The 72,089-nt window shown below is 39.3% G+C and overlaps 1 protein-coding gene and 1 long non-coding RNA gene across 6 annotated transcripts; both read left to right on the forward strand.

Annotated features, from left to right (window-relative positions):
• Positions 1 to 6,860: 6,860 nt before the first annotated feature.
• On the forward strand, positions 6,861 to 19,928 carry LOC124082557 (T-cell surface glycoprotein CD1a). Of its 5 annotated transcripts, none has more exons than XM_046429005.2 (6): positions 6,863 to 7,124; positions 13,943 to 14,197; positions 14,873 to 15,151; positions 15,339 to 15,482; positions 19,151 to 19,241; positions 19,415 to 19,928. In XM_046429005.2, exons 1-6 carry the CDS (start codon positions 7,064 to 7,066, stop codon positions 19,455 to 19,457), a joined length of 873 nt encoding a protein of 290 aa, XP_046284961.1. In that variant the 5' UTR covers positions 6,863 to 7,063; the 3' UTR covers positions 19,458 to 19,928. The 5 variants fall into 5 exon arrangements, with proteins under 5 accessions (XP_046284963.1, XP_046284961.1, XP_046284960.1 ...); XM_046429004.2 differs by having other exon boundaries at positions 6,867 to 7,121; positions 15,339 to 15,620; XM_046429003.2 differs by having other exon boundaries at positions 6,868 to 7,124; positions 15,339 to 15,620.
• Positions 19,929 to 68,761: 48,833 nt separating this feature from the next.
• On the forward strand, positions 68,762 to 69,673 carry LOC124082562 (uncharacterized). The gene is made up of 2 exons (XR_006848429.2): positions 68,762 to 68,994; positions 69,163 to 69,673. It is a non-coding gene; the product is annotated as an uncharacterized LOC124082562 (long non-coding RNA).
• The last annotated feature ends 2,416 nt before the right edge of the window (positions 69,674 to 72,089 follow it).

Consider the following 72,089-nt stretch of genomic DNA (forward strand, 5'->3'; position numbering starts at 1 on the left):
CTTCTGATTAACTTTAGTTTGAAATATACTTCATCTGAGATATGAGTGGAAACCCCTGCTTGTTTACACAATCCATATGAGTAATAAGTTTATTCTCATCCTTTCACCTTCAGGCTGTGGATGTATTTGCCCATGAGGTGATTCTCTTGAAGACAGCATATAGTTGGGTCTTACATGTTAACCCAATCTGTCAGTCTATGTCTTTTGACTGATGAGTTTAGGCTCTTTACATTCAAGGTTATTAGTGAGATATGATTTATATTCCTTATCATTTTGATATATTTCTGGTTTTTGATTTGTCTTAGTTTGTTATTTGGTTGAGTGTCCCTTTAGTATAGGTTTTCACTTTTTTTTCACTTCAAACTCATGGAATATTTTGTTGAGAATGTTCTGTAGTGTAGGATTTCTAGTTGTGAATTCTTTGAATTTTTGTTTATCATGGAAGGTTTTAATTTCATCTTTAAATCTGAAACATTTTTTATGTGTATTAAATTCATGGTTGGCATTCATTTTCTTTCAGAGCTTAAAAGTTGTTATTCCAGAACCTCCTAGCTTTGAGAGTCTGGGTTGAGAAATTAGTTGAGACCCACAGCTATGTTCATAGCAGCTTAATAATGCACAATAGCTAAACAGTTTAACCAACTACATGCCCTTCTATAGATGAATGGATAAAGAAACTCTGCTATATATACATAATGAAATGTTACTCAGCCTTAAAGAAGAACAAAATTATGGCATTTGCAGGTAAATGAATGAAGCTGGAGAATATTATGGAGAGTCAAATAAGTCAATCCCCCATGAAACAAAGACTGAATGTTTTCTCTAACATATAAATGCAGATCCATAATGAGAGAGGGACAAGGGAAGAATGGAGGAACTTTGGATTGGGATGAGAAATGTGAGGGCATAAGGTAGGATGGGGATGGGAAATATGGGGGAATGAGACAAACATAATTACCCTGTGTACATGTATATTGCACAAATGGTGTGACTCTCAATTGTACACAACCAGAGAAATGAAGAGTTGTGCTCCATTTGTGTACAACAACTCAAAATGCATTCTGCTCTCATGTATAACTAATTAGAACAAATGGAAAAAATAAATAAAATCCCCTTTGAATTATATTGGGATTTGTATAATCATTATATCTTTTTTTAATTGTTACTGAAATTTCAACCCAAGATAGTATATCACTGAACCATATTTTAATTTTATTTCTTTTAAGACAGGATCTCACTGTTCCCCAGGCTGGCCTCTAACATTCAAAACTGCTTCCTCAGTTCCTGAGTATCTGGAATTAATGGTGGGAGCTGCTTCACCCAGCTAGGCTTTCTATCTTTCAATGCCTTTTTCAGTTTCAATTGCTTTTATCTCCACATTGCATTAGAAGAAACTTTTCAGATCTTCTGCTTTAGAAATATTTCAAAATTCTTTCACTTTCTTTTGTTTAACTCACTTTTTGAATTTTTATGTATTCATAGCAATAATAGTTATTTTAGAAGTTAAACTTGCTTTACCAATGTGCTGGTATTTTATTTTTTAAATATTATTATTTTTTCTTGTATGATTTTTTTCATAACTTTCAGCATTCAAAATATAATTTCCTGTCTGTGTAATTTTACTGAGGGCAATTAAACTGTTTTTTCTGACAACTTCCATTCATGGGGAATTATTTCTATCTCTGTCCTCTTGTTTTGGACTGTAGCTAATGCTAAGAAAGGCTTTTGTGTGTGTATCCTTCAGAGCTTGTTTGAGAGAGTTCTCTTGATCAACTTTGCTTTAAATTTTACCTGGTTTCATTGAGTTGTCAAACATTTGCATTCACTTTTTTTAATAATGCATTTTATTCTAGGATCATGCATGTAGATATCTGTTAACTCTAACTCAGACCAGTGATTTGTATTTCTCAGAATGAGAAAAGCAAAAGCAAAAGTAACCAACATTTAGTGAGTAGATAGTAGCTTCCTTCCCTTTTTAATTGGGTGGATCTTTTTGTAGATTATTCTGTCAAAGACTTGAGGATATAGAAGAAGACTGCATTCCAACTCTGACCTTCTTTGCCCAGAAATTAAGACCTTATCTTCTGACCCAGGAGACCGCAGTAGCCCAACCACTAGGGAAGTGGGGCATAACAATATCTTATGTACACAATTCCAGATGCTATCTTCCCCTCCAGTTTTACATTTCTTTGCTTTTTTCCCAAGATAATACTTTTTATTTCATTGTAAATACAGCTCTGCATTTGAAACATTTTAAAATATAGCTGCACATTCTCGTGTATTTTCTACTGTCATGTCTTTTTAAGCTATGTCCTAGGTCATCTCAACAGAAACAACTGCATAACTATGTGTGCTGCCTTCACATAGAGGATTTTCAGGGCTGTGTGATGAATTATTGTTCTAGGATTGGAAAGGGATCAAGGAGGAAGGATTAAGGTTAGACTGAATGAATAGGAGTAAGAGAGCAGAGATGAGACCCTGGGAGCTGAGATGGAAGATAAGTGAAGAATGAGATTAAAGGTAAGTGAAGAAGCAAGAGGGAGAAGAAAGGAGAGAGAAGCAGAGGGGGGAGAGACAACACTCAGATGGGAAGAGATGGGAGGACAGAAAGTCACACAGAACATCAGAGACACAAGGGATAATAGCAAATATCCAGTGCTTTTTAGTCATTTTACATTCGAGGACACTGAGGCTAAGATAATTGAGTGCAGGTGTCCCATTTAGGAGATCACCATGAAGCTCAGGTTGAATGTCCTTTTAATGCAAGAAATTTACTATGAAAGAAAAAAAAATACAAGCCCTATGTAGGAAAGTCAGAAGGGCAAGAGAGAAACTTGAGGAAGTGTGGAAGGGAAAGGAGAAGCCCAGTACAGGCAGGAAGGGTGACAGGCCTTGGGTTTCTCAGGAGGGAAGCTGAGGTTGGTGTTGGTGAGGTGGGAGCCGTCAGAATGAAAAGTGAGATTGTGTGGAGAAGGAAGTTCATGTCTGGGTGTGAAGAAAGCTGTGTGGAGATGGAGAAAATCAGGAGATGTGGTGGTGTGCATGGGAGCAACAGTGAGAGATTTCAGGAAGAACATAAGCATGCTTGTTCCCTAAGCAACAATGATTCAAGAAGAGGAATCTGAGTAGGACTTGTTACAAAGGAAAGAATCCTGGATGCCCCTGGGATAGCTGAGATGCCTGGCTGAGTTTCTTTGGCATATATCTTACTCATGTTTTCCTATGACGAGGGAGCACACCACTATCAGTGATCTGTATAACCATCTCCTCTATCAAAGGTGTTCTCTTATTTTCTGGTCCTGGTCACTTCCCACCTATTTTGTTTCTTGACTTTCTCCTACAGTGTTGCTCCTCTCAGCTCCCCTAACTCTCAGCATCCCCCAGGCACCTCCCAATGGTCTCCATTCTTTTCCTCCTCAGACCTTGTCTTTCAAGCTCCATAGCTGAGAGCTCACTCAGGGGTGGATTTGACTGGGGAGCTGCAGATCCTCAGTGGGACTCTGACCAAAGCTCCAGCAGCTACCTGCATCCTCATCAGGAGCTACTCTACCAGGGGAAAGTTGGGTGGGGGAGAGGAGAAAAAATATTTGAATTCTTCTTCCCCTCCCTTTATGACTCCCTTGTTATGGTTTAGGTATGAGGTGTCCCCTAAATGCTCATGTGTCAGACAGTACAAGAAGGTTTGGAGGTGAAAGGATGGGGTCATGAAAGCCTTAACCCTATCAGTGCATAAATCATCAGACAGGGACTACCTGAGTGTAACTGTGGGCTGGTAGGTGTGGCTGGGGAGGTGGGTTCCTGGGGATGAGCCTTTGGAGTATATATTTTGTCCTTGATGAGTGGAGCTCTCTCTCTCTCTCTTTGTTTCCTGGTGGCCTTGTCCAGACCTGCTTTCCTCTGCCACACTCTTCTGCCATGATGTCCTGTCTCACCTTGGGCCCTGAGGAGTGAAGTTGGCCGTCTCTGGACTAAGAGCTCTGAAACTGTGAGACCCAAAATAAACATTTTCTCCTTAAAGTTGTTCCTCTCGGGTCCTTTGGTCACAGAAGCAAAAATGCTCACTAAAACACCCCTCTCCCTCCTTCTCCTGCATCTGTTATAGCCTTTGTTTCTCTTATAGGCTCACAACATTTTGGTCCCAGAACCTCATTCCTTATTTAGTTATTTTCCTCCCTCTCTTTCCTATCCAAATCCAACTATCTTCTCCTTGATTTCCACACCCCATGCTCAAGAGCAGTAGTCATATATTTTGTGTGATCCAGGGAAAAATGAAAATGTGGAGCCTTGTCCTAGTCATTCCAGCTTGCTATCACAGCATGCCACAGACTAAATGGTTTATAAACACTAGAATATTATTTTTCTGGAGTCTGGACAATTCAAGGTCATGGTATATTTGTTTTGTAGTGGGACCTGCATTTTGGTTCATCAAAGGCACCTTCAAAATATTTCTTCACATGGTGGAATGGTAATTTGGTCTCTCTGGGGTCCCTTTTCTAAGGCACTAATCTCATTTCTCAGGTTGAAACCACATGACCTAATCACCTCCCAAAGGCCCACCTCCTAACACCATCACATGGGTGGTTAGGATTCCAATATATGAATTTGAGGAAGACATAAAGATTCAGATCATAGCAGGTTTGTGTTCAAGAGATTGTGGAGGGAGTGTTTTTAAAGGTACTAAAATACAAAACTGCTGGGTTTCTGTTCTCGCAACTAAAAGGCTCAGGGGTCACTCCAGTTAAACTGGGCTAATTGGGCTGCACGAAATACCCACACAAGAGACAGAAATACCTCTTTCTTTGGGGTCACTGTGATGGCTCCTCTAACCTTAATGGTGGGGGGGAGAGAGAGAGAGAGAGAGAGCACACACACACACACACACACACACACACACACACACACACACACACACGCTGACCCATTTTATTGAGGAGAAGTTATTCAAATGAGGCAAGGGGTCAGGTTTCAGGGGGCTGAGTCTATCTTCATGATGTCCACTGTCAGCAGGTTGACTGACATCTGGGTAGGCTACACCCAAGGGCACAGTAAGAGAAGGGGACACACATAGGGCGCTTCCATGGAAGATTCTATCCTAAACAAGGCAAGGGATTATATTACAAAGGAACAGGTAATTATAGCTCCACCCATGGGGCTGTAGCAAGACACACCCAAGCAGGAGACACCAACCTTTGGACCCAAGAAGGGTGGGGATAGCCCTGCCACATTTCTGCAACTGAATGCCTCAGCACCCAGCCAGGGAGTGTGACTCAGTCACATGTAAGGTTGATCTTCCACACAAAACTTCTTCATTTCTATGAAAGATTATGTGTCTGTTTTTATTTAGTTTTCTAATATTGCAACCCTTTAGCACAAGGATACTGTCAGGATGATTCAAGGAACTCTTAGGCAACTTAGGGGTGGGGCTCACTTCATAATGACATGCAAGCTGCCCTGGCTGCCTCAATGATTTTATTGTTGCTACACTGAATGGGGAAGTTAATCTCTCTTTTCACCCTGATCACCTTGACACTTGGCACATGGGTAACCACTGAGAAATTAGAATAAAATTACATGGAGATGCATGTGATATTTGGAACAAGATTGAGCAACAGGCTCACACTTACAAGTTACAAAAAAAAAAAAAAAAAAAACTTGGTTCAGACTCTGGATGGGAGAGCTGCACCTATTTTCTGCCCACACACTGTTGGGTACATGTCCCATTCTCCCTTTATGCCTGCAAGGCAGGAGTTAGTGGCAGAGGCTGATGACAGAAAGGGCCTGCCCTGCAATGAGACCTGACCATGCAGTGGAGGCAGGATGGAGGTAGATAGGTTGAGTATAGAGTTGCCAAGGCCCCAGATAGTGGGGAGTAGGTGGAAGAGTGCTGCACATCCAGGTGAGATTGTGGTAGGCAGAACCCCACATAAACTGAAGAGGCTCCTATGAGCTCCTATGCAAATTTCATTGAACTTCTCTTATGAAACACAAATTCAATAAAATTACCATAAAATTCAAAGTGGTGATCACAGAGAATTAAATGTGTTACTGCACTGGCTGCATGTCCCTTGGATCCAGCCTTGGACACATGATTGACAGACTCATTAGTTGATACTATTATAGAGGACAATCATAGGGGCTCTGAAAAAGTAAATAAAGTAACCAGTGATGTCAGAGATATGAAGGTGTTGGAATGGGAGATAAGGTAGTAACGAGAACACAGGGGGGAATAATAAAAAATTATTGAAATAACAGAAAATGCTTAAAATTCTGGTTTCATTACCCAGCACTAAATTAAGTGCCCCTAGAGGTCAGGTGAATTTTCAGTGCCACGTAAGATTGTTCCATAGCAGTTGAAATAGGAGAAGATGAACAGGATGGATGTTTGTAACAATGAGAGAAGTTGAAAGACTATGCAGAGAGTCAGAATAGCTGGGGAAATGGGGAACTGAGTAGATGGTCAAGGTTTGGGGAGGGGCCACACTTTCTTTGTTGCAGGCAGGAGAGGTTTCTTGTCATAACCTGTTGACAATCTGTAGTTCCTGATCCAGCTGTAACAGTGGAGATGCTGAAAGAAAACACACACACACACACACAGCCAGTAGGAATGAGTACATCTTTATTTTTTTTTTCCTTCTTCTTTTATACAGCAAAAAAGAAACACATCCTCTCGGCAGCTTAATCTTTTCAAGCATGGATAAACATTCTCAGAATAACTTTGTTCATGGTCACAGTGTTCCATACTTCTTATTATCTAACTTATGGTTAATTATTTCCTGGCAAGCACACACACACACACACACACATATATACATTAAACTTGGCCAAACATTTTCTCTTATCTTCTTAAAACAGCAACAAGGACACAGTTCAAACTGTTCATAGTTTCTCACAGAACCCCTTTGTTTTGCTAAGCACAGCAAAATGACACTGTGTGCGTGAGTACACAGTTTCTGTCTTTTGGTTCAATAAGGAAGTCAGAAGAGAGGTCTGTGGAGTAGGTTTGTTTAGAACAGAAATCAAAGGTCAACTCTTCTGAGAGAAAGAAGTAGCATCTGGAAGTGACATGCTGTTTCTGCTACTTCCCTTGCTAGCTGCTCTCTTCCCAGGAGGCGACAGTGAAGGTGGTAAGAACTGGGGCAACTGACCAGGTGTGTGTGTGTGTGTGTGTGTGTGTGTGTGTGGTGGGGGGAGATGGTAGTTTCCCCTGCACATACCTGGAGAGAACGAGTGCCAAGTGGGTTCCATTCCGCATGTTCTTACTCAAGCCCTCTGTGCTCTCATGGAGGCTGTGGATACAGCATGGGACCCTGGGGGCCAGCAGATGTCAGCTAAGGAAACTGTAGCTCTCCATTTTTACAGATTCTGAGTCTTTCCACTGTGGCAACTTTCTTCCCCATGTTTTGTTAGACCAGGATGCAAGAAAAGACCACTGACTCCAATTAAAATCAAATTAAAGCAAGCTTATTATTTTGAACAGCCAGGCTGCCTCTCCCACCCAAAACTGCAAGAACAAGACAGCAGCAGCAGCTATCCTGCAGCCCAGCTTTATAGCCCAGAAAATTACACAAAGGGAGGTTACAGATAACAAAGGTCTGGCGAGCATAAAACTAATGGTAGTTTACATTTTTGCTGGCCCCGACATCAGAATTTATGAAGGTCATTAGAGCCTCAGAGAGGGTTGTTATCTGGCCAGGGAAGGCCAAGATTTGTGAGGCATCACTAAAGTTTCAGAGAGGGCTGCTATCTGGTCAGAGAGCCAGGCATGGTGAGTTCAAGGCACGGGCAGGCATTCTAAGCAAGTTCAGAATTTGCAGTAATTTATAGTAAAGCTGAAATTATCTTTTCATGGCTTTGTGGTGAGATGGCTCCCAGTTTTAGGAGAAAATCAGGTTGGGTCTATCATTTCCCCCTTTTCTTATGTGTCCCTTTCAAATCTTTGATAGGGTAGGGGAAGAGCACTGAGGGAATTTTAATCCCTCAGTTAACAGTCTCCAACTTTTTTTGAACTCACCCAAAGCTTGTCTCCCTGATTTGACCTGACTTATATAATTATTTATATTGACTGTCTATTTTTGGCTCCATTGTTGTAAGAAGAGGGGAGTCACTCATTTTGGCTTCTTCTGAGCTGAGAGGGGGTGATGTGAGTGGGCACAGAGTGAGGGACGTGAGTTTCCTTTTAGAAGTCAGTTCTGTTTGGAGTCTGGTTGGGGAAGAACAGGTTGTAAAGTCATCTGGGGATGGGTGCTTCTATGAGAGAAACAAAAACCATGAGTACTGAATAAATGTTGCAGCAGCTGGAACATGTCACTATATAGTAGAAGTCCTCTCACCAGGAGGTGTGACAGCTGAGAAGTTATATATATATATATATATATATATATATATATATATATATATATATATATATATATATATTTTTTTTTTTTTTTTAACCAGGAGAAGCTGTCTCCATAATAAGGCCAGAGTGGACAAGGCCTTTATATAGAAATGTAAATCTTTAACATTTTTAAAGTTATCAGGAATGTAAACACAACATTTAACTTTTAGTGTTACAGATGTCCTTTTCCATAAGATACAGTTTAATAACTTATTGTCATCTGATCTTGTAAAATCATTTTACTAGTATGACCTCTGTGTCTAATAGAGAAACCTTTAATTCTGTTACTCAGAGATGGATAATCATACTAGCAAACACCAAGCCTACCTGTGTAAGTTAGGAATATCTGTAGGCCTTAAACTAAAAACTACTCTGGCAGTTCCTCTTGATAGTCTCTTTTTATAGTTATCAGGCATTTTTGTCTGAGAATCCTTCTTTGTAGCCTCCAGTCTTACTTATTTTGGGGGGCTAACATAAGGTGTATACCTTAAATAATAATAATAATAATAATAATAATAATAATTATTATTATTATTATTATTATTATTATTTAAAATGCCCAGGAATGGCTGTGTTTGGTTTTAACTGTATTTGCTAAGTGTTTAAGATGAAGCAGTCAAACTGACTTTTGTTTCTATCTATTGTTAACAGTCAGCTAAGTTTTTATGGGAGTCATTCCTGGGGAGACTTGAGAGCAGATTCTCAGTTCTGCTAGTGCCATTTGTGCTAGGATGGGTCCAGGTCTTGCTTGATGATGTGGCTTCCCTCAGAAGCATCAGGGATGTCTCCCTTCTCTGATGACACTCCTCTTCATAGCAAATGCACTGATTGGCTTTCTCTTCTCCAATTGTCTCATTAATCTCCCTGATTGGGAGATTATGTGGCCCAGAGTTGCAAAGCTCTTTAGAGAAGTCCCCTGTTCCCTGGATTCAGACTGACTCAGAGGGCAAGAGCCAAATATTGTTTTTTCTGGCCCTTTTAATTTAACTTTAATTTTAAAACTTAATCTTAAACATCCAGCAAATAAATTTTAACAGCCTTATATTAAGAGTACTGGGCTTTAATGTCTATAACTTTACAATTATTTATCTTTTTTATTAATTGGGATCTGTAGTATCCTCTCTGTCTTATAGGTGATGGCTTATTATCTTAAATTAACCCAGGTTGTGTTCTTAAAGCAATACTTTCGTAAAACACTAACAGGGAATCTTTAGAGCATTTATAAGGAAATTACAAAATAAAATTAACAAGAGTAAAAACATTTAGTTCTTGTAATAGCTACCCTGAATTTTGGCTGAGTTATACATTACATCCCCTGTTTGATATCTTAGTAATCTTGACAGAAAAAAAAAAGAAACAAGTTTTGAACATAACTTTAAATGAACTAAAATCTGGCCTATGGCTTTTGTAGTCATTTTCACATGTAGTAAGATGGGACACAGAGCCTTATCTCAGGTAAGGCAGGGCTCTTTATAAATCTTAAATGTTCTAGTTCTAAAACTGATCTTTGCTTTTTAAATATCATTTTACAAAGTTTACATAAATTGTTTGAGGTCACATGAACATTAGCTAACACCATATGATATCACATTTAAAACATGAATTAAAGAAAGGCTGAAAGTTTTTAACCTTTTGTGGAAAGATAGCAAAATACTTTGTGCTTTACAACATTAACCTTTACATAGATTAGGCTCTCATTAACTTAAAAATACATTTAAATTGTTTCCAAATGTAAAAAGTAATATAAAACTTTACATATCTTATTGATAACAGGTAAATAAATCTCCAATATATTTTTTACCATACAACTTTAGAACACCAGCTTGACATAATGTTCTTTTAAAGCTTCTACCTTACGGACTTGTACACCTGGAAGATATGAACACATTAATAGCACCACAATTACATTGATATTTTTATATTAGCCAAATTGAGTTCTTAAATAAATGATAGTACAATGCTCTAAAATAACAGTTCTTATTTAACCAGTTGTTTAATTTTTATGATTGCTTGCTCTAGAAAAAAATAAAACTTAATAAACACAATGTTATGGGTAAACTTATGTTTTAAGAAATTGTTGTCTTTTTAACACATGACTGATTGTAAAAACAAACTTATACAGACCTTAGTAAATCAATCAGATATCTAACAAAAGTACTCATGAATGAGTAATCCCATATCAAATTTACTTTACTTATTTTATCAAAATATTAGGAAAAAGTGTTGAACAGTGTTAACTATTTTTTCTTGTTGAAGGAAAAGTCCTAGAACCAAAGCATATTAGAAATTTTATAGACATTAATATTTTATTAGTTTTTTTTAACAACTTATAAGCTTAAATATAAAGACATTATTTTTATCTGTTTATCCAATTTAAATTGAACCATTTAAATCACGTGAATTAAAGATCTTTGGATCCATTTAAAAATTTTTTATGAGCACTCTTTATATATGTTAATTTGTATATCATATATATGATATACATACATATGTACATGTAGACATACAACACATAACGCAAGTGTGCACACATAACATGATAGTAAAGGCTTTATAGCTTTTCCCAGGTGAACTCTCCATTGCAATGTTTTAAAAACTCCACCTAGGTCTGTAGGATCAAAATCATGAGCTCAAAAAATATAGAATCTAAGAAAAAAACAAGAGTCCTAGAAAAAAATGACCGGCCAGTAATTAGTAAATACCATACAATTTACCTTTTTTTTTTTTTTTTTGTCCTTAGGCCTCAGATCAGTCTCCTACTGAGCTCGCAGGCTTCTTTCATTTTCATTTCAACATAAATCCTGGCTAAAGTCAGGAAGGAGCAGGGAAAACTGCTATTCTGGGCAGACACCTCATGCCTAAGGCATTTTAACCATAAGACATAATTTTCAGGTTTGGATGTTGAAAATTATGATACAAGCTTAAGATACAATTCACAAAATTTTATACCTTTATATCTTGTTTTGTCAAAGGACAAATTTTTTCTTACACTAGAAAAACTTTCTCACACACAACTGAAAATAGGATCTTACTTGGTAATATAAAATCTATCATGAGAAGAACTCCCTTCAGGATCATTAAGCTACTTTTTTGCTCTAAAGTTCCTAAAGACAACCATACACTACCATTTATATCCAAAATTAAGCTTTAAAAATTTCAAGACTGTCACTATTCAATGCCATTTTAATAAGCCAGACCAACCTCCAATCTAACACTTCCTTTCCCAAGTCCTACTCACTGAGGGGAACAGATACATGCCATACTATGATTTACTATCCTTGTCCAAATTAACACACTGGTACACCTAGTGACATCTTCACAGGCTACCCAATTCAAAAATTGGTGGAAAAAAACCTGAATGATTGGGAGTTACTTTCCAACTTGGAAGTAGAGTTCTTTAGTTTTCCATCCTAAGTATTTAAGTTCTCTGGCATGAATTATCTGAAATCATAAACTAAACAATTACCTAAACCCAACTTTTAACTGCAAGATTGTGGAATGCTTCAAAAACCCATTCAAATACCAGATTGTTACAATAAAACATCATCTTTTAGACACACATTCAACCAAGATCATTCCCAAGAAACAATTTATAATATCAACACATTATTGCACATGTCTTAAAGGGCCAGAAACAAAGACACAGGACAGACAGACAGAAAGGAGCTCCAGACTATGGCTGACAGACAGAAACCTTCAAAACAGAGCAGATAAGAGAAAAATCTCCTACACCAGTGGCACCATAGATGTCCCTACAAGGGGACCAGATGTTTTCACAGAGGGGCAAACTGAAAGTAAAATCAAGGATCTCAGTGGTGACTTTATTGCATTTAGTGTCCCCTTTTTCTTTTTCTCTTTTGTTTTAAGTAGATAGAGGTGGTATAATCCTTACAGTGCAGAGAAGGTAGGCGGGAATTCCCCGAAGAAACAGGGCTCTGGCAGCTACTGGGAGTCCCTCAGTCCCTCCTTTTACTTACAAGATTAGCTCCTCTGTTCCACCCCAGGCATGCTCCATATCTCCTAACGTTTCAGTAGTCAGCTCTCAAAATGTTCCCCGGGCTCCTTTAGAGCTCCCTCTGAGGTGTCAAAATTTGTAACTGAAAGTTCCATTCCTGACCTTGAAGCCCATTAATGCCAATTTAATAATGAGGACTGGGTTTTGAGAAAAAGAAAAAGGGAGGTTTATTGCTTTGCTAACAAAGGAGAAACACAGGGGACTCTGCCCCAAAGGTTGTGACTCTCTTGATCTGGAGGGACAAGGGGTTTTAAAGGCATTTCACTTGTTAATCTGGGAGATACTCAGTTCTTAGATCCCCAGCAGGCATTGCCCTCTGCAATGGGTGTGCTCCAGGCAGCCAACGAGGGGCTTCTCTCATCCTGCTTAACAAAGGGGGGTAAAGTTCATCGCAGTTCCTTAAAACACAGTCCAAAGGGGTGTCAGACTTGCTTGATTTATTACCCATTTTCAGGTCCAGTATCCTTAAGTTTTTAACCACAGAAGTCACACAACAAAAGGCAAACAAACACACAAACAAGAAAACAGAAACTCGGTGCCAAAACAGAAAAACAGAGGAGCAGTGCAAAGTCTTGCTAAAGCTCCCCGGGTAGGAGCTCATGAGTGCCCATCGGCACCTCTCTACCCTTCCAGAGGAATTCCCTACAGAACAGAACAGAGGGCAGAATGACTCATTACTGACCTGGACAAGAGTATATGTGAGCCTCGCCAGGCCACCTCTCTGTCTTCAGAAGAGATCTCCCTTAACCGGATACCAGATGTTATAAAGGCACCACTTACCTATGGAGGCCTCCTCCACCAGATGCTTGCTGATAGTTTTAGTGCGGCAGTTCACTGCAGTGCTCCGGGACTGAGGCTCACTCCAGGCCTTGGATCCTCTCAAGGTGCACACCCCCTAGAGTGGCTCTCCAGCCCCGAGCCCTGGAGCGAAGGCCAGCTTTAGAATTTCCAGCAGTCTGGTCTTGTGGTCTGGTCTGGCAGGGTCATCTCACTGGGGAACACCAAAATATTAGACCAGGACACAAGAAAAGACCACTGACTCCAATTAAAATCAAATTAAAGCAAGCTTATTATTTTGACCTGCTGGGCTGCCTCTCCCACCCAAAACCGTGGGAACAAGACAGCAGCAGCAGCTTTCCTGCAGCTAAGCTTTATAGCCCATAAAGTTACACAAAGGGGGGTTACAGATAACAAAGGTCTGACGAGCATGACATTTTTGCTGGCCCAGGCGTAAGAATTTATGAAGGTCACTAGAGCCTCAGAGAGGGTTGTTATCTGGCCAGGGAAGGCCAAGATTTATGAGGCATCACTGAAGTTTCAGAGAAGGCTGCTATCTGGTCAGAGAGAGCCAGGCATGGGTGAGTTCAAGGCATGGGCAGGCATTCCAAGCACGTTCAAAATTTACAGTAATTTATAGTAAAGCTGAAATTATCTTTTCATGGCTTTGTGGTGAGATGGCTCCCAATTTTAAGAAAAGATCAGGTTGTGTCTATCAGTTTCTTCCTTGCAGTGTTTGATTTCTACCCATTCTATCTATTCTTTTGCCACAGGGTTTGAGGAGCCTGTCTCCTTTTATGTCATCCAGACATCATCCTTTCACAACCATACCTGGAAACATCTGGGCTCAGGCTGGTTGGGGGAGCTGCAGACACACAGATGGAACAGCAGCTCGGGTGCCATCATTTTCCTGTATCCCTGGTCCAGGGGCAACTTCAGTAATAATGAGTTGATGGATCTGGAAAAGTTTTTCCACACATACTTCACTAATCATCAGGGATTTTACATTTCTCAATTAATGTTTAAAGGTGAGTTTAGTTCCCTTGCTGAGGAGAAGGAAGGGATGAGGGTAGGGGCATCTCAGTGAACTTTTGATTACTCAGGGAACAGCCTTCTCTGCTCTGATTCCAATTCCACTCTCTTCAGCATAAGACTGCAGTCACACCCTGGCCAAGTGCTATAAGCCAAAACCTGATTCTTCAAAAACCTTCAGTTTTTCCCCTATTGAACTGCTCTCTCATTGACTGCAGGGCTGTGTTTTATTATCTCTTCTCAGGGCATCTAGTGGCCACCCTTTTCCCCAGTCTTCAACCACGTACCCTCAGCTTCCTCATTCATTGGTTGACTCCTTGAAGTATTATTTTCTCTTCCATTTAATCTCTTCTGTCATCCCTGTCTAAACCCTTAAAGTAACCATGGATACTTTCCTCCTGGTTTGTTACAGTCTCTGCTCTCTTGCATCAAGTCCTTCACCCCCACACCATCACTATCACCTTTGAACAATTCCCTCCCTTCCTCATATTATCATCTCTTCCTCCATCTCCAGCTCTGACCAGTTCTTGTTACTGTGAACCTCTGATCAAAGCACACTTGGCTCCCTTCCCTTAAGCTCCCCAAACTCTCTTCTGCATCTATTCTCTTTGGCTTCTGCTCATTTCATTTTCTTATTTTTCTCCTCTAATTCATTACTCCTCTTCCCCCAGATTCCTTTGATCTACAGGTTATACTAGGCTGTGAACTGCATTCTGGGAAGGATTTTGTAGGCTTCCTTCAGATAGCAATCCAAGGATTTGAGTTCATGAGCTTTCAGAATGAAACATTCTTTCCATCCCCAAAGGGTGGGGAAAAAGCCCAGAAAGCCTGCCTACTACTCAATCTCAGCCCAGCCTTCAAACATACGATACATAAGCTCATCAGTGACATCTTCCCACGTTTCACCTTGGGTCTCCTTGATGCAGGGAAGACTTATCTCCAGCGACAAGGTCAGTCTTATACTCCATCTCAAAGAATTTTTCTATGTTTAAGTCAAATTCAGGATAAAAAGAGAAATGGATAATGAGTGACATTTCCAGAAGTGGGAACGATGTGTCTTGGTAGTCTTACATGGAGTTCTGAATGTCACAGCCAAGGTTAGAGTCTGTGTCTAGATGCCTTTTCTGTTCTTTGCAGTGAAGCCTGAGGCCTGGCTGTCCAGTGGCCCCAGTCCTGAGCCTGGCCATCTGCTGCTGGTGTGCCATGTGTCTGGATTCTACCCAAAGCCTGTGTGGGTGATGTGGATGCAAGGTGAACAGGAGCAGCAGGGCACTCAGAGAGGTGACTTCCTGCCCAATGCTGATGGCACGTGGTATCTCCAAGCAACCCTGGATGTGGCAGTTGGGGAGGCAGCTGGCCTGGCCTGCAGGGTGAAGCACAGCAGCCTAGGAGGGCAGGACCTCGTCCTATACTGGGGTGGTAAGAGATGTGGACCCAGGATCCAGAAGGAAGGAGGGGATCTTATAGCAGAGCATGAGGACCAGCTAAAAAATGGGATTTACAAATTCCAGACCCCAAAAGAAGACAAATATGTAATTCAAAGAATGGAAGAATTTTAAATGATAGATCTGTAGATCAGAAAGATGTAGGATAGAAGAAGGATTCATCTCTGAAAAGAGATGAGATAAAAATAGGAAAAATGATTTGTGAGGTAGACAGTCAAGAAAAATAGTACAATGAGGGTCTCCTTCCTTTACCATGCAATTTCCCTTCTCTCTCTCTTTCCCTCCCCCCTCTCATCCCTGTTTAGTGGTGATCTTCTCATGCTCTTCCTCTCTATTCTGTTCTTAGTTGCTCTCCTTATATCAAAGAAGACATTTGGCATTTATTTTTTAGGGATTGGCTAGCTTCACTTAGCATAATCTGCTCTAGTGTCATCCATTTCCCTGAAAATTCCATGATTTTGTCATTTTTTAGTGCAGAGTAATACTCCATTGTGTATAAATGCCACATTTTTTTATCCATTCATCTATTGAAGGGCATCTAGGTTGGTTCCACAGTCTAGCTATTGTGAATTGTGCTGCTATGAACATTGTTGTAGCAGTGTCTCTATAGCACGCTCTTTTAAGGTCTTTAGGGAATAGTCCGAGAAGGGGAATAGCTGGTCAAATGGTGGTTCCATTCCCAGCCTTCCAAGGAATCTCCATACTGCTTTCCAAATTGGCTGCACCAATCTGCAGTCCCACCAGCAATGTACAAGTGTACCCTTTTCCCCACATCCTCACCAGCACTTGTTGTTGTTTGACTTCATAATGGCTGCCAATCTCACTGGAGTGAGATGGTATCTTAGGGTGGTTTTGATTTGCATTTCTCTGACTGCTAGAGATGGTGAGCATTTTTTCATGTACTTGTTGATTGATTGTATGTCCTCCTCTGAGAAGTGTCTGTTCAGGTCCTTGGCCCATTTGTTGATTGGGTTATTTGTTATCTTATTGTTTAATTTTTTGAGTTCTTTGTATACTCTGGATATTAGGGCTCTATCTGAAGTGTGAGGAGTAAAAATTTGTTCACATGATGTAGGCTCCCTATTTACCTCTCTTATTGTTTCTCTTGCTGAGAAAACGCTTTTTAGTTTAAGTAAGTCCCATTTGTTGATTCTTGTTATTAACTCTTGTGCTATGGGTGTTCTATTAAGGAATTTGGAGCCCGACCCCACAGTCTGTAGGTCGGAGCCAACTTTTTTTCTATCAGACGCAGAGTCTCTGATTTGATATCAAGCTCCTTGATCCATTTTGAGTTAACTTTTGTGCATGGTGAGAGAAAGGGATTCAGTTTCATTTTGTTGCATATGGATTTCCAGTTTTCCCAGCACCATTTGTTGAAGATGCTATCCTTCCTCCATTGCATGCTTTTAGCCCCTTTATCAAATATAAGATAGTTGTAACTTTGTGGATTAGACTCTGTGTCCTCTATTCTGTACCATTGGTCCACCCGCCTGTTTTGGTACCAGTACCATGCTGTTTTTGTTACTATTGCTCTGTAGTATAGTTTGAAATCTGGTATCGCTATGCCGCCTGATTCACACTTCCTGCTTAGAGTTGCTTTTGCTATTCTGGGTCTTTTATTTTTCCATATGAATTTCATGATTGTTTTATCTATTTCTACAAGAAATATCATTGGGATTTTGATTGGCATTGCATTGAACCTATAGAGAACTCTTGGTAATATCGCCATTTTGATGATGTTAGTTCTGCCTATCCATGAACAGGGTATATTTTTCCATCTTCTAAGATCTTCTATTTCTCTCTTTAGGGTTTTGTAGTTTTCATTGTATAAGTCTTTCTCCTCTTTTGTTAGGTTGATTCCCAAGTATTTTATTTTTTTGAGGATATTGTGAATGGGGTGTTTTTCCTCATTTCCATTTCAGAAGTTTTGTTACTGATATACACGAATGCCTTTGATTTATGCGTGTTGATTTTGTATCCTGCCACTTTGCTGAATTCATTTATTAATTCTAGTAGTTTCTTTGTAGACCCTTTTGGGTCTTCTAGGTATAGAATCTTGTCAACTGCAAATAGTGATAATTTAAGTTCTTCTTTTCCTATTTTTATGCCTTTAATTTCTTTCACCTGTCTAATTGCTCTGGCCAGTGTTTTGAGGACTATATTGAATAGAAGTGGTGATCTGTCTTGTTCCAGATTTTAGAGGGAATGCCTTCAGTTTTTCTCCATTCAGCATGATGCTAGCCTGAGGCTTAGCATAGATAGCTTTTACAATGTTGAGGTAAGTTCCTGTTATCCCTAGTTTTTCTAGTGTTTTGAACATAAAGGGATGCTGTACTTTGTTGAATGCTTTTTCTGCATCTATTGAGATGATCATATGGTTCTTATCTTTGAGTCTATTGATGTGGTGAATAACATTTATTGATTTCCGTATATTGAACCATCCTTGCATCCCAGGGATGAATCCTACTTGATCATGGTGCACCATTTTTTTGATGTGTTTTTGAATCCAATTCACCAGAATTTTATTGAGGATTTTTGCATCTAGGTTCATTAGAGATATTGGTCTGTAGTTTTCTTTCTTTGAGGTGTCTTTGTCTGGTTTCGGAATCAGGGTGATGTTGGCCTCATAGAATGAATTTGGAAGGGCTCCCTCTTTTTCTATTTCCTGAAATAACTTGAAAAGTATTGGTTTTATTTCTTCTTTAAAGGTTTTGTAAAACTCCGCTGTATACCCATCCGGTCCTGGGCTTTTCTTGGTTGGTAGTCCATTGATTGCTTCTTCTATTTCATCCATTGAAATTGGTCTGTTCAAATTGTGTGTATCCTCCTGATTCAGTCTGGGCAAATCATATGACTTAAGAAATTTATCGATGTCTTCACTATCTTCTATTTTATTGGAGTATAGGGTTTCAAAATAATTTCTAATTGTCTTCTGTATTTCTGTAGCATCTGTTGTGATATTTCCTTTTTCATCTCGTATGTTAGTAATTTGAGTTCTCTCTCTTCTTCTCTTTGTTAGCATGGCTAAGGGTCTGTTGATCTTATTTATTTTTTCAATGAACCAACTTTTAGTTTTGTCAATTTTTTCAATAGTTTCTTTCGTTTCAATTTCGTTGATTTCCACTCTGATTTTAATTATTTCTTGCCTTCTGCTATATTTGCTTGGAGGGAGGGGGGGAGGGGGGACAGTAGATGTTAGGAAAGGCAGCAGAATACAACATACACTAGTATGACAGTAGGTAAAAAAGTGGATGTGTAACCGATGTGAATCTGCATTATGTATATAGGGTAAAAATGGGAGTTCATAATCTGCTTGAATCAAATGTATGAAATATGATATGTCAAGAACTTTGCAATGTTTTGAACAACTAATTTAAAAAATGAATCAAAATCAGCTTTAAAAAAAAGAAAAATAGTACAGGTTAATAAAGCAAATGGGGAGTGCATGGGGTATAATGGGAAATGGATTGGAAACAACATTCTGGTGTCCACTTGAATCTGCAGCACCTCATAGACCCCTGGGCTTGGTCTTCTTGGCAGTGATAGTGGCCCTGGCTCTTCTGACAGGTCTTGGATTTTGGTTGAGGAAATACTGGTGAGTTCTTTGCATTCTTCTTTCCTGTCCCTCATCCCCAATGGTCTTCTTTTCTGTTTTGTCTTTTCCCTCACTTTTTCTTCTCCCCTCAACCCCATTTCCATTTTCTGCTCAGTTCTCACCTCCACCTTATGAAAGTCTGTTATTTCTCTGTTCTCATTTGGTTCATTTAGGACACACCGTGAAGCTCCCAGCAGTGCTTTCCTTTTGAAGTGAGGACCCAGCTACCCAGGTGCCCAGTCTACACCTTAACACCACATGCAGATGACATAATTTCAACTCTCTTTGAAAACCTTTGTAATTCATTTTCATTCCATGATCTGTTACCAATATATGCTCAATGTAATCTTGCAGGATTTGTTGTTCTAACCTGGTTTGTGGGGTTTTAACTCTGAATGGAATAAGGTGTTAGAATTATCTTCCTGGTAGATACATTGGATCATTAGATGCATTTCAGATATAACATCCTCCAGAGTTCTCTCCTTGATTCACAGTGCAAAGTGTCTGTCCTCTGTTTCCCCACATTTCAACTTTAACACCCATATCCTAGCTTCTGTGGCAGTTGTGTAGGTTAATTTCTTCTTTTAAGTTTGAGAGCAAAGCACATGCTTTTTAAGTGTCTGTATCCCTGGTGAAGCATCTTGCCTGCATGTAACATGTTGTCAATAAAAATAATTGTTGAATTTAGGTAGGTTTGTATTTGTTTTTAATTATCTGCCTTCCTGACACCTGTGTTGTAGTTGACATATTTGATGCTTGATTTAAAATTCTTGGTTGGCCTGGAGACTTAATGCTTTCTTAGTTCTATAGTTTTTTCCAAGTCTCTGAGAAGAAATGCAGTTTTGCCTCTTACCAATTCTGTTACTCAATTTTAGGATAATATTAGCATGAAATGTTTGTTCCCAGTTCTTCAAACTAAAAGAGCAAGGAAGGATGAAGGTCCTCCATATTCAATGTGGTTTATGGTCAAACATAAGATTTATTACATTGGAGTTTGGTAGAAATGTAGACTCTGTGGCCTGATTTCAGACTTACTGAATTATAACTTTCATTTTAACAAAATCATGAGAAGATTCACAGGTACATTTTAAGGTTGAGAGGCACCTCAGTGTGGTAATACCTGAAAAATGGCATCAGTGCATCACTGAAAAGGGAATAAAAAAAGAGGAATCAAAGTGCTACTCTTGGGGATTGAAGTAGATCCAGGTGAGTAATGTGCATTCTCAGGAGTTATGTTCTCTACAGTTGCTGCTGCAAACACTGCATTAGTGAACACGGAACCATACTCCCAGAGTGAATAGAGGGGTATGTTACTTTGAGTTTCTGTTCACAACATTTTTGCTACCTGATGAATACATAACCTTGTTTTGTGTATTTTTTTAAAAAATCTTATTTAATATATGTTTACAAGTAATTATTGTATGCAGTACATCTTTTTATTTATATATGACAGCAGAATGTACTATAATTATTATTACATATGTAGAGCACAATTTTTCATATCTTTGGTTTTATACATAGTATATCACAACAAATTGTGTCTTTAAACCTATACATTGGATAATAATGATCATCACATTCAACCATCATTAATTATCCCATGCTTTCTCCCTTCCCCTCCAACCCCTCTGCCATATCTAGAGTTTGTCTGTTCCTCCCATGCTCCCTCTTCCTATTCCCCTATGAATCAGCCTCCTTATATCAAAGAAAACATCTAGCATTTGGTTTGGGGGGATTGGCTAACTTAAATTATCATTATCTTCTCTAACTCCATCCATTTACCTTCAAAACCATGATTTTACTGTTTTATTGCTGAGTAATATTCCATTGTGTATATATGCCACATTTTTTTATCCATTCATCTATTGAAGGGCATCTAGTTTTGTTCCACAGTTCAGCTATGATGGAATTTATCTGCTATAAATATTGATGTGGCTGTGTCCCCATAGTATGCTATTTTTAAGTCCTTTGGGTATAGACCGAGGAGAAGGATAACTGTGTCAATTGGTGGTTCCATTCCCAATTTACAAGAAATCTCCATACTGCTTTTCATACTGACTGCACCAATTTGCAGTCCTACCAACAATGTATGAGTGTACCTGCATCCTTGCTAACACTTATTGTTGTTTGTATGCATATAAGATGCCATTCTGACTGGAGTAAGATAAAATCTTAGAGTGGTTTTGATTTGCATTTATCTTTTTGCTAGTGATGATGAACATTTTTTCATATATTTGTTGATTGATTGTATATCCTCTTATGAGAAGTTTTTCTTCAGGTCCTTGGCCCATTTACTGATTAGGTTTATATATATATATTGGTGTTTAGCTTTTTGAGTTCTTTATATACCCTAGAGCTTAGTGCTCTATCTGATGTGTGAGGGGTAAAGATTTGTTCCCAAGATGTAGGCTCTCTATTTACCTCACAGATTGTTTCTTTTGCTGACAAGAAACTTTTTAGTTTGTGTCCATCCCATTTAGGAATGATATACCTTGCTCTTGGATAGGCAGAATTAATATTAAAATGACCATACTTCCAAAAGCACTATAGATTTAGTGCAATCCCAATCAAAATTTTAATGGCATTCCTGATAGAAACAGAAAAATCAATCATGAAATTCATCTGGAAAAATAAGAGATCCAGAATAGCTAAAGCAATCCTTAGCAGGAAGAGTGAAGCAGGTGGCATCACTATAACAAAAAGTAACAAAAACAGCATAGTATTGGCACCAAAACAGACTGGTAGACCAATGGTACAGAATAGAGGACACAGAGACTAACCCTCAAAACTACAATTATCTTATATTGGACAATGGTGCCAAGAACATGCATTGGAAAAAAGATAGCCTCTTCAACAAATGGTGCTAAGAAAACTGGAAATCCATATGCAACAAAATGAAATTAAACCGTATCTCTCACCATCCACAAAACAACTCAAAATAGATCAAGGAATTAAGAATACATCCATAGACCCTCTGTCTAATAAAAGAAAACTTAGGCCCTAATTTTCATCATGTGGCATTAGGCCCCAACTTCCTTAATAAGATTCCTGTGGCATAAGAATCAAAATCAAGAATTTATGCAGTATATCTTTAAACAAAAACATTATTTGAGAAGTATTTAACAATTTTTTGAACTTGATTAATGTGACCACAAATTTCCTAGGCTTCCAACCTTTCTACAATGCTGTCTACCATATGCAAAAAAATAAATAAATCTTTTGTCATCTCAAGAAGCCACAAATTTGGTTGTTTGTCATAGCTTTATCATAGAATTATTGTTGTTACTTTATAAAGTAACTTCATCTACCAATCACCAAATTTTATCTTTTTTTCCAGTGTATTGCACTGTTCATTAAAATTGAACTATCAGGCAATGGCATTATAATTATAATAAAGCTGATCTAAAATACCATCTTCTTCTGTTATACACATCACAGCTTTCTTCAGTTTATGAACATTAGATAGCATGTTAGAGATGTGTTTGGGGTTATTTTGATTGACAAAATCAGTAACAAAGAGCACAAAGTACTAAAAACATGGCACTCACTAGGCCACACAAAGGATGCTCATCCTATAGTGAGAGGTGAAACCTCAAGACAGAGCTTCACTTTTTTTAACTTTCATAGGAAATGCATTCTTCATTTAACTCCAGTTTTGCAACATTCTGTACATTATCTATGAATGTCTGCAAAAGCACTATGAGTACTTAATTTGAGGTGGGGAAAGTTTCCATAGGTAAACAAATTAGAAATTCAGAAGTCTTGACTAATGGGGATTGACCAACGACCCCAACTGACAATTAGAGTTAAGACATGCACGGCCAGACTTCAGTTACTTTAAAATCCATAAATTGATGTAACAAATAGTTCTTAGGCACCTACTATACACTTACTATGCAGCAGGTGCATATTGAGTATAAAGTATTGGGAGGAAAAAAGATCATCACTGTGTTCTGAGCTTGAAATTTTTGTCTACCCAATTTGTTTCTGCAGTTTATTATTTTCATTGTTTCTTTGTTCTTAACTTCCTGGAAGGACTTGTTTGAAATGAATTCTAGGAAAGGGACTTAGTCTTATTTTGCTTAGACAGCTGAGAAGAGGCAACCCAGAAAAACAGGAATATCTAGAGAGACCAGGTGCAGGTGACAGCATGTGTAAGAAATTTTTCTATGCTCACGGACTCTCTCATTTAGGAAGGAAGTCCATGGAATAGGGTGGAGGAGCGTGTGGCTGTGGAGTTGCTTATCAAGACCTCTGGAACCAAGCAGAAAGCAGGTCTTATTTTATTGCACAGTTACCATGTATATATACTCAGTCAGTAGCTAAGCAGGTTACAGGTTGCCACCAATGTAATTTCTGCAACCAATCAAGGAGTGGGCCATGGAGCAAGCACAGAGACTGCAACACACAGCCTCATGCCCAGGGCTGTGCCCACAAGGTAAGTGGTTTGCCGCTCACACTCCTAGCCTGGGGGAGTTGCCTGACACTCAGACACCCTTAACATATTCGATGTATGCAGTACTCCATGCACTTGTCCCCACACCCAAAGATTTCCTTCTGAAGAATTCATTCCTGAATTCATTTGTCCTTCCTTCATTCATCACACATCTGGATTTTACACTTTGAATGGCAAATATATTCACTGACAATAGTTCCCAAACAAAAGTAGGCTCTTTTAGGTTACAAATGCAGTGTGCAGTTCTTATTTAAAGCTGATAATAACTTAATGAAAATATACGGGAAGTAGCCCATGCAGATAAAATCCTCCATTTACACCAAAGTTTCATCTACAAATCTCCCTACACCAATATATTTTACTTAAAAGTACCAAATTGGATTTTACTGTTCATCTCAAAGTAGTAGGTAAAGAAAAATATTTCCAACAGACAAACAGCTGTCACTGCAGGTGAGCATTCTACATCAGGCACCAGCATCTCAATTTGGAACAGAGAGAAATAGCAAATTTTCTTTTTAAATTCTGCTGACATTTGTAAAATGTTTATATTTCACCACTAGGTGGTGTGGAGAGCTAAACAGTTAATCAGAGCTGTAAGGCTGTAGATTATTGAGACTTTCTTAGGAATAAACAAAAATATTGATTTTTGATTTTTGTCTACATGTGTGACAACATAAAATGACTGTAGCAGACACCTCTGTGCCATTTTATTGAGGCTTACTTCAGTTGCATGCCATATCCTCTGTGCCTTTGTCCCTAGACTTTTCCTGCAATGTGATTGGGACACTGAGAGAAGCTACTTAGCATTTGTCAATGCTCAGTACTGCAAGTGTCAAGGTGTAACACCCCATGGACAATCCTTGACAATTAATGGATGGGAAGTCATGAATATGTACTTTTCTTATTTCTCAGGTAGGTAATTCAGGGACAAAATCAGTATAAAGAATCAGAAGCCCCCAGCAAGATCAGATGCCAGTTTTTTTGTAGCAGTGAGAAGCCTGTATTGGCTTTCCCTTTTTTCCTGTTTTATCCTTCCTAGTGTCCCACTCATGGTCCTTGTTATCTGGTCCCAACATAAAGATTTATCTTTAAAGCTCCCAATGCCAATATAGACTGCTTTGGTTTCCTTTTCTTTTCTGTTTTAGGATCTCCACTGTGAAAAAAAAAAAAAAAAAAACAAGCATGATCCACTACTCTTATGAAGAATATTTTCAGCACTTAGAAGTTTCCCTCATGGTTTCTCTTTCCAGTTAGTAACCTCTTAAAGGCATCCAATACTCTATTCTCAACCAACCTAGAGTACTTTTGATTCAATTTTTTGAAACTCACATTCTGAAATCTTAATGGTAAGTACTATGATATGCCTGCCTTTTTATGCTGAACATTATTTCTGTTTTATTTATTCATGTTTTTCCACAGCAGTAGTTCAACCTTTTCATTGCTGGGTACTATTATGTGATATGATTGTACAATATTTTTTTCCATTCTGCTGTAAATGAATATTTGAATTTTTGCCAGATTTTAGCTATTTTGAAATATATATATTACAAAAATTCTAAAAGTGGTATGGTTCAATATATATCCCTTTTTGATGGTACTGGAGATTTAATCCAGTAGAACTCTATTTCTGAGCCACATCCTCTTTTATTTTTAAATTTTATTTTTCGATAGAGTCTTGCTAAGTTGCACAGAGTGGCCAAAAACTTGTGATCCTCCTGCCTCAGCTATCCAAATAGCTGGGATAACTGATTTGTGTGTGTCTTTTTGAACATAAGCACTTGTTTCTCTTGAGAATACACATAGAAATGAGATTTCTGATTCAGAGATGATGTGTTTTATTTTTAAATTTCTCTATTTTACATTTTATTTTTACTTATTAACACATACTAACTTCACATATTAATGGTGTTTGGTATGATATTTCTACACAAGCATACAGAATGCCAGGATCCAGTCTCATTTTTCTTTATCCACTGCCCCCTTCCTTCACAACTGCTATTGATTACTATTCTATCTTCAGGTTTAACATTTTTAGCTTTCACATATGAGAGGAAATACACACTACTTGTCTTTCAGTTTCTGTGATTCTTTCACTTAAAATAATGTCCTCCAGAACCATATATTTTGCTGCAAATAGAAGGAATTTCTTTATGGTCTACTAATACTCCAGTGTGTATATATAGATTATAAATTCTTCCATCTGTTGATAACTGGGTAAATTTTGTATTTTAGCTCTTATGAAAAGCATTTCACAAACATGACTGCCTACCTTTCTGTTTTGCATGATGATTTGCTTTCCTTTTGAGAAATACCCAGAAGTGAAAGGGCCTATTTTCAGTTTGTTTGAGGAACTCCATACTACACTGTTCTCCATGATGACTGCACTAATTTACATTCTCACCAGCAGTGTGTAAGAGTTCCTTATTCTCACCAGCACTAATAGGTTATTTATTTATCTATCTTTATCTATCTATCTATCTATCTATCTCTCTATCTATCATCTATTTGGTTCTGGGGATTGAATCCAGGGGAATTTTACCACTGAGTTAGATCTCCAGTTCTTTTTCCTTCTTTCTTTTCTTTCTTTCTTTCTTTCTTTCTTTCTTTCTTTCTTTCTTTCTTTCTTTCTTTCTTTCTTTCTTTCTTTCTTTCTTTCTTTCTTCTTTTTATAATTTTAAAACAAGTCCTGATAAATTGCCCACATTGACCTTGAACTTGAACTCCTCCTGAGTCAGGGATTAAGAGAGTGTGCCACTGCACAAAACCAGTCATTATAAATAGGGTGAGAGGATATCTCATTATAGTTTTGATTTGCATTTTCCTGATGACTCATTATAGTTATTTTTTCATTTACATTTTGGCATTTTTTTTGAGAAGTGACTTTTAGATCACTTGCCCATTTTTAAGTGGACTACTTTTTTCTTTTAGTTTCATTAGTATATTTTTTATTATTATTTTTATTTGTTTTAGTTAGTTATACATGACAGAAGAATGCATTTATGTAATTTGTTATATCATACATAAATGGGATATAATTTCTCATTTTTCTGAGTATACAGATTGTAGAATCATATTGGTCATGTAGTCACATATATACATTCAGTAATAATATCTGTTTTATTCTACTGTCTTTCCTATTCCCACATCCCCTCTGCTCTCCTCCCTTCACTTCCCTCTACTTAATCTAAGGTAATACTATTCTTCTCTAGTGCCCCCTGCTTTATTGTGAATTAGCATCTGCATATTAGAGAAAACATTCAGCATTTGGTTTTGGGAGATTACCTAATTTCACTTAGAATGATATTCTCCAACTCCCTTCATTTACTGGTAAATGCCATAATTTCATTCTTCTTTAAAGATGAGTAATATTTCATTGAATATATACACCACATTTTCTTTATCCATTCATCTCTTGAAGGACATCTAGATTGGTTCCATAGTGAATACAGCTGCTGTAAACATTGATACTGTAGTATGCTGATTTTAATTCCTTTGGGTATAGACTAAGGAGTCGGATAGCTGGGTCAAATGGTGGTTTTCTGAGGAATCTCCACACTGCTTTCCATAGTGTTTGCACCAATTCACAGTCCCACCAGCAAAAAATATGAGTGTACCTTTTTCCCCACATTCTCGCCAACATTTATTGTTGCCTGTAGTTTGCCATTCTGGTAAAAGTGAGATGGGATCTTAGTGTAGTTTTGATTTGTTTTTCTCTAATTGCTAGAGATGTTGAACACTTTTTATGTGTTTGTTGATCAATTATATTTCTTCTTCTATGAAGTGTCTGTTGAGTTCCATAGCCCATTTATTGATTGGGTTATTTGTTGTTGTTGTTGTTGTTTTTGGTGTTAAGTTTTTTGAGTGATTCATATACCCTAGAGACTAATGCTTTATCAGAGGTGCATGTGGTAAAGATTTTATCCAAATCTGTAGGCTCTCTCCTCATTTTATTGATTGTTTCTTTTGCTAAGAAAAAGGTTTTTAATTTGAATCCATCCCATTTATTGATTCTTGATTTTACTTCTTATTCTTTAGGAGTCTTGTTAAGAAAGTCTGATTCTAGGTTGACATGGTGAAGATTAAGCCTATTTTTTTCTTCTATTAGGTGCAGGGACTCTGTTCTAGTGCCTAAGTCTTTGATCCACTTCTAGTTGAGTTTTGTGCAGGGTGAGAGAGAGGAGTTTAGTTTCATTTTGCTGCATATGGATTTCCAGTTTTGCCAGTGCCATTTGTTGAATAGGCTATTTTTTTCCAGTGAATGTTTTTGGCACCTTTGTCTCATATGACCTAACCATATTTATGTGGGTTTGTCTTTGTGTCTTCTATTCTGTACCATTGGTCTACAAGTCTATTTTGTTGCCAATACCATGCCATGTTTGTTACTATAGTTCTTGATATTAACCCTACATGAGATACATAGTTGTCAAGAATTTTATTTCATTCTTTATATTGTCTCTCTGCTTTGTTAATTGTCCCCTTTTCTGTACAGAAGATTTTCAGTATTATTTTATTTTTGAAGCTTTTTAGATTTTATTTCATTTATCAATTTTTATTTCATTTGTCAATTTTTGTTTTTGTTTTATATGATTTGGGGGATTTAGTCCATGAAATCATTGTCTCAGTCAATGTCTTGAGATACTTCCCCTGTTTCCTCTATTTGTTTAAGATTTCAGGTCTTTTTTTTCTTTTTTCAGGTGAGTTTTTATAGGGTCAAAGATAAGGGTCCAGATTTTGTGTTCTACATGTGGATATCAATATTCCCAGCACTATTAATTAAAGAGATCATATTTCAGTCAATATATGTTTTAGAGGCCTTTGTTGAGAATCAGTTTTGTGTGTTTATTTCTGGGATCTGTCTTGTGTTCTGTTGGTCTGGGTGTCTGTTTTTATGCCAATATCAATCTGTTTTTGTTACTACAGTTCTGTTGTTTGTCCTGAAATCAAGTATTGTGATTCTTCCAGTTTCTTCTTTTTGTTCAAGATTGATTTGACTTTGTGGGATCTTTTGTGCTTACACATGAATTTTAGGATCTTTTTTCCTAGCTCTGTGAAGATTGTCCATTTGTATTTTGATGGGGATCACTTTGAATCCATAGATGACTTTGAACAGTATGTACATTTTAACAACATCAATTCATCCACTCCATGATCATGGATGGTCTTTCCTTTTTTTTCCCCTTTAATTTCAAAGCTACTTGCTCTCTGGTTTACATGTTGCCACCTGGGCTTAGAACCCTGAATCTTGGACTTTCTGCTTGGCTTGGTCTCTAAGCAGTTGGGATTGTGGTGTTGTTGCCACCTTAGTGATCATGGGGAAATGCTGGCAAAGATAAAAAATAAAATAGCAATACCCTGTAGCTACTAGGCCATAGGGCAGGAAAAACTCTAGCAAAATTTTGGTCCAGTTCTAAGATGCATGCAGCCATAGCAGCCTAGATAAAGGGACTGGAGAAAATAAAATATATTTCTGTCCCACCTGAAGTGGCTCAGAGGCAAGACCAACCTCTCCTTATGAAAAAAACAAATAAAAAAACAGTATGCTGGAGACCCACCATGGTCCTACTGTAACTGCTTTTGATGGGACATATTTTTACAGAACTCATACACCCCAAACATAGTATATCATATCTATACACATTTATCTATCTGTGTATCCATTTACCTATTTATCATTTATCATCTATTTATGTCTATGGTCTGAACTCCTATTCACTTCACTTTTTTATATATTTATCCTTGTGTTGCTATAACCCTGTTTCATTTCCTTTAAATTTATAAGAAATCTTGATAATTATAGTATATCTTTCCTACATTGTATTTTTCCAGTACATCTTGGGTATTCTTGGTTCTTTTCTTACTAATAATTATTTATAAACTTGTCAACTTCCATGGAAATACCTACTAAATTTGATTTCAATTGCATAGATATCTAGTTTAATTTGAGGAGACATACATGTCTGTATTGCTGACTTTTTTTAAGAAGCCTGTGTGTATTTCCTTGTGAAATCATTGAAAAATTTTTCTAGAGGCTAAAGGTGTAGAATACATAGAAATATTCCTGGCATTTATGTTTTTTTTATTCCTGGGAAAACAGTTTTTTATTCCTGGCAAACCTGCCTGAAGCAATTCCAGGCACAAAAATCTAGTAAGGATTACATAATAAGTATTACAAAATAAGTGAAACCAAGGGTCAGTAATTTTCTAGAGTACATTTGGAGTCAAACAAAATCTTCTCAGAAATATGAATCTATGCAAAACCTTGAACAAGTGCACAGGTACTGCTAAGGACCCCTCTGTATTTCTTCCTGAAAGTCCAAGAATATGAGAGAAAGCCTGACTAGAAGAGACCTATTTGAGATAAGAACAGAAAATAGGTTTCCAGAAAGCAGAAGTACAGGACAGACCCAAACTGAAATTTTTCTTTTTTTCCAATGGTAGTGGTGGTGCTACTTTACAAATTATTTTACTGTGAAACATAAAAACAGATAAAGCATAGAGCAAATACACAAAACTTATAGAACAAATATGCAATCAACACCAATGAAAAAAGGTTAGTTTTTTGGAATCAAGTCAAGAAACAGGACACTACAGTGCTGTGATTTTGTGTGGTTTGTCCTGCAAAAGTTTATGTGCTGGAATCTTGGACTCCAAGATTGGGAAATCTTAAAGGGGTGAGGCCTAGTAGAAGGTGGTCAGGTCCTGGGGGCCACACTATAGTTTTGATGATGAATGTCCTCAAAGGCTCATGTGTTAAATATTTGGTTCCCAGGGTGGGTTTAATGGGAGGTGATGGGACCTTTAGGAGGTAAAGTTCTTAGATCATTGAAAGTTGGCCTTAAAAGGGATTGTAGGACCTCTGGCTCTTTCTCTTTTCTGTCTTCCTCCACTTTGCTCCTTGTGTTATGATGCAATCAATTTTGTTCTGCCTTGTTCTCCCAGCATGATGTGCAGCCATGCCAAAGAACCAAAATAATGGGGGCACCTGATTGTGGACTGGAACCTCTAAGACTTTGACCAAATAAAACTTTTCTCTTCTTTATCCTTGGAAAGTTAATTATCTCAGGTATTTCATTAGAGTGATGGGAAACTGGCTAACACAGAACACTACCCTTATTATTCAGCTTTCTACTGAGGAGTTAGAAGAAATTGATAACCTAAACTCTAAAGTTATCATATGTGGTTTTTAGAAGGTAGGTTTAACTTCAATCCTTTCTGACATCTTCAAAAATTTCTAAATTAAGAACCAGTTGAGATCATCTCCTGAGTATGTATTCTCACTGCCTTTGTCATACCTGATGATTTCAGCAAACTTCTGGTGCTCACAGTGAACAAGGCCATGTATTCAGTGCTAATGAAAATAAAATATATTTAATAAAGCTCATTCTTTTTTCTCTACCTTTTCTAACACTCTATATTTATGGTTGGTTAATATGTACTTTTCTCTAGAGTTTCAGCCTTTATTATTCTATTCTTTTGAATACTAGTGTTGTATTTAACCCTTGGTATTGAGTAGATTGAATGCTTATTAAAGAAATAACAAATATACAAAAAAAAACTTTGTTTTACTTATTTTTATGTCCTGAGATTCCTAGATCTCTTGACATTCTTCACTTTGGAAAATAAAAACTATTTGTCAGACTCATTAACTCTACTGTGTAGCTTTGCCTTTTTTCTATCATGAGATTAATATGTTCTAATAATTCCTGAAAATTCTCATCCACAATTGCTTTAAGTATTTCTTCTTCCCATTATGTGTTTTTGCTCCATATAAAAGTCCCATTGAAATCTATATAACAAATGAAGTGAAAGAATTTTACAAAGAAATCTACAGAATAATAAAGAAAGAAATTTCAGAAGACCTTTGAAGATGAAAAGATCTCTCATGGTCTTGAATAGGCAGAATTAATATTGTCAAAATGGCCATACTACAAAAAGTGTTGTACAGTTATTATGCAATTGCAATTAAAATCCCCAAAACACTTCTCATAGAGATAGAAAAAGCAATTGTGAAAGTAATTTGGAAAAATAAGAGACCCATAATAACCAAAGCCATACTTATCAAGAAGAATGAAGCAGGAGGCAACATAATACCAGACCTTGAACTATACTACAGAGCTATAGTAACAAAAACGGCATGGTATTGGCACCAAATGTACATGTAGACCAAAGGTACAGAATAGAAGACACAGATACAAAATCCCATAAATACAGTTATCTCATACTAAACAAAATCACCAAAAACATAAATTGGAGAAAAGATAGTCTCTACAACAAATGGTGCTGGGAAAACTAGAAACCCATATGCAGGAAATGAAATTAAATTCCTATCTTTCACATTGCAAAAAAACTCAGTTCAAAAACATAAAAATTTGACCAGAGACCCTGGGCCTATTAGAAGAAAAAGTAGGCTCAAATGTTCATCATGTCTGATAAGGAAAATAAAGAAAGAAATTGGCTTTCTTAATAAGACACCTAAATTTCAAGCAATAAAATCAAAATCAATTAATGGTATGGATTCAAAATAAAAAGCTTTTTCTCAGAAAAGGAACAATTAATAATGTGAAGATAGAGCCTACAGAATGTGAAAATTTCTTTACCACACACACATCAGGTAAAGCACTATTCTCTAGGATATATAAAGAACTTGAAAAACTTAACCACAAATAAAAACCAAACCAAAATGAAACAACAAAAATCAATCAATGGGCTAAGGAACTGAAGATACACTTTACACAACAAGATATACAATTGATCAACAATTATATACATTAAAAAGTTCAACATCCCTAGCAATTAGAGAAATGCAAATCAAAACTATTCTAAGATTTCATCTTGCTTCAGTCAGAATGGCAATTATTATTAAGACTACAAGTAACAATAAGTGTTGGTGAGAATGTGGGGGAAAACGTACACCAATACACTTCTGGTGGGACTGTGAAATGGTCTGGGAAGCAGTATGGAGATTTCTCATAAAACTAGGGATGTAACCACCATTTGACCCAATTATCCCAATTATTCCAGTCCTCATTCTATACCCAGAGGACTTAATATCAACATACTACAGTATCATAGCTATCTCAATGTCTATAGCAGCTCAATTCACAATAGATAAACTGTGGAACCAAACTAGATGTTCTTTAACAGGTGAATGAATAAAGAATCTGTGATATATATATATATTAGCCTTAATAGCACAATTATGGCATTTGCAGGTAAATGGATGATGGATGAAGGTGGAGATTATCATGCTAAGCCAAATAAGCCAATCTCCCCAGAAAACAAAGGCTATATATTTTCTCTAACATATGGATACTGATTCATAATGGAAGGGTGGCAAGGGAAGAATGGAGAAACTTTGGATGGACCAGAAGAATATGAGGGCAGGAGAGGTAGTATGGGGGTGGGAAAGATGGTGAAATGAGACACACATAATTAACCTATGTACATGTATGATTGCACAAATAGGGTGACTCTCCATCATATAAAACCAGAGAAATAAAATTTTGTTCTCCATTTGTGTATGATGAGTCAGAATGCATTCTGCTTTCATGTATAACTAATTAAAACAAATAATTTTTTTAAATTTCCATAGGACCATATTGGGATTATATATATATATATATATATATATATATTTATTTATATTATATCTAGATCTAGCTCTAGATCTATATATCTAATATATATATATCTTACAGTTGGATAGAAGTTTTCCCTACCTCCATGGAAACTGCTGACACTGTTGCCTCCATCCTCATTGAGCAGATCATTTCCAGGTTTGGTAATTTCCCACCTCTATCCAGTCAGACAACAGGTTGTTCAGCTAGTCTCCAAAGGCCTCAACATCACTTGGGGGTCCACATCACCTACAAACCCCAATTCTTGGGTAAGGTTGAGAGGGCTAATGGCATTCTCAGGGATCATCTCACTAAAGTTGCTATTGAACTCAGGCTGTCCTGGCCCAATCTCCTGCTGTTGGCCCTCACCCAAATTAGGGCAGCCCCTAAAGCCCCCTCAGGCCTTAGCTCCTTTGAGCTACACTATGAGCACCCTGTGTGATCTCAGCTATTGTTGCTTGTCTTGTGTCTGTTCTGCTGTTTGTCATTTCTCCAGTGTCTTCTGCTGTTGGTCATTTGTCCAGTGTCAGTTCGCCAGCCATTTGTTCTGTTTGCAGTGTCTCTGCCCCATTAGAGTTCTCTCTAGGTGACCTCAGCGATTGTTGCTTGTCCTGTGTCTGTTTGGCTGTTTGTCGATTCTCCAGCGTCTTCTTGCTGTTTGTCATTTGTCCCGTGTCTGCTGGCCAGCCATTTGTCCTGTTCTTCTATCTGAGTGTTGTGCTGGGCCCTTTTCTTGTTCCCATAACCACTCTTCTTTCATCAGGACTCCTTCGCTCCACGGACATCAGAGACAAGGAAGTGCTACAGAGATCTCTACCTGGACCCCTTTTAACTTGTTTTCTTAACAATTTTCAGGACTTTGTCTGTTGGTTGGTTTTTGTTTGTTCCCTTTGTGTTCTGTGTTAATTTCTACCTCAGTTTGTTTCTAATGGGGAAAAAATGGTTAAAACGGTTTTAACTGTGCTCACTACAGCTTGCATTAAAATGTAAAGTGCTGCCAACAGGACTAAAAGAATTGTCAAAAGTAAAAGCTAAAGGTTAAAAAAAAAAAGGTATTCTAGAGATTATCTTCATTTAGGAACTGGGCCAGGTGGCCAACTGGGTAAATCATGTCAGTTCCTACAGAGGACAGATTAAAACTAAAGTGTTTTATAAAATTATTATTCCTAAATTGTATTACAAAAAACATAATTTTGTCTAAAAATTTGGCTTTTGTCTCTCAGTATTTACAAGCATGAATAACTCCCAACTATTAAAAAATGGTCTAAAGATTTTTCAATGTCAGGCTAAAAGCGGGTGGCCACTATCCAAGAAACCAGAAAATCCAATTTATAATGGGACCCCAACCTGGGGGACTCTCCCAAGGAGACCAATGAAACTGTGTCTTTGGGAAGTTCCTCCAGAGAAAAATAAGCCCCCTTCATTGGTCTATGTTCCCTCAACTCTTTTCAGCTTTCATGAACAGGATCACCTCAGGAAAGGTCAGAAAACTTAAAATTCTATATTTGTTAAACTCAAAATTTTGATCCAATATGCCTAGGTTAATATGTTTTCCTGATTACACTCTGCTTTATTCTAAGGCTAATTTACAAGGGTTAACTCTCAATCTAATAGGTTTTTTAAAAATAAGTTGCAAGGCTTTTGTTTGTCTGTTTGCTTTGTGTGGGTGCACCGGTGTACTGTCTGTCTACATGTATTGTCATTTCTACATGTATTTGGTACAAAAAAATTGACATATGAGCTCATAAATTAAAATTAAAAAAAAATGGATCCAAATACTTTTGGTTAATATGATTTAAAAGGTTCAATTCAAATTTGGAAAATAGATAAAAGTACAAATGTCTTTAAAGTTACTAATACACACTTTTGTTTCTAGATGGTTAAACAGCTGTTAAAATGTTAATGTCTATAAAGTGTCTGATATCCATTGTCTCTAGGATTTTATTCAACAACAACAACAACAAAAAAAGATTACTAATACTATTCAATGCACTTGTCTGATACCTTGTTTTTAAAAAAGAGATATGTAAATTTCATCTAAATGTATATAAAATTAATCATAGATGTGTTTCTTAAAGACATCTAATTGGTACAAAGTTAAAATGCTGTTAAATATAATCAAGTACTCTTAACTTCTTAAATTCCATAAGGTAAAATATTTAAACAGTGTTGGTGTTTTCATAAATTGATAAACTAAAAAAGGAAATTTAAAATTATTTTGTGTTATTATAAAAACAAGGTTACTCTAAATTACAAAGTCCCAGCAGGTATAATTCTACATACAAGGAGTCAAGAGGTTTCAACTGTATTTCAATTAAAGTACTATAAATAACATATATTTCATCATATTAAAATAGATTAATTTATCTAAATTCAAAAATTTATAAGAGTTATTTCAAGATACAAAAAAAGGATCAATGGGTTAAAAATTATTAAAAAGTTCTAAATATAAAAATATATTTAATAAAAAATATTTCCAGGTAAAAAGTCTTTATGTGGTAAAGTACATCTAAGTAAACAACAAAAGGGTCTAATTAAGGAATATAAAGGTGTATAAATAAAAGACAAATATTAAAATGTTTAGATGTAACTAAGTTGGTTATATATGTAACACAAACAGTTAAAACTATTCAAGGTTGTTCCTAAGGACAAATAATAATGTACTGATATATTTATATGTTAAATTGACAAAAACTTCTAAAAATATTAATTACATTATGTCTGTTAAGTTTTATCCCCTAGAACAACTAATCTTGGAGAAACTAAGATTTTTACATCTGTGGCTAAACAGCAACTGTTATTTTTAAGTGTTGTCCTACATTACAAAGTCTAGATTTTACTTTAAAAGCTAGCCTTGGTTAATATAAAAACATCAATGAAAGTGTGGTATATTACTCTTCTTTATGGATTAAATGTGTTCATATCTTTCAGGTAAACAAGTCTTTAAGGTAAAAGGTTTAAAGGAACATTTTATCAAGCTGGTATTCTCCAAACTAAAATTGTCTGTAATGGTAATTTAAACTTACAAAGATAATAGATTTTATTGGAAATTTATTTATATTATTTAATGTTTTGTAACCAAATCTTATGTTACCTTTTACACTAAATTTAAAAAGTAATGGGAGCCTAATCTACTTAAAGGTTAAATATTATAAAACATTTTGCCACTTTTCCACATAAAAAATGTTAAGGGCTCTCAGCCTTTCCTTAATTAATGTTTCAGATGTATGTCGTATTGTGCTACTAACATTCATACAGTCAAAAACAATATATGTAAACTTTATAAAATGATATCTAAAAAGAGAGACAAAGATCAGCTTTAAAACTAAAACACTTTACCTAAGATTTGTAAAGAGCCCTGCCTTACCTGAGATAAGGCTCTTCCTCCCACCTTACAGCATGTCAAAATAACTTCAAAGTAGGCCAGATTTCAGTTAATTTAAAGTTATATTCAAAGATTAATTTATTAAAATGATTACTGTGATCTCAAATAAAAAATACAATGTATAACTCAGCCAAGGTTCAAAATTATATACAAGCTAAATATGTTTTTATTATTATTAATTTCACTTTGTATTTTCATTATGACTAAAAAAGTGACCACTACACTCAGAGCAACCAAGAGACCTTTACTGTGACAGTGTCTGATTAACACAAAAGAGAGAGAGAGAGAGAGAGAGAGAGAGAGAAAAGTGAGAGAGAGAGAGAGAGAGAGAGAGAGAAAGGAAAGAGAGAGAGAGAGGAAATTGCAAAAGTGAGAGGGAGAATGAGAGACAGGGAAAGTGAGAGAAAAAGGAGAGAGCAAGAGAGGAGGATCTGGCAAGAGAAAATTTTTATAGCCAAAATCTAATGGGGTCTCTGGGTCTGCAAACTGCCTTGTTGGCCTACAGTGATTGGATCATACAGTAAATGCTAAGGTGTCATATTCCACCTTCAGGCAGATCTTCAGCATTAAATAAATTAATAAATTAAAATGAGGATATTGTGTTATGTAAAAATTAACTGTAAAGTTATAAACATTAAAGTTAAAGCCCAGCAGTCTTACTTTAAAACTGGTAAAACTGACTTGCTGGATGTTTAAGGCCAAACTTAAATATTAAGGTTAAAATAAAGGGGCCAAAGAAACCAATATTTGGCTCTTGCCCTCTGAGTCAGCCTGAACCCAGGACAGGAGAAAAAGCTTTGCAACTCCGGGTCACATAACCTCCTGATAAGGGAGATTAATGAGACCTCTGGAGAGCAGAAAGCCAATGAGTGTCCATGCTGCAAAAAGGAGGGTCATTGAAAAGGGGCACATGCCTGATGCTTCCAAGGGAAGCCATATGGTCAGCAAAACCTTGACCCATCCTAATGCAGATGACACTAATAGAGCTAAAATGCTGCTCACAAGTTCCCCAAGAATATCCTCCAAGGAACATCAGCTGACTCTTACCAATAGATAGGAACAAGGTCAGTTTGACCAGCTTGGTCTTAAGCACCTAGCAAAACCAGTTAAAACCAAAGCACAGCCATTTCTGGACATTTAATGTAACTTAAAATGTACACTAGTGTTAGCATCCCCCAAAATAAGTAAGACTGGAGACAACAGAAGAAAAATTCTTAGGCAAAATGCCTGATAACTACCAATAAACATTTTATTCAGTTTAAGGCCTACAGATTTTCCTAACCTCCTACACAGGTAGATGTAATCAGTGTTTATTAATATAGTTATCTGGCCCTAAGTAACAATGGAATCTTTACTGAACACAGAGGTCATGCCAAAAAGGTATTTTTTACAAAAATCAGATGACATTACCTAATTTAACTAAATGTTGTGTCTACATTCCTGATAATTCTGACAATGTTAAAGATTTCTGTTCCCTAAAAAAGTGCCTTATTAGGCTTTGTTAGGCCTTGTTATGGGGACAATTTCTCAGGTCTTCTGCCTCCTGGTAAACAATTATTAATTTCTGTCATTTTCATGATATTCATGGACAGGTTCCAGATGCCACAACTACTATTTTGTATTAATCTTACTTCAGCACTCATGTCTTTTTGTTTCTCCCATAGAAGTGCCCACCCCAGGTGAATTTACATCCTGTTCTTCCTGAGCCAGATTTTTACCATGGACTCCTTGACCCACTCAGTTTCTAAAAAGGGACTCCAAACTGCTTGCCCACTGCACATCGCCCCCCTTTCAGTTGAAAGTAGCAAGAACGGTCATCACCCTTTTCCCTTACAGCAGTTGGAGGTCCCTAATATTAGAGGAAAAATTACAGTCAACATAGATGTTTGCCAATATGTCTAGCTCAGGAAGATGTACCTGGGAAACTACTCCCAAGATCACCCTGGGTGATCTCCCATAAAGAGACACTTGCTTCCACAACCCAACTTATAAGTGGGACAACTCCCCATTCACCAAAAATTGTGCTTCTCGGTTCCCACTTCGAACTCCTTGCCTCTATCTCCAAACTGTCAATAACTCTGAACTATGTAACCTACTATTTTGATGGAGTAAAAGGAAAATAACACCTGGACTTATTAAAAGGTCAGAGCTCAGTGATTTATCAACATAGACTGGCTGCCCCCATTTTAGTTCCCCTCCTGGCTGGTTTGGGAAGTCCCTTAGCCATCAAATAGATATAAATTTAAACATCAGGTAATTGGTTCTAAAACCTATTCTCATGGTCCCCTTGGTTGACTACCATCATTTCAGCCATAGTTAGGCTCCTAGTCCTTCACCTGATTGGTATTACTGTAGGACCCTGCCTCTTAAAAAGCCTCCTAAACCATATACACAAAAGAATGTAGATTGGGTCAGACTTATGGTCTTGTAAGCCCAGTATAGTCCCTTAGACACAAAAGGATGAAACAAAAACTGAGGCCTAATGATGTGCAAGATTGACATCAAACCTACTAAAACCAGTGGGGAATGGGATAGTAGGAGCAAATGTGACTTCATTTTGTTTTATGACTTCATCCTGTAAAACAACCATGCCAAGTAGAAGAGTCATGACTGGAGCAAGATGTTCTTTTCCTTTTGCTATAGAAACCTTTAAGAACATGGAACTCCTAAAGGGGTATTGTTTCTGTAACTAGGGTAACGGGTCTCTGTTTCTGTAACTGGGGTGACTGGGCTAACTGTGATTGGTTAGGCTTCCCTCTGCTTGACTGCACTGAGCCGCTTCTGTAACCTGGCTTGCTTACATTGGCTAAACCCCCTGAACATCCCTTTTGTGGTTTTCAGGCTTATAAGGAATGCCCTTTCAATTGTTCTGGGCTGATAAGGAGACCAGCCTTATGTTCTGGTCAGCTGCCACTGGTGTGCTTCAATAAAGGCTTGATTCGATTATACGTGAGTGGTCTGGAAGTCAGCTTATGAAACCCTAGGACAAAGCTTTAACTATAACAATATTAATGGTGTTTGGTATGATATTTCTACATGTGCATATAGCATGCCAGGATCCAGTCTCATTTTTCTTTATCTACCTCCTCCTTCTATCACAACTGCTATTAATTACTATTCTATATTCAGGTTGAAACTTTTAAGCTTTTACCTCTGAGAGAAAATATGCACTACTTGTTTTTTAGTTTCTGGGCTTGTATACTTAATAAAATGGCTTTCAGAATCATCCATTTTGCTGCAAATAGATTTTCTTAATTGTTGAATAATAGTCCAATGTGTATATATATATATATATATATATATATATATATATATTACAAATCCATCCATCTGTTGATGGATACCTAGGCCAATTTTGTATTTTAGCTCTTATGGAAAACATTGCACAAACATGACTGCCAGCTTTCTCTTTGGCATGATGATTTGCTTTCCTTTGGATAAACACAGAAATGGCTGAATCATGTGGTAGATCTATTTTCAGTTTGTTTGTGGAAACTCCATACTACACTGTTCTCCATGTTGACTGTACTAATTTATACTCTCACCAGCAGTGTGTAGGAGTTCCTTATTCTCACCAGCACTGTTAAGTTATATATTTATTTATTTTATTCTAGTAATTAAACCCAGGGGAATTTTACCACTGATTTAGATCTCTGGGGTTTTTTTTGTTTTGTTTTGTTTTGTTTTTAATTTTGAGACAAGTCCTGATAAATTGCCCAGATTGGCTTTGAACTTGAACTTCTCCTTTCTGAATCAAGGATTAAGGAAGTGTTACACTGCACCCAAGCAGTCATTATAAATGGGGTGAGATGATTTCTCATTATAGTTTTGATTTGCATTTCCCAGACGGCTAGTTATAGAGAGTATTTCTTCATTTACTTATTGGCCAATTGTTTTTGTTTGAGAAGTGCCTTTTTAGATCACTTGCCCATTTTTAAATGGACTACTTTTTTCTTTTAGTTTCATATGTATAGTTTTTATAATCTTTTTATTTGTTGTAGATAGTTATACATGACAGTGGAATACATTTATGCACTTTGATATATCATACATAGATGGGATATGATTTCTCATTTTTCTGAGTTTACATGTTGTAGAATCATATTGGTCAGGTAGTCATTATTACTATATATACATATAGTAATAATGTCTGTTTCATTCTACTGTCTTTTCTATTCCCACATCCATTCTTCTCTCTGCCCTTCACTTCCCTCTACCTATTCTAAGGTAACACTATTCTTCTCTAGTGCCGTCCCCTCACTTTATTGTGAATTAGCATCTACATATTAGAGAAAACATTTGGCTTTTGGTTTTTTGGGGATTGGCTTAATTTGCTTAGTATGATATTCTCCAGCTCCTTCCATTTACTGATACATGCCATTATTTCATTCTTCTTTAAAGCTGAGTAATATTCCATTGAATATATATGCCACATTTTCTTTATCCATTCATCTATTGAAGGACATCTAAATTGGTTCCATAGTTTAGGCATTGTGAATAGAGCTGCTATAAGCAATGATGTGGCTACATTAGTGTAGTATGCTGATTTTAAGTCCTTTAGATATAAACTGAGGAGTGGAATAGCTGGGTCAAATGGTGGTTCCATTCTAAGTTTTCCAGTGTGGTTGTAACAATTTGCAGTCCCACCAGCAATGTATCAGTGTGCCTTTTTCCCCACATTCTCTCCAACATTATTGTTGCCTGTATTCTTGATGATTGCCATTCTGACAGGAGTGAGATGGAATCTTAATGTAGTTTTGATTTGCTTTTCTCTAATTGCTAGAGATGTTGAGCACTTTTTCGTTGTTTATTGATCAGTTTTATTTCTTCTTCCATGAAGTGTCTGTTCAATTCTATAGCCCATTTATCAATTGGGTCATTTTTTTTTTGGTGTTAAGTGTATATATATATATATATATATATATATATATATATATATATATACATACAATTAATGCTTTATCAGAGGTACATGTGGTAAAGATTTTCTTCCCAATCTGTAGTCTCTCTCCTCACATTATTGATTGTTTCATTTGCTGAGAAAAAGCTTTTTAATTTGAATCCATTCTATTTATTTATTAATTCTTGATTTTACTTCTTATTCTTTAGGAGTCTTGTTAAATAAGTCTGATTCTAGGCTAACGTGGTGAAGATTTAAGCCTAATTTTTCTTCAATTATGTGCAGGTCTCTGTTCTAGTGCCTAAGTCTTTGATCCACTTCTAGTAGAGTTTTGTGCAGGGTGAGAGAGAGAAGTTTAGTTTCATTTTGCTGCATATGGATTTCCAGTTTTGCCAGTGCCATTTGTTGAATAGGCTATCTTTACTCCAGTGAATGTTTTTGGCAACTTTGTCTAGTATGACATAGCCGTGTTTATGTGGGTTTGTCATTGTGTCTTCTATTCTGTACCATTGGTCTACAAGTCTGTTTTGTTGCCAATATCATGCCATGTTTGTTACTATAGCTCTTAACATAAACACTACATAAGATAAATAGCAAGAATTTTCTTCCATTCTGCATATTGTCTATTCACGTTGTTAATTGACCCCTTTTCTGTACAGAAGCTTTTCAGTGTTTTTTTTTTCCTTTTTTGTATATTTTCAGATTTTATTTTAGATGTTGTTTCATTTGTCAATTTTTGCTTTTGTTTTCTATTATTTGGGGGGAGGGAGTTATCCAGGAAATCAGTGTCTCTGTCAATGTGTTGAGATACTTCCCCTGTTTTCTCTACTAGTTTGAAATTTCATGTCTTTTATCTATTTTGAGTTCAGTTCTTTACAGGGTCAGAGATAGGAGTCCCGGTTCTGTGTTCTACATGTGGATATTGATTTTTCCCAGCACTATTAATTGAAGAGACCATCATTTAGTCAATATGTGTTTTAGGGACCTTTGTTGAGAATCAGTTGGGTGTAGGTCTGTGAGTTTATTTCTGGGATTTCTCTTCTGTTCTATTAGTCTGGGTGTCTGTTTTTATGCAAATATCAATCTGTTTTTGTTACTGCAGTTCTGCTGTGTGTCCTGAAATCAGGTATGTGATGCTTACAGCTTTCTTCTTTATGTTCAAGATTGCTTTGGCTCTGTGAGGTCTATTGGGCTTCCACATGAATTTTGGGAATGCTTTTCCTAGCTCTGGGAAAAATGTCCATTTGTATTTTGATGGGGATTACTTTGAATTCATAGATTGCTTTTAACAGTATGTACATTTTAACAACAAAAATTATTCCACTCCATGACCATGAAAGGTCTTTCCTTTTTGTTTCTTTTCTTTAATTTCAAAGCCAATTTCTCTCTGGGTTACATGTTGCCACATGAGCTTGGATGCTTGAGTCTTGGACTTTCTGCTTGGCTTGAAGTACAAAGTAGGAAGCAGTTGGGATTATGATGTTGTAACTCCTTTAGTGATCATGGGGAAATGATGGCAAAGATGAGAAAATAGCAATACCCTGTAGCTACTAGGTCACAGGACAGGAAAAACTCTAACAAACTTTTGGTCTACTTCTAAGATGGTACCTAGCCATAGCAGCCTAGATCATAGAAACTGGATAAAGTAAAATGTATTTCTGTCCCACCTGGATTGTCTCAGAGGAAAGACCAGTCTCTCTCTCTCTCTCTCTCTCTCTCTCTATATATATATATATATATATATATATATATATATATATAAGCTGGAGATCCACTGTGGTCCCACTGTGACAGCTTTTGGTTTGGCAGATTTCCACAGAACTCATAAAACCCCAACATAGTATATAATATCTATATGCATCTATCTATCTATCTATCCATCTATTTATTATTCATCATCTATCTATGTCTATGGTCTGTATTCCTTATTTTCTATACTTATTTTATACATTTATTCTTTTTTTATATAACTTGTTTCAGGTTATAAATTCTTTAATTCTTAAATCTTATGAATCCTTTAGATTTATAAGAAATCTTGATAATTATTAGTATATCTTTCCTACTTTGTATTTTTCCAGTGCTTCTTGGGTATTTTTGGTTCTTTTCTTGCTAATAATTATTTATAAAATTGTCAACTTCTGTGGAAATACCAGCTAAATTTAGCTCAGATTGCACAGATGTCTAATTTAATTTGAGGAGACCGACATGTCTGTAATATTGACTTTATTTTGTTTAAAGAATCCTGTGTGGCCTTGCTTGTGACATTATTGAAAAATTCTTTAAGAGGCTAAAAGTATAGAACACATAGAAATATTTCTGGCATTCATGTTTTTTTTTTTTTATTACTGGGAAAAGATTATTTTGGACACCATTCATGAAAAAATTCCAGGCACAAAAATCTAGTAAGGATTACAAAATAAGTGAAACCAAGGATCAGTAATTTTCTAGAGTATATTGGAGTCAAGTAAAGCCTTCTCAGCAACATCAATATAGAAAACACCGTGAACAAGAGCACAGGAACTGCTAAGGACCCTCTTTATGTCATCCTGAAAGTCCAGGAATATGAGAGAAAGCAAGACCAGGACAGACCTATTTGAGATAAGAACAGAAATAGGTTTTCAGAACGTAGAAGTGCAAGACAGACCCAAACTGAAAATTTTCTTCTTTTACTTTTTTTCCAGTGGTGATAGTAAAGTCAGGCAGTGGTGACCAAAAGAGGTGGATATAAAAAGGCTGTTCAATGAGGTTTCATTGATATTTCCCACCCAGATGAGACCTTCAGAACAGGGTGGGTCGGAGGAGAAAAGTGCAGGGCTGGATCAGACTGGAATTTTTATTGTTCTTAGGGCAGAAATGGAGGGCTTAGGACAAGAAAAGGGGGTTTCCAGAGTCCCTTGTCCTACTGGGGTTGGTAGAGGGAGCTGGCAAAGATCCAGGATTGGCCAGGAGACCCTGGTGATCAACTGGAGGTTCCATGAGTGCCTGATTGGTGGTTCTTTTGCACGTGTGGGTCACTTGATGCTTTGTTCCTCAGCCACAACCATCAACCTACATCCCAGCCTTTTTGATGATATAGGGCAGCAAATTTCATCTGGCTACTTTCTGCTGGCTAGGGACTCTGGAGGGAAGGTGATGGCTCAGGTATGGGTTCAGTGCAGAGACAACTGTAGGGGTGTAGGAGCATCTGATTGTAGGTCCCTCTGGCAATTTCAACCATGTGCTTTTTGGTGAACCTGAGGAGTCAGGGAGCAATCATTAATAGATGCCCTATGACTAATATAGGAGTGAGAAGGGAGTCAGCCTCATAATGAGGACTGAGTTTAGCCAGCCTGGCCAAGGGTCATTTGATTGTTGCTGTTTAAGTCTTTTACCCAATAATGGAGGGTATCAATATTCTTTTCAACCAATCCAGTTTCATTGATATACTAGCAGCATTCTTCTTTCAGGAATAATGAAATATTCCTCCTTTGTCTGCCATCAGGAGATTAGGGCTCAATGGTTCTGTAATGAAACTTTGTCAATAGATGTTATTTTCCTTTGTAGGGAAGCTAAAGAGGTGGCCTAATGCCTCTTCTGCTTCCTGAAGTTGTTGTTCAAGCTTCTGAGTAGCAATTACTGTATAACCAAGTCCTGCGGCCCCAAGTCCAGAGGCAACAAGGGAGGAGGCCAGGGAGAGTCCAACTACTACTGGTGAAAGACGTCCCTTCTTATCTTGGAAAGGGAGGTAGTAACAAGCCATGTTAATTCAGACTCACTATACAGAGTTAATTGAGGGACCCAAGTGGAAGGAACACAGAAAGAAAAGGGCATGTTGAGGCTTAGATTTTTGTTAGGGTACCATTGCACCAGAAAGAGAACACTGACAGAGCAAAGGATGGGGAAGAAATTTGAACAATCCATCAGGGTACTGAACCACAGGAAGTGTAGCAGCAGGGGAAATTCCCTGATGAGTTACCAAAAAGAGGTCCTTTCTCAAAGGCTAGAGAGGGGGTCCCTTGGGGTATGGTTGTGGTATTGAGACGAAGATGAATGGGAATCACAGTTAATGGAGTATGATGCAAACCTGTAAAGAGGAAACAATCTGAAATGTTATTAACTTTGGATAAATTGAGAAGCTGAAGGCCCTGATGTATTAGGGCCATCTATGAGAAAGGGTCAGCTTTAGGATGGGCAACTGCATCCAGCTGGTGTTGGAGTTCCTTCTTTTGCTCCTGGATGGTTGCTCCTGGATGGTTTTGTGAATTTGAGGGAACACTTGTATATGAGTTATCCATGTTCTTATAGGGGCTGAAGTGTGCTTGGCAAAACCCTAAGAATAAAATTTACCATCAACACCAGAAGCCCATTTTGGGTCCCATGGGTTCCAAATAGTTAATTTGGTGTATGCTCATTTCTCAGAGCAAGCCTTATCTGGGAAGCTTTTCTTGCATGAATTATAAGGGCAGCCACCATAGGTGTTAGGCCAGTGTTTACAAGATTCCTCAGTTTGTTCTGTTATGAAGCACAGCATTACTGCACATAGGTGGGATGAGGTGGCCAGGTTGAATCCAGTAATGTTAAGGGTGACTGCCTAATTGCAGTCAGTGGAAGGGCAATCATCTTGACCCATAAACTGAGAGCGCTGGTGCCATCCTGATGCCATGTTGCTTGGATGTAGAAGTGTCATCTATGGGTTGGGATAGAAGCTTGAGAGAGGTTAATGATTAGTAAAAGAAGCAGAGAGTTGGCAAAAAATCCAGAGAGGTTCCAATGATTGAGGATGCAGCTCCCATAGTAAGACTGTCACCCGGTTGAAGATGGTCCAATTCAGTTTGCGGTTGTGCTGGGTTTGAGGGAACCAATGGCACAGGAAGGCACTGGTCTTTGTGTTCCCTTAGGATTTTGTGTAGAAGTGTGACATGGGGCAGGTGGGACACAAGGAGAGGAGGGGTGATTGCAAAGCTTCAGTTGATTAAGAAAGGGTGCTCATAGTGTAGCTCAAAGGAGCTAAGGCCTGAGGGGCTTTAGGGGCTGCCCTAATTTGGGTGAGGGCCAACAGCAGGAGATTGGGCCAGGACAGCCTGAGTTCAATAGCAACTTTAGTGAGATGATCCCTGAGAATGCCATTAGCCCTCTCAACCTTACCCAAGAATTGGGGTTGGTAGGTGATGTGGACCCCCCAAGTGATGTTGAGGCCTTTGGAGACTAGTTGAACAACCTGTTGTCTGACTGGATGGAGGTGGGAAATTACCAAACCTGGAAATGATCTGTTCAATGAGGATGGAGGCAACAGTGTCAGCAGTTTCCATGGAGGTAGGGAAAACTTCTATCCAACTGTAAGACAGTGCTATCCCCCAAGTCATAAGCAATCACATCCTGGGTCAAGGCTTGCCCAACGAGGTGTAAACTGTTCCTGAAGCCTTGGGGAAGGACTGTCCATGTCAGCTGTTGAGACCTAAAGGATGTAGGGTCTTCCCATGTGAAGGAAAAGAGGTAATGAGTCAGGATGGAGGGGCACTGTAAAGATCTAGGACATAAAAGTGAGTGGTCGAAGGGGAGATATGAGAAAGAAGAGTGTAAGGGTTGGGAACCACTGGGTGGATAGGAATAACTGCCTTATTAATTAGACAGAGGTCCTGGACTAAGCCATATGCTCCTGAGGGTTTGTGTACTGGCAATATGGTAGTGTTGAGGGGAGATTCAGTAGGAATGAGGAGTCCCAGGGCAAGTAGCCAGTCCGTGATGGGTTTAAGTTTATCTATGTAAGTTTTGGAGATGGGAAATTGGGACACAAAATAAAATTTAGTTTGGGGTTTCAGCTGGATAAGAACTTACTTGTGGTGGGAGGCTATAACTGGCTTGGAGGTGGCCCAGACCTGGGGATCAACTAGATCAGGGGACAATGATTGGCACAGTAGGTACTGTCAGGTTATTAGAGAGAGTAAGGATTAGACGCAGAAGAAGGTGGGTGGTATTATTTTTGGGGTGTAGTTGGAGGGTGAACATCTCTGCCTAGGAGAAGAACCAGACAGGTTGGAATAAGCAGAAAGAATGTGTGAAAGGATGTCCCTCCAGGGCACAGGCCAGCTTAGCAGTTCAGTTTGGGAAGGAGGGTTTGCCAAAAATCCCCATAACTGAGACCTGGGAAGAAAACAGAGGCCCTGAGTGAGCAGGCAATAGGTAGCCCTCTTGTCCACAAAGAAGGTTATGGACTTACCCATTACCTGGAGTGGTACCCTGGACTCTGTGAGGGTGATAAGGGTCCTCAAGTCCAAGGTTCTTCAGTCTTCTTTGAACCCCAATAATTCAAGTGAAGGTACCACCTGGCTAGTCATACCCCCACATGGAGGCGATGAGGAAGGGCCAGATGGGGCAGTCACTCTTCCAATGTCCTGTCTGCTTACAGGTGGGGCACAGCCTGGATGGGGGCTGTGGGTTTGGGCATTGGCAAGCCCAGTGAACTTCACATCCACATTTGAAGCAAGCCCCTGGTGAAGAGAAATGCTGGTTCACTGTAAAGCTCTCGCTGGAGCTGTGGGCCTCAGAGCCGCTGCCACGGCCTGGTTTTTGAATGTTACCTTTTTCTGCAATTGAGCCTGCCTGGCTAGTTCAGCCAACACCTCCCAGGCATTGTAGACCATTCTCACCAGATCTTGGATAGGGTTCTGAGGGCCCTCCTCAGCTCCTTTTGCTAAGAGCCACAGCCAAGTAATATGATGCATGGCATTTGGGGTTGAAATGTGATGCCAGCAAGCCATTGAGATGATATGATTATGTTAAGATACGCATTCATATGGATATTGGACTCCTGCTGTCCACCTCGGCCTGCTATGGGACTCCTAGAGAGTTCCCATTGGTTGGGGAAGTGCGGTAGGAGGGAATTCCGGAGGAGGAACTTCCTGTTGTGGTCCAGGAGAACACCGCGTGGGTCGGTCGGCAATCTTCCTGGGAGCGTACGGGGCATTGGTGGCAGTTTCAAAAATAAAGTTTGTTCCTGCTTGAGTGGCTCATGATTTTGTGCCCAGCCAGACTGAGGCAATTGGTGGCCCGTGTAGGGGACGCCTGAAGCTTGGAGGTGAGTAAAATTGCTCGCCCCTGAGGGAAGGCGAGAGAACGGGTGACCATTTCAAAAAACAATGTGTTCTTGTTTTGATTTATTTTGTTTTTGTTTCAAGCTGTCTATCCCTAGAACTCTCTCAGGCAAACTGGGAAAAATGGTTGGCTCAAGGTGTCAAGTTGTTCTGCCCTCAGAAAGAGAAAATTGATACAACAATTTTTTGTTCCGTTTTTGTTTCATTCTGTTTCGGTTTTGTTTTATGTTATCTTATTGGGTTGTATTACCTTTATAGTAGATGAGAAATTAGTAAAAAAACAAACCAAAAGACTGTTAAGTAAATTGTTAGAGGTCCAGACTATGGTAGAAAACATGTTAGGTCAAGCAAAAGAGAAGGTCTCTCGAGCTAGTCAGACAGAGGAAAATTTAAAGGAAGAAAGCTTAAAAGACAAACAACCATCAGGGGGGGAGCTACAACAGGAGGCTGCTACTAACTCCATTCTATCACCAGAGGGCATAATTCAACCAACAGCTCCATCTACAGCTGAGTGGCCCTCAACCCCCGTAACTGGTGGACGGAATCCTGAGGCAGGATCTCAAAGATTAGCATGCCCTGTACTTGAGCAGGCAGGAGGGCAATGAATTCATCATGCTTTAGATTTCAAAACAGTGAAGCAATTAAAGGAGGCTGTAACAACCTATGGGCCGCAAGCACCCTTCACCGTGAGCATGGTCTAATCCATTACCAACTTTGACAGGACGCCAACAGATTGGTCTAACATGTGTCGATCTGTGCTAAATGGAGGACAATATTTGTTATGGAAGGTTGCCAATGAGGAATTTTGCATGGAGACAGCTAGGCAAAATGCAGCAGCCGGTTACCCTCAAAGAAATCTAGATATGTTGTTAGGAAAAGGACCTTATGAGGGTCAACGGCAACAAATTGAATATGATCCTGGTGTATACGCACAAATTGCTGTAGATGTGGTTAGGGCATGGAAAACTTTACAGGGGCATGGAGATTTACAAGGACAATTATCTAAGGTAATACAAGGAACTAATGAACCTTACGCTGAATTTGTAGACAGGCTTATTCAAATGGCTTCCAGAATTTTTGGGGATACAGAACAAGCAATGCCATTTATAAAACAACTGGCTTATGACCAAGCAAATCTTTGCTGCAGAGAGGTCATTAGACCATGGAGACATGAAGATTTAAACACATATATTAAATTATGTAGAGACATTAATGAACAAGGGCAAGTCTTGGCAACTGCAGTACAACAGGCTTTAGATGCCATGCCAAAAACATGCTACAATTGTGAACAAACAGGACATTTTAAAAGGAGTTGCCCCATAGGAGGAGGGTTTAACAAAGCTAGATATCAAAGGAATAGAATACCAGGTATTTGCCCACGATGCCGTAGAGGGAGATATTGGACTAATGAATGCCATTCTCAAACCACCATAGAGGGTACTCCGTTATCAAAAAACGGACAAGGACCAAGTGTTTACCCAGGATATCATGGAGAAAGGCATCAGGCTCCATTGCCAAAAAACGGACTGGGGGGCCCAATGCTCTGGGGCCCACAACCACAAATATACGGGGCAATGGAGGAACCCAGCAACACCATCAGGGTAGTGCCCAGGACACATTATCCATTAAATCCCTCATCAGACAAACTAGAGGGAGCGCAGGGTTGGATATCTGTGCCTCCGCCAGAGCAGTACTAACTCCAGAGATGGGGGTTCAAATCATTCCCACAGGAGTAAAAGGACCTCTTCCCCAAGGAATAGTAGGCTTATTATTGGGACGCAGTTCTTCTACACTAAAAGGACTTATGATAAGTCCTGGGGTAATTGATCCTTATGAACGTGAAATAAAAATTATAGCTAGTTCTCCAAGAGGTATATCAGTAATTTCACCAGGAGATAGAATAGCACAGTTATTAATAATACCCAGCCTTCATGATAAATTTTCCAGTCGTAATGTAGAAAGAGGTTCCAGGGGATTAGGCTCCACAGGTGTGGATTGGGCTATGTTGTCTTTAAATTTAGATTCTTACCCAATGCTAAAACTAAATATTCAAGGACAAGAATATAATGGGCTACTGGACACATGTGCTGACCTTAGCATCATATCTCGTCAAGAATGGCCAAAACATTGGCCATTACAACAAGCCACTCAAATGCTTCGAGGCCTAGGAGTGGCAACTAATCCCCATAGAAGTGCAATGGTATTAGATTGGAAGGATCCTGAAGGATGTGAAGGAACTATACAGCCCTATGTATTGGATCATCTTCCTATAAATTTATGGGGACAAGATGTCCTAGATCAATTAGGTTTGACATTAACAAATAACATTAATCCTAACGCACCCATACTAGAGCTACACAAGGCTTTAGGAAAGAAAAAAGATTAAGAGAACAAGAACAAGGTATGACAGCACCAATTCAAATAGATCAAGGAATAAATAGACATGGATTGGGTTTTCAGAAAGGGCCACTGAGACAATCAAAATTACTTGGAAATCAGAAAGACCAGTATGGGTTCCTCAGTGGCCCCTGACTAAAGATACAAGTAGCCCATGACCTGGTCAAACAACAATTAGCGGAGGGACATATGCAACCTTCCATATCTCCCCATAATACTCCCATTTTTGTCATTAAAAAGAAATCTGGTAAATGGAGATTATTGCAAGATTTAAGAGCCATTAATAATGAGATGGTTATTATGGGACCTGCTCAATCAGGGATTCCCCAATTGTCTGCTTTGCCAAAACCTGGTATGTTTTAGCTATAGACATTAAAGATTGTTTTTTTTTTTTTTTCAATTCCAATTCATCCTGAGGATAGTCCACGTTTTGCATTTACTATCCCTGCACTAAATCATGAAGGTCCTGATCAGAGATATGAATGGAAAGTACTCCCTCAAGGGATGGCTAATAGTCCAACTATGTGTCAAATTTATGTTAACAAAGCAATCCAGCCACTTAGAAATCAAAATCCTGAACTACAAATATTTCACTATATGGATGATGTGTTATTGATACATAAAGATAAAAACACATTGCTAGAATGTTATTCCACACTTACAAATTTATTAAAAAAATATAATCTAGAGATAGCAATAGATAAAGTACAATTAAATCTTCCAATTAATTATTTAGGAGTTCTATTATCCTCAACCATGGTCCGTCCACCAAAAATTCAAATATGAGTAGATCAACTCAAATCACTTAACGACTTTCAAAAGTTATTGGGAGACATAAATTGGATAAGGCCTTATCTAGGCATACCAACAGGAGAGCTAGGACCTTTATTTGATATCCTAAAAGGTCCATCAGATCCAAATTCACCCTGAATGTTAATGCCTGAAGCAAGAAAGGCATTAAAAATCATTGAAACATATATGGAAAATATGCATTTGGATAGAATTCATATAAGTTTGCCTTTATTATTTATTGTGCTACCAACAAAAAATATTCCTACAGGAGTATTTTGGCAAGAAGGTCCATTATTGTGGATACATTTATCTTATTCTCCTAACACTATTCTTACTAAGTTTCCTGAGGCTGTAGGACAATTAATACTCAAAGGAATAAGAGCAGCAAAGGGAGTGTTTGGGATTTCTCCCAATAAAATTATTACTCCATATACTATGGATCAAATTGATGAGTTAGCTAATGAGTTATATACTTGGGCAATAATCGTGTGTAAATCTAATGTTTCATTTGATAATCACTTACCATCTAATCCTTTGTTGTCTTTTTGGTCTAAGCATCCTGTATTTTTTCCAAAAATGACAAGAAAAACCCCTATCATGAATGCTCCAAATATATTCACTGATGGGTCAAATAATGGTACAGCAGCTGTAGTTACCCCTGATCAAACTTTTACATATTTATTACCCAAACAATCAGCTCAAAAGGTAGAACTTAATGCAGTATTACAAGCTTTTGTGATGTTTAAAGATTCTGTATTTAATTTATTTTGTGATAGTCGGTATGTAGTTAATGCTATAGTATCCCTTGAGGATGCTAGTAGGATTTCCCCTTCTTCTACTATTTTCTCTTTGTTTTCCACTATACAAAGTCTAATCTGGGACAGAAAAGATCCATTCTTTATAGGACATATCAGGGCACATACAGGATTGCCTGGAGCCCTTAGTTTGGGCAATGAATTAGCAGATAAATCTACACATGACATACATATTTTCTCCACAATAGAAGAAGCTATAAATTTTCATAAAAGGTTCCATTTCAATGCTAATACTTTACAAAAGCATTTTAAAATAACTAAAGAACAAGCCAGACATATAATAAAACAATGTCAAAATTGTGTGACATTTTTACCACAAGTTAATCTTGGAGTCAATCCTAGAGGATTGATACCTAACCATATTTGGCAGATGGATGTCACACACTTGCCAGAATTTGGAAAATTAAAATATTTGCATGTTACAGTTGATACTTCTTCCAGATTTTTGATGGGCTCCCTTCATGCTGGAGAAAAAACTAAAGATGTTATAGCTCATTGCTTACAAAATTTTGCCACTGTGGGCGTTCCAAAACAGTTAAAAACTGATAATGGTCCTGGTTATGTGTCCACCTCTTTTAAATAATTTTGCTCATCATTTGGCATTACTCACATAACAGGAATTCCATACAATCCACAGGGACGAGGCATAGTTGAAAGAGCTCATCAAACTATTAAAATGTACTTATTAAAACAAAAGGAGGGATTGGAAAGGGGTATATATTCCCCAAAGATAAACTTAAAATAACCCTTTTTACTCTAAACTTTTTAAATTTGGATTCATCAGGGCTTAGTGCTGCGGAAAGACATTTGTATCAAAAAAATGTACATAAGCCTAAGGTACTTTGGAAGAATATTCTAACAGGACAATGGAAAGGTCCTGACCCAGTGATTGTCTGGAGTCAGGGTTCTGTTTGTGTGTTTCCACAGGGAGAACAGCAGCCGATTTGGGATTCCAGAGAGACTAACCAAAACAATTTCTACAGACCAAAAAGAAGATGATTTGACTCAAATCCATAACAGCTGATATCCAGAGCTCCAGCTTGGCTATTCTTACATCTGAGACAGTGATTAACCAGGATGCTTTTTTCAATATCTATTTTATTATTGCTTTTTCCCACATCATAAAGTTCTGTTTTATTTTTGAGCTCATACAGACCTAGGTTAATGTTTTTCTGATCAGTTTTATTTTTTGACTGTGGAGTTTTTAAACATTTCAATGGATATTTCACCTATGTAAAGCTACAAGGCCTTTACTATTGTCTTATGTGTTGTATGTTATGTGTGCACTCTTCTGTTTTGTGTTGTATGTCTGTATGTGCGTATGTCCATATATCATATATGAGGAGTGCTCATGAATAAATGGATCCAAATTTTTTTATTATTCACATAATTTTAATGGTTTAATTTAAATTGGGTAAACAGCTGTTGAGGATTGTTTTAATATGTGTACAAATAAGCAGGTTAACAGATCTGTTTGTTTACTTTCACCTTTCCTTTTCATTATATTTAATAATTCTGTTCAGGATAATGTAAATTGTTCAAAAAATTGTTTTCTTAGTACCTGTTGGAATGTTACAATTTTTTTTTTTTTTTTTTTTTTTTTTTTAGCATCATTGTCAGAATTCCTATCTTCATCCCAGTGCTGGTGAAGACAAAGATGAAATCAAACTACAGTTTCTTTGATAGTTATCACAACAAACTGTATAAACTGATGCATCAATGAATAAATAACTCAACAGGTAATGCTCATTCAAGGAGTCGATTTATTTTGGGAGGAAATGGACATATTGATAGATTCCTCCACTTTGAACTGCTTGCAGAACTTGCCTGGAGTATGTATCACTTGTATGCATTCTGATCTATCTGTTGATACAGCGAATTATGGTAGTGCTGGCGTATCTTTGCTGATGTGTCACCATTGATGCAATTTTTCCTAAGGAGCCGTCAATTGGCTTGGTGTTGTGGCATTTCTGTATCCTCCTCCCTTCTATTAGTGATGATCTAATTTTGGGGGCCAACAGAGGTGAGGCAAAGGACCTCACCCCCCCCACTGGTGCATAAGCCTATCCACAAGTATGGCTATATGCTGGACCGGTAGTCAGTGATGGGTATGATCCAATTGCAGTGGTGTCAACCTAAGACAGGAGGCTGACGCCTAGAGGTCAGTTCATCTGATGATGGGTAAGAACCATATGTTGAATTGGACAAACCTAACAGGCACGGTCCCTAACCACATTGCTTGTTGCTTAATTAAACAGAAGGGGGGAGATGCTAAGAGCCACAGCCAAGTAACATGATGCATGGCATTTTTGGTTGAAAGGTGATGCCAGCAAGCCATTGAGATGATATGATTATGTTAAGATATGCATTCATATGGATATTGGACTCCTGATGTCCAACTCAGCCTGCTATGGGACTCCTGGAGAGTTCCCATTGGTTGGGGAAGTGCGGTAGGAGGGAATTATGGAGGAGGGACTTTCAGTTGGGGTCCGGGAGAATGCCGAATGGGTCGGCAATCTACCCGGGAGCGTATGGGGCATTGGCGGCAGTTTCAAAAATAAAGTTTGTTCCTGCTTGAGTGGCTCGTGATTTTGTGCCCAGCCAGACTGTGGCACCTTTGAGCTTTTTTCTAATATCATGGGCCAATTGAGTAATGAAATGGGTTGCTAACACTGTATCTTCGAAGAGAGACTCCCCATATTTGGTGAGGGCCTCTTTAAGGTGGTTGAGAAATAAAGCTGTATTCTCATCTGGATCCTGGGTAATTTCTCTCAGCTTGTCAGAGTTAACAACCTTACTGGAAACTACCTGCATGGCCGCTATAAGTTATTGGACCATGTGAGCACAGTGATGATGACCTTGTTGGCCATCTTGATAGTCTCAGTTGGGTTCACTTAGGGGAAAGGCTGCTTCACCTGTGGGGAGAATCATATCTGTTAGATGAATTTGATCAGCATGATCTTATGCAGCTTGCTGGATGAGGGCTCACTCATGGGGGGTAAGGGTGGAGGAGAGAACCATATAGATGTGATGCCAGGTAAGATCCTAAGTCTGAGAGTGGTATTGGAATTCCTTAATATGAGTAGAAATGTCAGCAGAGAAGGACCCAAGGTGCTTTTTGATCTGGAAAAGATCTAAAGGGTGAATGAGACATATACTTGGACAATCCCTTTAGCACCGGCCACTTCCCTGAGAGGACAAATGAGCTTTGGGTTGTTGGTAAAAGGGCCTGGTGGGACCAGATGTGGGCACTGACTGAAGAAAAGAGAAGTGAGTGGGTGGAGGTTTCCTTTGAGGGGAGAGGGGGAAGGGTTATATGAATAGAAGAGTGGGCAGGGACTTCTGGCTACAGGAGAGGAGGACAGAGAGAAGGGGAAATGAATGGAGGGAAAGAGTAGCAGGAGGAGGGGGAGGGGATGGTGTAGGTGTGGGAGGGGAAGAAGGAGAGGTTTGACCTGGGTAGGGAGGGGGAAGAGAGGAAAGTGGAGCTGAGAGCAGCTGGGGTGGACCTGAGAATGATGAAGAAGGAGAAGTGCTGCAGTCTGGCTGGGCACAAATAACCAGGAGGTCACGAGCAACTGTAGATTCAAGCAGGAATAAACTTTATTCCAGAACCCACGCGAACTCCACGGGAACCCCACGAGAACTCAACCAGAACTTAACGGAAACTCCATGAGAACTAAAAAGTAGCGGGCACCCGAGGCAGCAGGAGCCGCCCCTTCTGGCAAAATGCCAGGCACCATCTTGACCTGGCTGTGCCTCTCAACAGAGAAGAACAATGGGGAAGGTATTTCCTAGCAAGGCAAACTTTAGCAGTAGAACAGGTGGAGCAGAGGGGAGGACAGGAGTGAACCTCAAAAAGCTTGAATGTGCCTCTGGATGTAAGGGACTTCTGCCCACTTCCCTGTTTGGTGACAGAAATTGTCCAATTCAGTGATAATTTAAAAATCAAAAGTTCTTTCTGTGGATCATTGTGCCCCATGGTCTAAGTCACACTGGGGCTAGGCCACAGAGGAGTAAAAGACCAGGCGGTTACGGTGTAGGTCTCTAGTGAGCCCTAACTCTCAAAAGACACCCCAAAAGAGTTTTGGGGTCTAAAGAGAACTCAGTGTTTTCCATGACCTTCTGGAACCTTTGGTTTGGGTGGGGGTAGAAAAAGTCACCCCAAATTCTGACTGCACTCACTTGAGGAACAGATGATGGCTGGTCAGGTGTTTAGGTATCCCTAAAACTCACTGGGGACCCAAATGGAACAGAATGTCTCACACAAGGACAGGAACATCTCCACAGTTCTCAGGACCTTGAACAGAATGAGTGGGGGGGAGGGGGGTCTATGGCTCACGGGTGACTTATGGATAGACCCCCCTGACAGAAAGGAGCTGGAAGGTCAGGGGAAATGAGGGAACTTACCCAACTCCTGTGGGCCTGGATAAAGGGAGAAGGAAAGAAGGAGCAGCTTAGGAATTTCCTGGTTTGTTTGAAAGAGAGGGTGGACCTCTTCCCCAGATGTAAGTTATGGGAGAGGCCCCAAAACTCTCTCAGGTTTTGGCACCAGATGTAAGGTCAGGCAGTAGTGACCAAAGGGAGGTAGATTTTAAAGGCTGCTGAATGTGGCTTCATTGAGATTTCGCTCCTGAGCAAGACCCTCAGGCCAACAGGGTGGGTCCAAGGATAAGTGTGCAGGGCTGGACCAAATTGGAATTTTTATTGGGTTTAGGGCAGGAAGGGATGGCTTGGTACAGGAAAAGGGGGTTTTCACAGTCTCTTGTCCTACTGGGGTTGGTTGGGAGAGCTGGATAAGATCAAGGATTGGCTAGGAAATTCGCTAATGGACAGGCAGTTCCATGGGGGCCTGATTGTTGGTTTTTTTGCACACACAGGTTGCTTGGTGCTTTGTTTCTCAGCCACCCCCACTGACCTAACAGTGGTGGTGGTGCTACTTTACAAATTATTTTACTGTGCAAACATACAAACAGGTAAGGTATTAAGCAAATATATAAAATTAATAGAACAAATATACAATCAACCCCAATGTAAAAAAAGTTGGCTTCCATTCTTACTGGAGTGAGATGGTATCTTAGAGTAATTTTGATTTGCATTTCTCTGATTGCTGGAGATGATGAGCATTTTTTTTCATATATTTGTTGATTGATTATACATTCTCTTCTGAGCAGTGTCTGTTCAGGTCCTTGGCCCATTTATTGATTGGATTATTTATTTATTTTTATAGTGCTTATCTTGTTGAGCTCTTTTTATTCCCTAGAGATTAGAGCTCTATCTGATGTGTGAGGGGTAAAAATTTGTTCCCAGGATGTAGGCTCCCTATTTACCCCACATATTATTTCTTTTGCTGATAAAAAACATTTTAGTTTGAATCCATCCTATTTGTTGATTCTTGGTTTTAATTCTTGTGCTATACTCACTAGTCTCCTAATTCTGGATTTATATTAAAAAGTTAAGTTATCTTAAGCACATCCTTTAACCTGTATAAATAGTTTTCACTCTAACTACAGATTTTATTATTATGTTACCCAGTTTTCAATCTCTTCTATAATAACTAATTTAAAAATTAGAATAAAAAAAGAAATAAGAGTTAAGTGAAGAAGTAAGAGGGAGAAGAAAGGAGAGAAGCTGGGGGAGGGGGAGAGTACACTCCCATGGGAAGAGAGAGGACAGCAAGTCACAGGGAATATCAGAGTCACAGGGGATAATAGCTAGTATTTAGTTCTCTCTAGTCATTTTAAATATAAGGACACCGAGGCCAGGGTAACTCAATGCAGGTGTCCCATTTAGGAGATCACTATGAAGCTCAGGCTGAATGTCCTTTTACTGCAAGAAATTTGCTTTTGCTGTGAATAAACAACAACAACAACAGCAACAAAAAACAGGCCCTATGTAGGGAATTCAGAAGGGCAAGAGAGAAACTTGAGGAAGTGTGGGATGGGAAAGGAGAAGCCCAGTACAGGAGGGAAGGATGACAGAAAGGGAAGAACTGGGAGACAGGCGAGCAATAAATGAAAGAGGGAGAGCAGGAAGAGATACAAATGAGAGTTTATTTGTCAGAGCTGACAATAAAGGCCACCTCTCCATAGATAAAGAGAGGCAATCCAGGCCTGAATTTGGGGGCTTTTTTGTGCCAGGCTCAGGGATCAGAGCCTGGATGTGTCCTAATGCAGGTATTTTAAGGGTGAGGTTGGTATGAGAGAATGGATTCACTCTTGGGCAGAAAAGAATGTGGGCAGTGAAGGATGGGTGTACATCAATCTTCTGTAGCTTCTTCCTCCTGGAAAGGGGCAGAGTCTGGACCCTTGTTATGGGCTACAGTTGTCCTTGAGGCATTGGTGATGGTCAGGAGGTGCCCAGGGATGTTGACTTTGGATGGACCAATTTTGGTGAGGGGTTAAAATCCTATAACAGAAGCTGGTTCATGGTTTGACTAGAAATTTTTTGAATGTGGTCTTGAGTAAGTCAAATGATGCAGAGGGAAAGCATTAAGAGAAGGTCTATGACAAGGAGAGAGGTCAGGAAATAAAGTGCCCACTAAAGAAGGGGGTTACTTAGCTGCCATTCTTCAGCAGAGGAGAGCTATTGTTTTGGGTGTTCAAGGTCCTGTTGGGGTTGTTTTATCTTGTCCTTTATTATACCAGATTGATTACCATAAAAATAGCCCTCCAGACAAAGTCTTCCTTTTTCAGCAATAAGAAGATCAAGGCCCCTTTGATTCTGAAGAATCTAAAGAATCAAGTTGAGATTGTATGGTTAGAATGAAGGAGGAGGGCGAACAAAAAACGGAAAGGAGGGCACTCATGGTTCTGCAGTGTCCTCATGGATCTCAGAGATTGAAGGAAGATTGGGGGTTCTGGCCTTGGAGAAATGCAGCTTGAGAGGACCTGTGGGTGTCATTGTGTAAAGGGCAGAGAAAACCATTGTATATGGGAATTATGAACCCAATATGAGATGCTTTCAAGATGGGATGCCAAGGGAGTGGTAAGAATGACCCAGTAGAGTCCAGCCCATTTTTCAAAAAGTTGAGAGAAGGAGGGAGGACCTGTTGGGGGGTAAAAAGGTACCAGGGCATCAGGAGACACAGTGGGAGAAGGGGAAGAGGCAGAACTAGGTTTTGCCAGAACAGCATTGCTGTATTGACAAAGAAGGTTTCTAATGTCTGCAAGAAGGGGCCAGAAAAGATGAAGAAATAGAGGTAGTAGAGAATCAGAGGGTGGTGTGCTGAGCAGGGAGATAGGCTGTCTACATATAAGCTCAAAATAAGAGATGTTGAGTGGCTTCTTTGGGAGTGCCCATAATCTGAGAAGAGCCAAGGGCCAGGAGTTTAATCCAATCTAAATGTCCACCTTGCCAGAAGACTGAGGATGGTAAGGGATATGAAAATACTAGGAGATGTTGAGGGCTTAGGTACAGACCTTGAGACATGGGAAGTATTAGACTGGAGTGGTTAGGGGAGGCTGAATAAAGAGATGACAGGAGGGCAGAAATTGGAGATAGAATTTTGGATTGGGAGTTCCCCATGTTGAGTTGGCTTGTTGGAGTGGCTAGAGGCAGTTATCTCCATCTCTAGGCCAAACAGAGTATGGGGCAGAAGCTGTAGAGGATTCACTGGCCCTGAGGCTGAAGCCTTGTGGGGACTGAGAGAAGGGGGTCATCACCTGCTACTTCCATAGTCCCAAGCTTTGCCCAGTAGAGTGTCCTGGTTGTCTGGCCAGGGCTTTCATGAGCTCTGCTGAGGTGAGAACCAAGACCAGAGAGTGAACTTGCAAAAGGGAAAGGATGGATGAGAAGCCATGGTCAGACATCAGGGGCAAGTCCTGTAGAAGCACTTGGGCACCTGGAAGGGAGGAGAGAGCCACTTGGTCACCTGGCCTGGAGGGGCAGAAGGCATAGGGGGAATAACCCAGGAATGATTCCAAATAAGAGCCCTTGGTGAATGGAGAAAGATGTGTGATGATTATCTTGGGCCCTCAGGGCAGGGCTCCAAAGCAGCTCAAGTCCCCAGAGGGGAGAGCAAGACCAATGGGGGTTGGGGGACTGGATACCAATGAAAGAAAGGTGGCACAGGACTAATCAACATATACCTGGGCTAAGCAGAAGTCTGAGGGGCTGCTCTATGCAGAAAAATGGAAAGTAAGGGGAATGAGTAGGTCTAAGGAATCCCTTTTGCAAGAGGGCTTGAATGATAGGCTGTCAGCATAGGAGTATTTGTCAGGAGAGTGGGTATTGTGATTGGGCCAGAAAATAGAAGAGGTTTTTAAGACTGATGTGAATGGGCTCATGGTGTCAGGCAATAGAAGGACTCGAGACATCCCAGATAGTACTGTCCAGCTTGGCAGGGGGTAATGGGAAGGCACTGGAAGATGGAATACAGGGGTTGGTCCTAAGGTAAGGGTGAGGATAAAGGAGCAGCAGGCGTGTCTAGATGGAAGCATATATGAGAGGAGAAGGAAAGTGTGGTTCCCAACTTTGTGAGGATGTCCCTTCCCATAATGGGGACAGGGCACTGTGGAATGACCAAAATGGAGTGAGTAAAAATTAGAGAACCAAAGGCCCAAACAAGGCTAGATGTTTTCACTGCTGGTAAGTTTTCATGGAACTAGTTGTAGGCCCCAGAACTCCTTGAGGACTGAATATGTAGCCCCTGTGTCTAGGAGGAAGGAGACAGGCCTACCTGAAAGATGCTGAGTTACCCTGGGTTCCCGTGAAGTAATGGTAGTGTTCCAGTGGTGGGGACCTGAGCCTCATCTGTCCTCTGCTTGTTTAAGTTGACCAAAGACAGGAGTCTTATCTGAATTGTCCAGTCGTGGGTGTAGAGAGGGCATTGGACAGAATGGAGGGCCTGGTTTTACAATGGAGTTTGGATCAGGGCCTGGGGATGCTCTGTGACCCTCAAAGAGGGGAGCAAGCACACCGGGGAACATGATCCCAAGTTTTGGCAACAATGAAAGGAAAATGAGGAACCAGGACATGGGGGAGTGAGAAATGAAAAATGGAGACCAGTCAGAGATACACAGGAGAGTTTATTTGTCAGAGCTGACAAATAAAGGCCATCTCTCCATAGACTGAGAGAGGCAACACAGACTTGGGGTTCAAGACTTTTATGGGGAGGCTCAAGGATTAGAGCCAGTGTCTTTTAATGTGGGCAGTTAAGGGTGGGGTTGATATGAGGGAGTGGTGAGCTTTTCCTGGAAAGGCCCTTGGGTGGAAAAATGGTGGCTGTCACTTAAGATGGCTGCCCAGATGCTAAACAATGACCTTACAAAGGGTTTGACAGACAGGGGGTTTCTCATGGAGGGAAGCTGAGATTGGTGTTGATAAGGTCAGAGCAGTCAGATGGCAAAGTGAGACTGTGGGGAGAGGAGAGTTCATGTCTGGGTCTGAGGAAAGCGTGTGGGGAAGGAGAAAATCAGGAGATGTGGTGGTGTGCAGAGCAGTAACAGTGAGGCATTTTAGGAAGAACATAAGCATGCTGGTTCCCTAAGCAACGATGATTCAAAAAGAGGAATCCTGAGGAAAGGGTTTTTGACAAAGGGAAGAATCCTGGATGCCCCTGAGATAGGTGCAAATCCCACCTTTTTGAGTTCTATTTGGCATATTTCTTAATCACCTGGATTTTCCTCATGTTTTCCTGTGACCAGGGAGCACACCACTCTCAGTGATCTGTATAACATCTCCTCTGTCAAAGGTGTTCTCTTATTTTCTGGTCCTGGTCACTTCCCACCTATTTTGTCTCTTGACTTTCTCTTCCAGTGTTCTAGAGACAAACCAGGCAAGGCATTGAAGACAGCAGGAAACAGTTTTGTTTGGCTGCAACCAGGTTCAGAGGGCACAGCTTTTGCTGTAATCAATTAATCCCCTGAATCCCGAGTTCAGGGAGTTTCAAAAGTGTGTAAGGGGAGGGGCTCAGAAGTTCACAGTCTGCAGAAGTTCACATAAAAGCAGCTTTTTCTTTCACTGTTCTGGGCAAGTTAACCCTTCAAGGACAACACCTGAGAAGGGGAGAGCTTCTTCTCCCCTTTCTTTCCTCCCCCTGCCAGCTGTTACCATGGAGCCCAATTGTAACTTATCTTAAAAATGTAGACATTTCTGTGAAGCCCAGCTCAAGGCCAGAGGCCTTGTTAGCACATTTTTTCAAAGTACTATACTGGATACATTTGTGAAAACTAGTAAGGGGTGTCCAGCACCTGGAGGGCTGGTATCTTCCCGGCCAGTGGCCAAGTAAAACAGGGCAACAGGAAAATAGGAAGTTTATCTACACTGGACTCTTTCACAGAGACTCTTTTGCAGACAGTCCTAAAATCAGCCATGGTGAAGAGGGATTTTCTCTGGAGAAAGTGGGTGCCACTTCAACAGTGTTGCTCTCTCTCAGTTCCCCCAGCTCTCAGCACACCCCAGGCAGCTCCCAATGGTCTCCATCATTTCCTGTCTCCTCCTCAGACCTTGTCTTTAACCCTCCACAGCTGAGAGCTCACTCAGGGGTGCAGTGGACAGGGGAGCTGCAGATCCTCAGTGGGACTCTGACCAAAGCACCAGGTGCTACTTGCATCCTCACCAGGAGCCACTCTGCCAGGGGAAAGTTGAGGGGAAGAAACCTTGAGTTCTTCTTCCACTCCCTTTATGCTTCCCTTGTTATGATTTAGGTATGAGGTGTCCCACAAATGCTCATGTGTGAGACAGTGCAAGAAGGTTTGGAGGGGAAATGACTGGGTCATGAGAGCCTTAACCCAATCAGTGCATAAATCACCAGACAGAGACTAACTGAGTGTAACTGTGGGCTGGTAGGTGTGGGGGGTTCCTGGGGGTGTGCCTTTGGAGCATATATTTTGTCCTTTATGAGTGGATCTCTCTCTCTCTCTCTCTCTCTCTCTCTCTCTCTCTCTCTCTCTCTCTCTTTCTCTCTTTCTCTGCTTTTTGGGGCCATGTCCAGAGCTGCTTTCCTCTGCCACATTCTTCTGCCACCATGTCCAGCCTCACCTTGGGACCTGAGGAGTGAAGTTGGCCATCTACGGACTAAGAGGTCTGAAACTGTGAGGCCAAAATAAACTTTTCCTCCTTCAAATTGTTCTTGTCAGGTCCTTTGGTCACAGAAGAAAAAACACTCACTAAAACACACCTCTTCCTCCTTCTCCTGCATCCTATATGTCCTCTATTTCCATTATTGGTTCACAACATTTTTGTCCTAAAACCTCATTCATTATTTAGTTAATTTTCTTCCCTCTCTTTCCTACCCCAAATCAATTATCTTCTCTTTGCTTTCCCCACCCCACACTCAAGAGCAGAAGTCATATTTTGTGCAATCCAGGGATAAATGAAAATGTGGAGCTTTGTTTTATCCATTCTGGCTGCTATTAGAGCATGCCATAGACTGGGTGTGAGGAAGGCCTGAGGCCTGAGCCTAAGCAACTCCATTTTTAAAACTCCAGTTTGAAACCTGCAGTCTCACCAGGCACAACCACAGAGCCCTCCAGTATGGCCCATCACCCGATAAACAGAGTTAAGCCTTTGGCAGGCTGTCTTCAACTGATCAGAGGGAAAGGCAATAAGACCACAGTGAAGACCACAGTGAAGACCACTAGACCAGATGTTTCTGACCCTAGGGTAAATGATGTCACTGAGAAATCTGGTGGTAGCTGATAAGGATTGAAAAGGGGAGTCAAAAGTCCCAAAATTTAGTATAAATGATAGAGCAAATGAACAGAGATTCAGCCAGCTGATCTGGAGGGCCTGATGAGGACCTGACATACCATCACTTGTCATTGCTTCCTAATTCTCTGTGTGATCCTCACCACTCTTAAACTCTACCACCTGGTCTGGACCTTGGTGAGAGCCACAACTCTTTCCTACGGCCCTCTCCTCAATCGGTCATCCACTCCACACCAGGAAAAGCCTGCCTTGGTTCTGGACTTGATCACCGTGGTCTAAGTGAGTGTGCATCTGCTGGACATAAAGCCTAAGACTTAAGATTTTTGAATTTAGCATGTAGAAAGAATGTCTGTCATTAGCCTGTCATGATTAAGTGTGTATGCAGTGCTTAGAATTAATCTAGAATCATTTGCTGTGAATTAATTAATGTAGAATTGTTTGCTGTGAATTGATCATGACTATTGCAGTGCGTAGCATTAAGAATTGTCATTTTCTTGATTAAGAACCTATAGAGTGAAATTGTATTGAGTGATTTGAGTGAATAAAGCATTGAAAGGGGCAAAAGCATTTGGACATTCTTTATTTTTCCCCTCAACTGCATATGTCGCAATTTTGCCCACTCATGACACTGGGAAATTTATAACCACTAGAAAATTATTTTCCACATTATTTTAAAAATTATTTTTCAAATTATTTTTGGACAGTTCAAGATCAAGGTAGATTTGGTTTGTAGTTGAACCTATATTTTTATTCATCAAAGGCACTTTCAGAATGTCTACACACGATAGAAGGGTTATTCAATCTCTCTGGGGTCCCTTGTATAAATAAGGCACTGATCTCATTTCTGAGGGTTGAAACAACATGACTTAATCACTCATCAAAGGTCCCACCCCCTAATATCATCACATGGGTGGTTAGGATTCCAGCATATGAATTTATGGAAGACATACAGATTCAGATCATAGCAGGTTTGTGTTCAAAATACTCTTTCAGGGAGTGCTCTTAATGGTACTAATGTACAAAACTGTTTCATTTCTATGGAAGGTTATGTCTCTGAGCTTTAATTTTGCTTCCTAATGTTGCAATCCTTGGGCACAGGGATACTCACAGGATGATCGCAGAACTCTTAGGCACTTGGGGGCCCCACTTCATGACTTCATGCAAGCCACCCACTGGTTGCCTGGTTCCTCCTTCCCTAGTTGTTCTAATGATCTTTGCCTTTGCTGAACTGAAGGGGAAGTTAATCTCCCTTTCCTTAATGGTTACTCCAACACTTGGCACATGGGTAACCACTGAGAAACTGGAACGAAATTATGTGGAGATGCATGTGGTACTTGGAACAAGAGTGGGCAAGAGGCTCACCCTGACCAGTTACAAAACTACTTGGTGCAAACTCTGGAGGGGATAGCTGCACCTATATTTGGCCCACACACTATTAGGTGTATGTCCCATTCTCTGTTTGTGCCTTCAAGGCATGAGATAGTGACAGGGCTAATGACATAAGGGGCCTTCAGTGAGACATGTTCAGTGCTGTGGTGGCAGGATGGAGGTGGAGAGGCAGAGTATAGAGTTGCCAAGGCCCCAGACAGTGGGGAGCAGGTGGAGGAGTGCTGAGGATTCAGGTGAGGTTGTGGGAGGAAGAACCTTTCATAAGCTGGGGAGGCTCCTATGAGCTCCTATGGAAGGTTCCTTGAACTTCACTATGAAACACTAATTCAACAAAATTACTATGAAATTCAAGGTGCTAATCAGGGAACTTTGAGTGTATTACTCAAGTGGCTGCATGCCCCAAAGAGCCAGCCCTGGATACATGATCCGGAGACTCAGTAGATGACACTGTTTCAGAGGACAATCATAGGGGATTCTAAAAAAGGAAATAAAGTAACCAGTGATGTCAGAGATATGAATGAGGTGCAGTCGGGGTGGGGCAGGGAAGAGGACACATGGGGGATAATCCAAAGGTATTACAATAAGAGAAAATAGTTAAGATCCTGAGTTCCATACCCAGCAATAAAAGAAGTACCCCTTGTGGTAAGGAACTTTTCAGAGTCACATGTGACTTTTTCCATAGCAGTTGAACTAGGGGAAGATGACCAGGATGGAAATTGTGACAATGAGAGAAGTTAGAACACTGGGCAGAGAGTCAGAATAGCAGGGGAAATGGGAAACAGAGTAGGTGCTCAGGGTTTTGGGAGGGAGCAGATTGTCTTTGTTTCAGGCAGAAAAGTTTTGTGTTTTGGTTGAATAAGGAAGTCAGAAGAGAGTTCTGTGGAGTAGGTTTGTTTAGAAGAGAAACCAAAGGATGACTTCTCTGAGAGAAAGAAGTAGCATCTGCAAGGGTCATGCTGTTTCTGCTACTCCCCTTCCTATTTGCTCTCTTCCCGGGAGGGGATATTGGTAAGAACCGGGGCAACTGACCAGGTGTGTGTGTGTGTGTGTGTGTGTGTGTGTGTGTGTGTTGATGGTAGTTTCCCCTGCACACACCTGGAGAGAACGAGGGCCAAGCTGGCCCCATTCTGCATGTTCTTACTCAAGCCCTCTGTGCTCTCATGGAGGCTGTTGATTGAGCATGGGACCCTGGGGGCCAGCAGATGTCAGCTAAGGTAACTGTGACTCTACATTTTTCCAGATTCTGAGTCTTCCATGGGGGCACCTACTTTCTCAAGTCTCTCTCTCCCAATGTCACATTTCTCCCCATTCTATCTATTCTTTTGCCACAGGGTTTGAGGAATCTATCCCTATCATCTCATGCAAACCTCATCTTTTCACAACCATTCCTTGGTACATGTGGGCTCAGGCTGGTTGGGGGAGCTGCAGACTCACAGATGGAACAGCAGCTCTGGTACCGTCATTTACCTGTATCCCTGGTCCAGGGGCAACTTCAGTAACAAGGAGTTGATGGATGTGGAAAGGTTGTTCCAGTTATACTTCAATGAACATCAGGACTTTTATATTTCTCAATTAATGTTTAAAGGTGAGTTCCCTTTCATTGTTGGGGAGAATAAAGGGATAAGGGTGGGGCATCTCAGTGAACTTTTATTCCTCAGGGAAACAGCCTTCTCTTCTCTGAAACTTATTCTACTTTCTTCAGCATAAAACTGCAATCACACTCTGGGCACGTACAATAAACAACAGATTCTCCAAAAACTTCTGTTTTTGCCACTTATTAACTATTCTCTTATTGGCTGCAGGGCTGTGTTTTACTAACTGACCTCAGAGGCAGCCTGTGGCCACTCTTTCCCCAATCTATAATCAGGTACCTTCAGCTTCCTCACTTGTTGGGTGACTCCTTAAAGGGTGATTTTCTCTCCCATTTAATCTCTTCAGTCATCCTTGTGTAAACTGTCAGAGTAACCATGGATACATTCTCCCAGGTTTGTTAGGGTCTCAGCTCTTTCACATTAAGGCCTTTCTCTCTCACACCATTGCTATCACTTTCAAACAATTCCCTCCCCTCCTGATATAGTCATCTTTTCCTCCACCTCCAGCTCCTACCCAGTGGCCTTTCTGTGAACCTCTGATCAAACCACACTTGGGTTCTTTCTCTTAAACTCCCCAAACTCCCTTCTGCCTCCACTCATTCCATTTTCTCCATTTTCTTTCTTTTCTCCTCTAATTCATGACTCTTCTCCCCCAGATCCCTTTGATCTGCTGGTGACAGCAGGCTATGAACTGCACTCTGGGAAGTCATGCCTAGGCTTCAAGCAGGTAGCTATACAAGGACATGACTTCATGAGCTTTCAGAATGAAACATTCTTATCATCTCCAAAGGGTGGAGAAAAGGCCCAGAAAGCCTGCAAACTGCTCAATTTCAAAGAAGCCGACACACAGAGGTTATATGGGCTCCTCAGTGACACCTGCCCGCGTTTCACCTTGGGTCTTCTAGAAGCAGGGAAGGCTCATCTCCAGCGACAAGGTCAGTCTTGTACCCAATCTTCAAGAATTTTTCATATTTAAAGTCAAATTCAGGATAAAAAGAGAAAAGGATAATGTGTGACCTTTCCAGAGTGGGAAACATGTGTCTCTGTAGATGTGTGGGGAGTTCTAAACTTCTAAATCTTTGTTACAGTCTGTGTCTGAATGTCCTTTCTGTTGTTTGCAGTGAAGCCTGAGGCCTGGCTGTCCAGTGGTCACAGCCCTGGACCTGGCCATCTGCTGCTGGTGTGCCATGTGTCTGGCTTCTACCCAAAGCCCGTGTGGGTGATGTGGATGCGAGGTGAGCAGGGGCAGCTGGGCACTCAGAGAGGTGACATCCTGCCCAATGCAGATGGGACGTGGTATCTCCAAGCAACCCTGGATGTGGCAGCTGGGGAGGTGGCTGGCCTGGCCTGCAGGGTGAAGCACAGCAGCCTAGGAGGGCAGGACCTCGTCCTCCACTGGGGTGGTAAGAGTGGGACCCAGGCTGGAGATGGGGGGTTATCTTCTAGAAGAGCATGAGGACCAGGTAAAAAATTGGGATTTACAAATTCCAGACCTAAAAAGAAGAAAAATATGTAATTCAAAGAATGGATAATCTTAAAATGAGGGACCTATAGATGCAGATTGAAACATCATCCTGGTATCCACTTGAATCTGCAGCACCTCAGAGTGCCCTGGGCTTGATCCTCTTTGCTGTGATAGTGGCCCTGGCTCTTCTGACAGGTCTTGGATTTTGGTTTAGAAAACGCTGGTGAGTTCTTTGTATCCATCTATTCTGTTTGTCCCTCCTCCCCAATGGTTTTCCCTTATTTTTTTTGACTTTTTTTCTCACTTTTCCTTCTTCTCCTGGCCACATTTCTATTTTCTCCTCAGTTTTCACCTTCACCTTATGAAGGTCTGATATTTTTTGTTCACTTAGGACCCACTGTGAAGCTCTCTGAAGTTCTGGCCCTCTGAAGTGAGGACCCAGTCTACACGTGAACACCACAGGGTGATGACATCACTTCAACTCTCCTTGTTAAAACTTTGCAATTCATTTCTGCTCCATGATCATTTACCAATACATGCTCAATGTAATCTTGCAGGATTTGTTGTTCTGACCTGGCTTCTGTGACTTCAACTTTGAATGTAACAGGATGTTAGCAGTGTCAGCCTGGATAGATAAAATGGATCATCAGATGCATTTCAGCTGTCACATCCTCCAGGGGTCCTTCCTTGATCCACAGTGGGAAGCCATCTCTCCTCCATCTGTGCTTCCCCAGATTTCAACTGTGCCCCTCACTGCCTAGCATCTGTGGCAGGTGTGTAGGTTCATTTCTTCTTTTAAAAGTTTGAGAGCAAAACACATGCTTTTTGAGTATCTGTATCCCTGGTGAAATGTTTGGCCTGAATATAACATGTTCTCAATAAAAACTGTGTTGATTATGTAAGATTTGTAGGTTTTGTTGTTGTTGTTGTTGTTTGTTTTACATTTTTAATTACCTGCCTTCTTTATACCTGTGTTGTAGTTGAAATATTTGATGCTCTTCTTGTTAAAAGTCTTGCTTTGCCAGGAAATTTCATGCATTGCTAGTTCTGCATTTTTTTTCTGAGTCTTTGAGGAGAAACATAGTTTTGCCTCTTAGCTTTTCTGTTATTTGATTTTAGGAAAATATTAGCATAAAACTATTGTTCCAAGTGCTCTAAACCATAAGAGCAGGGAAGGATGAAGGTCCTCCATATTCAGGGTCGCATATGGTCAAGCAGCAGATTCATTACATGGGAGTTTGGTAGAAATGTAGACTCTGTGGCCTGGTCTCAGACTTACTGAATTTCAGTTTTCATTTCAACAAAATCATAAGATGATTCACAGATAAATTAAATGTTGAGAGGAGAGTGGCACCTCAGTGTAGTGATACCTGAAATATGGCCCATATGCATCACTGAAGAGGGAATCAAGAATGAACAAAGTGCTGCCCTTGAGGATTGAAGTAGGTCCAGGTGAGTAAGGTGCATTCTCAGCAGTTATGTTCTCTACAGCTCCTGCTGCAAACACTGTTAGTGAACACTGAGCCATGCTCCTAGGGTAAATAGAAGGGTAGTTTTCTTTGAGTTTCTTTTCACAATATTTTTGTTAACTAATGAATACATAACCTTGTTTTTGTGTATTTTGTTTAAGAATTTTATTAAATATATATTTATAAGTAATTCATTGTTTGCAGTATTTCTTTGAACAAAAGCATTATTAGAAAAGTGTTTAACAATTTCCTGTCCCTGATTAATGTGATCCCAAATTTTCTAGGCTTTCAACCTTCCAACAATGCTGTCTACCACATAAAAAAAAAATCTGTTGTTACCTCAAGAAACCCCAAAGTTAGTTGTTTGTCTAGTGTTATCACAGAATTATAGTTGTCACTTTAAAAAGTAACTTCACCCACTGATCACCAAATTTGATCTTTCTTTTTCCAGTGTATTGCATTGTTCATTAACATTGAACTCCTAGACAACAGCATTATAACTATAACAAAAGCTGATCTAAAATACTTTATTCCTCTGTTATTCACATCACAGCCTTCTTCAGTTTATGAACACGAGATAGCATGTTAGAGATGTGTTTGGGGCCATTTAAATTGACAATATCAGTAACAAAGAGAACAAACTATGAAAAACGTGGCACTCACTAGGCCACATAGGATGCTCATAAGAAGTAAATCCTGAAGACATTTTTTTGACTTCCATAGGAAAGTTCTTCATTTAACTCCCATTTTGCACCACTCTGTACATATCTATGAATGACTGCAAAAACACTGTGAGTACTTAATTTGAAGTGATAAAAGTTTTCACTGGTAGACAAATGAGAAATTCAGAAATCCTGACTAATGGGGATTGACTAATGACCCCAACTGACAGTGAGAGTTAAGACATTCATGACAGACTTCAGTTACTTTAAAATCCATAAAGTGATATAACAAACAGTTCTTAGGCACCTACTATACACTTACTATGCAGCAGGTGCATATTGAGTATAAAATATTCGAAGGAAAAAAGATCATCACTGTGTTCTGATCTTGAAAATTTTACCTACCCAATTTGATTCTGCAGTTTATTATTTTCATTTTTTCTTTTGTTCTTATCTTCCTGGAAGGACTTACTTGAAATAAAATCAGGGAAAGGGACTTAGCCTAATTTTGCTTAGGCAGCTGAGAAGAGGGAACCCAGGAAAAGGGGAACATCTAGACAGACAAGGTGCAGGTGATATAGCACCTGTAAAAAATTGTCCCATGGACTTCCTCCTGAAAAATTTATTCCTGCATTCACTTGTCCTTCCTTCATTCATCACACATCTAGCTTTTACTATTTGTATGGCAAATATATTCACTTACTATAGTTCCAAATGAAATTAGGTTTGATTAGATTACAAATGCAGTGTGTAGATCTTATTTAAAGCTGACCATAACTGGGGGAATTTAGGGGGGAATAGCCCGGATACAGACAAAATCCTCCATTTACATCCAAGTTTCATCTACAAAGCTCCCTACATGAATATATTTTACTTAAAAGTATCAAACTGAGTTTGCCTGCTATCTTAAAGTAGTGGGCAAAAAAATTATTTCCAACAGACAAACAGCTGTCACTGCAGGTGAGCATTCTACATCAGACACTAGAATCTCAATTTAAAACAGAGTGAAACAGCAAATTTTCTCTTTAAACACCTGCTGACACTAGTCAACTAGGTCACGTGGAGAGCTAAACAGTTAATCAAGGCTGTAAGGCTGTAGATATGGAGACTTTCTTAGGAATAAACAAAAAAGATTGATTTTTGAATTTTGTGTACATGTGTGACAACAGAACATGACAGCACCAGAC

The sequence above is a fragment of the Marmota monax genome, unplaced genomic scaffold (assembly GCF_021218885.2).
Source record: "Marmota monax isolate L192 unplaced genomic scaffold, Marmota_monax_Labrador192_F-V1.1 WCK01_AAM20220418_F8-fsc00145, whole genome shotgun sequence".
NCBI classification, from domain to species: domain Eukaryota; kingdom Metazoa; phylum Chordata; class Mammalia; order Rodentia; family Sciuridae; genus Marmota; species Marmota monax.

Bases quoted from the DNA above. Each gene is read 5' to 3' on its own strand.
- LOC124082557 (XM_046429003.2), top strand. From the start codon at position 7,064: ATGCTGTTTCTGCTACTTCCCTTGCTAGCTGCTCTCTTCCCAGGAGGC. The intron at 15,621-19,150 runs GTAAGAGATGTG...TTGAATCTGCAG, and splicing joins CCTCGTCCTATACTGGGGTG to CACCTCATAGACCCCTGGGC. The intron at 19,242-19,414 runs GTGAGTTCTTTG...TGGTTCATTTAG, and splicing joins TTTTGGTTGAGGAAATACTG to GACACACCGTGAAGCTCCCA.